Source organism: Ostrea edulis, chromosome 8, assembly GCF_947568905.1.
Source record: "Ostrea edulis chromosome 8, xbOstEdul1.1, whole genome shotgun sequence".
Classification (NCBI taxonomy): domain Eukaryota; kingdom Metazoa; phylum Mollusca; class Bivalvia; order Ostreida; family Ostreidae; genus Ostrea; species Ostrea edulis.
Window position 1 is genome coordinate 52,909,711 of NC_079171.1, and position 72,089 is coordinate 52,981,799.

Here is a 72,089-nt window from a genome sequence, read left to right on the forward strand (position 1 = left end):
CCTACTCCTCCTAAGCACCTGATCCCACCTCTTGTATATCCAGGGGTCTGTGTTTGCCAAATTCTCTATTTTGTATTCCATATAGGAGTTATGAGATTGATCTCTGTTTGTTTTCTCATCCTTTACATTTGGGAAAAGTGTTATGATTTCAAATTTACTAAAATTTCTTGGAAGTTTTTTTTTTAAAAAATCCACATTTGATTTTACACCAATTTTTGCATATAAGTAAGAACAACATCATTCGGATTGCGACCTTAAAAACAGGCACGTTAACGATTCATTTCGGATTCAATATCTGTATGGGCAACGTCAATTCTAGTAATAAGAACTTAGTATGGATGTCAGATGAAAACAAGCTCTCTCTCTTTCAAACACGTACCGATGAGAGAGAGAGAGAGAGAGAGAGAGAGAAAGAGAGAGAGAGAGAGAGAGAGAGAGAGAGAGAGAGAGAGAGAGAGAGAGAGAGAGAGAGAGAGAGAGAGAGAGACTTTGACGTTAATTTATTTGTGCCTCAAAATTACTGCATTTTATAATCGTACATGTAGTCTCGATTCATGATTTAATTGACATCATAATGTTGACTCAATCAAATTTAAAATCTTTTTCCAATATCAAATCATTAACATCATGTTAGCAAAATTTTAGAAAGGCATGTTTTAAATTCATTTTATGAGTATTTGTCTGTAAATTATCTAATTACAGATTTCAGTCTGGTTTTAGGCCAAAACACTCATGTGAAAGTACTCTTATTTCTCTAGTAGATAGATGGCTTAAAAATATTGATGAAGGTAAACTTACTGGTGTACTTTTTATAGACTTACGGAAAGCTTTTGACACTCAATCACAAGGTTTTATTACACAAACTCAAGTCATTTGGCATATATATGCAATGATACTTTTGAATGGTTTAAATCATATCTAACAAATCGTACACAGAGAGTTATTTGGAAAGGCAATTTATCGGATGAAAAAAAATGTAACTATTGGAGTTCCGCAAGGCTCTATTTTAGGCCCATTGTTTTTTATCCTGTATTTCAATGACTATCCACAAGCACTGAAACATTCTCATGTAAAGATCTTCAGCGCTGTATAATGTGGATTAAGGAAAATAAATTAAGCTTAAACCTGTCTAAAACTCAATGTATGCTTATTGGATCGGCACAAAAATTATCAAAGTATCGAAAATTAAATTTAGTGATAAATAATCATGTCATAGAATGTGTTCAGGAGTCAAAATTACTTGGTATTATTATTGATGAAACTTTGCCCTTGAAAAGTAATATAGAATCACTTATGAACAAGATTTCCAAGAGAATTGGCATTTTAAGAAGAATAAGATATTTTATGTCAAACGATGCGTTGCTGAATATTTTTAATACTATGATTTTTCCACATTTTACATATTGTTGTACTATATGGAGCAATCCAAGAAATGCTGAAAATGGGAATAAGCTTTTTATATTCCAAAAACGAGCTGCAAGGGTAATTCTTACCATCAGAAATTTTGAAACACCATTTAATGTCATGTTTACAGAACTGAACTGGTTGCCTCTATTAGATTACTTTGTCTACAGAAAAGTCATTTTAGTGTATAAAGTTTTACATGGTTCAATGCCAGGTTATTTAAATGTTTTTAAATATGTATCAGAAGTCAGTCAAAGGCAAACTAGAAATTCTAATTCAAATATATTGTATATACCCAGGGCAAAAACAGAATATTATGGAAGATCTTTCAGCATTTCAGGGAGCACAGTGTGGAATGCCTTGAGTCAAAATATAAGAAACTCAACAAGTGTTGTGCGTTTTAAGAGAAATTATCTTAGAGATTATCACCATACTTTTTAAGCTTCATTTTGTTCCTATTTATCTTACATTCATAATTATTTCTTAAGTTTATATGTATTCTATTTCTTTTAATCTGTGTTTATTTTACTAATTATCTGTCTGTCTGTCTGTTATATGCAGGACCATATTGAAAACTAGCGTTATCGCTAAATATGTAATCCTGGATAAATAAAGGCTTTATTATTATTATTATTATTATGTCGATTACATCACTTCAATGTACTTCCTACGTATATATGTATGCGTAGTACTAGTAGACGGATTAAGATATAGTCTTTGCTATCAGTACTAAACAATAACAATACATACCAGTCGAAAGCAACGGGGAGAATGTGGAAAACACAACAAAACAAAGTTAGAGGCACTCCAAAGTTTTACAAACGGTGAGTAGGTATATAGGGAAAAAAACTTTAGAAAATATTTTTCTGAATTCTTTTTGATTTGACTTGAAACCCTGTTTCTTTGCACCCAAAAAAATAGATGACTGATTTCATTGGTTAAACCCAGTAGCCTCTCCCTGTTGGTCACTGTTGAGCACTCAAATGTCTCTAAGGACTATCCTGTCTAAATAAAGAATTTATTATTATTATTACCTCCAGGGCTTTGACCTGGACCCATTGGGGACAGGCAGCACACAGACCCCTTGTCATACTTTGCGCACACTTCATGGTCTCTCTGGCTACATGCCTGACTTGCCTGTAAACCGTGTGGTTTTGTGCTAATAAACTGAACTGAACAAAATGATGGGAAAGGATACATGTTCAAGCTATTATCGCAATTACCTATATATACTTATCTATCGTCCCACCACGCGCCCAATATACATTTTCAATTCATTTTTTTCTAGCCTGATTCTTTTAATGTGAATTGACATTACTCTCACATGGAAATGAAACTTTTAAACATGGTAGTCTTGTGATTGTTGTTTCTCATTATCTACTTGCTACAGGTGTACTTTGTCATTATCTACTTGCTACAGACATACTTTGTCATTATCTACTTGCTACAGACGTACTTTGTCATTATCTACTTGCTACAGATGTACTTTGTCATTATCTACCTGCTACAGATGTACTTTGTCATTATCTACTTGCTACAGATGTACTTTGTCATTATCTACTTGCTACAGATGTACTTTGTATATATGTCATATGTCGGTCCAAAGGCTCCCCGAAGCTTATATTTCCTTGTCTTATATTTTATCATCACGATTCACCGTACAGACCCATTGTATACATAATTACTATCTTTCTGCATGGTGCCTAGTCGTTGGCATTGTTTTCAGGAGCTATACACGAAGGTAATTTGACCTCTTGTATCTGAAAAAATGTATTGTATAGTATTCCCCCCCCCCCCCCCCCGAAAAATGGCTATTAAAGTAGATCTTCCCCCACGTGTATGTGGCAAAATGATAGGATCCCCCCCCTTTTTTTTTAGCAAGATGACCCCCTTGGAAAACCTACTAGGACTATACTTATGGTTGACCCCCTTCCCCTTTTTTTCATGCAGGTTACGTTTACGGCGGACCATTCCCATACACATTCTTTCCATTCTGAAATTAATCCTTTCCTTGCTACTCCCGGAATCGTTTCTTTTATATTGTAAATGGAGAGTTAATTTCTGAATTCCTTTGATTCCCGAGGGGAAAGGCTACTACATAACCATTAAGAAACCAAGATACTCTAAGATTTAACATTCCAATAGCGAAAACACCTTCGTATATGAATAGTTTTATCCCTTCCACTATAAAATTGTGGAATGACCTACCCTTGAGTATTCAAAGTCTTCCAACACTAATATCTTTTAAGTGTGCCATCAAAAGTATATATTCCATCAAACCTAAACATTATTTTAACTATGGCAATTGAAAAGTAAATATACTGCATTGTTAATTGCGAAATAAAGTTAGCAATCTTTATGTACTTTCTTAGGGAAAATCCTAATTGGGACTTGTGTCAAAATAGTCCTGAAACCACACTTCACTTTTTTTCTGAATTGTCCAAAATATTGTACACAGACAAATACTGATATAAAGTTTTAATGATCTACAATTACAATTACCTTAAATTTATCTTTAGAACTTATTTTGTATGGTAACAATAATCTCAGTTATAACCAAAATGTTACAATTTTCAGAATTGTACATGAATTTATTTTGTCTACAAATAGACTTGTTAATTTCTTAAAATCTTTCATTTTCATACCACAGAACCAACTTGTTTATATCTTTTTTCCTGTGTAGGAAATTGCTATATTTCATACCTAAATTATATTTGACAGTCATACATCAAGCTGTAAATTATCATAGAAATGGAAACTGTTAAACATATCAATGTATATAATATTATATTGCTTCATTATCATTATATGATAACTATATCTGTATGACCTTGACCATGTGTTTGTATGGAGAGGGCTTATATAGGCAACGCCTGTTGTCCAATCCTTTTATGTATTATACATAATAAAATATCGTTTAAATTATACTACATAATCATTTTTCGGGAGGGGGGGGGGGGGGGCTACTATGGAGGAAAGGCTACAACCGAGTGACGGATGGCGATAGGCGAGGTTGGCGTTATTATCGGAGTTTTAGCGTGTCTGTAGATCCGATCTACACAGTACGATATGTCGGTATACAGGGGTGGCGATATATCGAGGTAACACTGTAGATTTACATGTGCATGATTATTTATTTTCACTTTTATATTTGTAAACAAACGTTCGCACACTAGGCGTTATATCGACGAGGGATAATCCATAACACGACCGAGTCTGCATTAAATGCGCATTTAGTGAAAATAGATCAATATTAATCAAAAAAAAAAAAAAAAAAAAATAAAAATAAAAATAAATAAATAAATAAGAAATAAAAAAAAGAAAGAAAGAAAGAAAAAATAGCAGATATAGTATTTTTTCCTCTGAATATTTTAAATAGTTCAACTCCCAGCAACTCCCAGCGTTACTTTCTGTGGTGTGATTCTCAAAACTAAACGTTTGTGAAAGTAATTAATTAGCATTAGGTGATTATCTTTCAGCTTGCATGAGGTCTACATGTCAAACTATATAGAAGGATATAAGTCTATATAAAAAGATGATAAAAATGTAATCAATAATCTTTAAAATAATCAAATGAATTTCGAAAAAGAAAGTGTATTGAATAATAGCTCTAAAAGGCATGAAAATATCAACCGCATACGTATTAATTTGCTTAAAAAATGTTTATAAAATGTTAAATCAAAGGCCCCATGTTAAAGATAAACAGAAAAGAAGTCATCTCTTGTTAAAGCTCATTTAAACTGATAAATTCAATCATAGTGGGTGTTTTCCTGTGAAGAGGGCGAATATTATTGATAATTGGGATGAGTTGCTCTAAGGGCGAATTGTCTTGGGGGCGAGTTGTTCGGATACCCATGCGCATCTCGTGTTTGTAAAGATGGCGGAAAGTTCGATCGGTTTTCAGGTAGCAGGGGACAGTTTCGCACTATAGGCCCGGTCAACTTTTTCAAAAAATGGAATTACCCTGTATTTGAAGTGATATTACATGTGTAAAAATGTATACAATAATTTTAGGATGCATGTCAAATGTAGCTGAGTGCTTAGTAAAAATGTTGATATACAACATGTAGGTGTCACCATGATTCCTAGCATATAGATGGGTGCAAATACGAAACTAAGACACGTGGTCAGTTGCTGAAGAAATTCCGGTGAAAACATGCAGGGTCTAGCAAAAGGTCTGTAGCTGTGAGGGAAGGTGGATGGCCCCATATGAGAGGTAGATTTTTGAGAAGGGCAGATAGGGTTCTTGATTGTGCACAGTGTCTAAATCCCCATGTTTGGTACTGTGATGGTGTGGGGGTGGTGCGGATTAGGCCAAATGAGGGAAAAGCAAAGCAAAAAAGGGGAACCTGCTCAGAGCATGTTTTGTGCACCAGCACCAGTATTTATAGATTACATGTAATTTAGGGTCATAATTTATTAACTACACTAATATGAAATACAAATATTGACATAAAAGGGAAATATGATTTTTCATTAGTCTGTCATAATCTGACTTTGGTGTATACCCCCTATCCACATGTTTCAAAACCAAAGAAACTGTCCCCTGCCACCTTTAAGAGAATGGCATTTTTTGAAACCCATGGAATTCAGTCAATTTCATTAATATTATCAAGATAAATGTATTAGATATGTAATACAACCCCTTATTTCAATAGATGTATCACATTAGTGTCACAATGGTAGACAACAGAGTCAAGGGGGGTAAGCTATACTTTAGTACTATGGAAAACCAGAATCTGGTCAAGTATCATAGTGACATGTAAGTACATGTAAATAAGCGTAGTGGTTAAAATAATGTTATTTGGGGTACGTCATATACTGTGTGTTCTTTTTACATAGATTACATGTAGTTTTACATGTTCTACATGTAATTAACAAATTGTACTGATTGACAGGTCTCAGGTACAGTAGATCACATTTCTTCTCAGCACCATGATACATATTTATGAAAAAATACTTGCAGATAGAGAAATAAGTCATTTTAGAGACATTTTGTACACAAAAAACACAGTTAACACCATTTTCTCATTTATGGGTGGTACTTGTAAACAAGCCACCTCCCCTTTGACATTTGACTGAATTGCATGAATCTTTAGTTTTCACTATTAGGATGGCATAGAATAGAATGTAAGAAGAGAACAGGTATTCAAAATCTTGTTGGGGAGTTGTTTACTTAATTAGAGCATATTTCAGGTCTATACATATACAGTATGTAAAGAAGTAGACAGTGAAGTTGGAAATTTTCTTGATTTTAAGAGCAGTTATGTCCCTTTACCTCTCTCTAATCCATCATTTTCTACACAGGTTCTCATGATTACATGTTCAGCATGTAGCACCACATATAAGGTCACTTTTACCATAGATACAATATACTTGTAATATTATTTGTTAGGCACAGGGATCTTACTCGAACACTCTCATCACTCTAAAATGACAACATCATACACAGAAATGTAGGGTTTTTAAATAATTTTATTGCGTACACATTTAGGGCGGTCGACATGATGTATTGGTGTAGTTTCACTCAGAATAAGTCAGATTTGTCAAAAATGGGAGTTGACGTCAATGACATGAGATGTCAGAATTCTTAAAGGTAGCAGGGGACAGTTTCGCACTATAGGCCCGGTCAACTTTTTCAAAAAATGGAATTACCCTGTATTTGAAGTGATATTACATGTGTAAAAATGTATACAATAATTTTAGGATGCATGTCAAATGTAGCTGAGTGCTTAGTAAAAATGTTGATATACAACATGTAGGTGTCACCATGATTCCTAGCATATAGATGGGTGCAAATACGAAACTAAGACACGTGGTCAGTTGCTGAAGAAATTCCGGTGAAAACATGCAGGGTCTAGCAAAAGGTCTGTAGCTGTGAGGGAAGGTGGATGGCCCCATATGAGAGGTAGATTTTTGAGAAGGGCAGATAGGGTTCTTGATTGTGCACAGTGTCTAAATCCCCATGTTTGGTACTGTGATGGTGTGGGGGTGGTGCGGATTAGGCCAAATGAGGGAAAAGCAAAGCAAAAAAGGGGAACCTGCTCAGAGCATGTTTTGTGCACCAGCACCAGTATTTATAGATTACATGTAATTTAGGGTCATAATTTATTAACTACACTAATATGAAATACAAATATTGACATAAAAGGGAAATATGATTTTTCATTAGTCTGTCATAATCTGACTTTGGTGTATACCCCCTATCCACATGTTTCAAAACCAAAGAAACTGTCCCCTGCCACCTCAGTCTTCTGTGCATTGCGATGCTCAAACAACCAACAATTCTGTCAGACAATCTTCACAATCATCAAGAAAAATAACCGTATCCCCAAGTTACAGCTCTCCCAGTTCAACCGGAAATGGTGTCCCTGCTAGGACCTGTGACTGGACTAGAAGTCTTGTTGATGAACTTGGGCTACGTTGTGTATGTAAACATCCATCAGATATCGTGACTGAACACATGTCTGCCGCCTTAGCTTACCTCCTTCCTCATGAAATCAATGATCTCGATAAACTGACGGACATACTGGGCAATCTGAACAATCTCGATGATGAAAGTTTGTGTGAAGTCGACTTCAAATCTCTCAAATATTTTCCTCCTCATGAGGCTGAACTTCGGAAAGAAGTAACATTCAAGGAAATTGATATGTAAGTCACAGTAAGTGTATATTACATGATCTGTAAGTGTGGCGTGTTTATTGCATGATATGATATAGCATATTATGTTATATATCCAGCTATTCATATTTCATATGATACATGTTATGATGCATGATATGATATGGCGTACATGCATGTGTGACACATAAGCAGACTATTGACTGTTAGGAATTTAGCATTAAAAGTTGCAAACTGAGTTTTACTGCAGTCTGGTGATGTGTTAGCAGACCCACAGGCACCTGAAGTGTGGATAGCTTGTATAGATCTCATGTACATACTCCTGAGGCTTCGGCCCTCCCTCCTTTCTAGACAGGGTTTTCACTTCCTTTTCATTGAACAGGCCTATAAAGGATTTGAGGAGGCTCCAAAAAATTTGTGGGGGGTCTGGTTTTTTGAAAATCAGGACACAAAATCCTGCATTCTGAGGGAAAATTTATTGTTTAAAATATGTGAAATTATATGTCTTGTTTTCAGGTATTTCAGCAAAGTGCATAAAATATGACATTCAGTCGTCACCATTCAAATTCAGATCTATAAGTTTGTTTTGAAATAAAAATGAATCATGATCAATTAAGTCCCAGAAAATTTTGAAAATGAGGAATGCAAAATCCTGTATTCTGGCCCATCCTGAGGTTTAAAATATGTTTTATTTTTAACCTTTAGATCGCTTTGTTTGCTTGCTTTGGATTTGAAAATAGTCTTTAACTGTTCTTTTCATCACCAGTTCTTCACATTCATCTTTTAAGTTTTTTATCAGTGTTGTGGGTCAGCGTGGTACATTTGGGAAGATTCCCGTTCATTCAAAACGCAACATCGACTCGGAATTTACAGCCAATGAAAATCCTTCATAGATTATACACGATATTCGCAACCAATGAAAATCCGCGATACTTACCGCTTTCAACAACGAGGAAGTGATATGCACCGTCTATATTTAACTAGTAAACACAGTCTATTTTTAACTAATAAGTACTGGTTATTTCGATGAGAATAATAATTAACTTCAAGTTAAAAAAAAAGTACAATAATTTTTTTTTTCAAACACGATTTGAACCGGCAACTTAGTTGTCTGAGGCGGTCAATTCGGCCATCGGCCGGTTCCTAACGAAAACACTGTCTAGGATGAAATTAATCTTATACAGAACCAATAATTTATCCAAAATATGTTTTTCTCCCCACCGATCACCCTCTTAACACAAAGACGCAAAGTCTTTAGGCAAAAAGTTACAGGCAGATTGTCCGAAGGCAAAATGTCTTTAGGGGCGAATCGTCCGGGGCGAAATATCGCACACTCTTATATCATTGACAAATGTCCCTTGTGTCTTTAATTTCATTGATGTTATAGTTTGTTTACAATCAGTAGCCCTGGACATCAGGTAATGGTAATTGCACACCCCTGATTAGAGCTCAAACTCGTCAATTCCCAGATTAGGTTGTTCTTACAAAGTTCCAAATATCTTTTTAAAGAATAACTCAATTTGATTTTAAATTTTTTCTTCCTTTGTGTATTAAAGAACATGTCAATAGTATTTTGAAGAAATTTTAATATCTAAATTGTCCCAGTTCCTAAAGGCTAATTGTATATGTACTTAGATTAGTAAACTATACAGTTATAAATGTAGTTTGTATGATGTATATACTTATATAGTTTGTATGGAGCCTATATATATATTCATTTTGACTTTCAAATATTTTGTAGATCGACATATTCAATCTTTCTGAAAAGATTTGGATTGGGTCTCTGGTATGCACTGAAGGAAAATCAGCCAGTGATTTCGGAGGTCAAGTATCAGTACTTATACGAACAATTCCTTCAGATGTTTGGAGTTCTAGTCTTGTGAGTCTTATAAAATCTTAAGATATTCAATATCTAATGGTCATACCTCATATACCGGTATCTAATAAATGAAAGGTAGCTAGGACTATTTCAATGTATAGGTCCGTAAGATGAAGGTTTCACTGAGGTGCAAAGCGTCGAGAGGGTGGGGGTATGTGTGGGATGGCCCCCCCACCCCCCCCCCCCCCCTCCTGCTGGTGGTTGGGGGTCAGAACCCCCACATACCCCTTCAGAAATTTTGAAATATTAATTAGGACTTATTTGCACTACTCTGAACATCAAAATAATTGCAACAGACATTAGATATTGCACAACTTTTACTGTTAAGTCGAGTCACTGTGCTCACCATAAGTCTATAAAAAATATTTATCCATTATTTATATCATGTAGAATAGATTATAAAAAGAAAAAGGCCTGATGGAATAATAATTTTATATTTGATTTTAAAAACTAGAAATATATTTGAAAATATAATTTTTTGCAAACATTTATGGACAAAACTGTGTTTTGAAAATGAAAAAAAAAAAATGGGTAGGTATGTGCCTACTGGAGCCTGACGAAGCCATGCCCCTGTCGCTCATGTGATCTGGTGCTGTTGGTCAGCATTTGACGTTGTCCATCATGTGTTAACTATTGAGTAATTCTAACTTCTTGACAACTGCCCTTCCAATTCTTTTTTTCCAAATTTTGTATGGATCAAATATTTACATGAAAGAGAAATTTTGGAAAATTTGTAATTTTTTGGCTGATTTTGCACCAGGGGTGTAGGTGCTATGTAGTTCTTATTACATACATATCAGAAATAGGGTAGGTAGGTCGAACTTTTGTGTGTGTGTATGTGGATGAAGTATACAAATATTGCCGCTTTGCCGTAAGTTATGTCCCTTGTTCATAAAAATCTTTTTCCCTACACTGGCCTTTGTAAATTTCTGATCTGTAACTTTGATATTTGTGTTATTTTTAATATGAAAGCCAGCTATTATAATGTCCTAAGGTGGGGCAACCCATAAACTTGTAACAAGGTATTAAATTATTACATAATAATTATATTCCCCATAAAGCAATTAAATTTTGATTTCAGCCGTAGTGCATGTTAGTTAGTAAATAAGTACATTAATTTACAAATGTTCTTGCAGAGTGAGGCACTAACTCAGGGTAGTAAGTCTTCATTTCAAGAAAAAATTTTTTTTAACTGTTTTACACCTAACACCATTTTACACTTGATAAACTTTGGGTGTAATCTTATTAATGGAATGTTCTCAGTGTTTATTTGTTTTTGTTTATTATTTTATTGTTTTCAAGTTGTGTTTCATTGTCTGTTAGCCTACTGTAATGTTGGGATATGGGGGTTCATTTTTCTGTTTGTGTTTTTATGTGACGTCACAGAGGGGTTAGTGCCATGCCAGGAATGGCACTAACCCTTAGTGCCATGCCTGGCATGGCACTAACCCTTAGTGCGCATGTCAGTAACCCTTAGTGCCATGCCTGGCATGGCACTAACCCCATCGCTTTGTTCCAAGTATTACCGCGATTCAAACTGCATTTCTCAGTTGTTGTAACAGAAAACAGCAATTTCCACAATTGATCATACATCCAGCCCCGTAAGATCTGCAATAGCTCGATATACAAGCTTGGCCTGCCCTCGCACTTCGCAACGTGCACTTGTCTCGGTTATGAGCAAACCGTCGCATAGAGGACGAATAAACATACCTACACTTCTTCATCTCTTCAACTGCGACCATTTGCAACGATTTATAAGAGGCAATGCGACGTTCAAATTCTACAAGGACCAGTACGCCGCAATGTAAACACTCTCTCGATCTGGTATGGCCGCCGCGACCGCGCCTGCTGCAGACTATCTATTTAGCGACGTCACAAATTTAATTCTGACGTAACGTACACTGATTCCCGTACTTTGGTAATATAACGTAGGAAATATCAACACATTAAAATGTTGCGAATTTTAAAGTCATTTATTCACCATTAAGTTCTCCTATATCATGGTAAACACATATCACGGGTGCATATCCCATGGTATTACGGATCAGCGAGAATAATGGATCGAAATCATTAGAGTTTCATGATCCGCCCCTTGATTTAGGCCCGACTTAAAAGCTCATATTTAGTGTGCAAAGTCTTCAACTTGGAAGCCAGTGTGACGTGTCGTTGATTGTTACGTCATGGTGAACCATCCCTGTATCTTACAATAAATGCTGGCCGAGTTAGAAGGTGCCCCCCCCCCCCCCCTTTTTTTTAAAAACAGAACATGGTATATGTATGCGACTGTACGCTGATCCTCTTTGTTATCGTGTATATACAATTATGATGTATCATACAGGCCGCATCATATTTAATGACGATTGGATTAGCTGATAAAACAGTGATTCATGATCACAATTCAGTCATCGCCGATGTCTACATAACTCGGTAATTCTTCAATTTTCCAAGCATCGCATGTATTGTTTTTTATAATAATTAGTCTACTATTTTTTTAATTTGGTATTGATCGCATGTATTGTATATTTATTTTAATGATTTTATTATGTTTAGATATTAATTTATAGAGATTTTTTAAAAAGCGTATTTCATTATATACATGTAATATAAAGTTAGCTTATTTTTATGTATATTCATGAAATCTAATTCTGTGTCATTCTATGATATTAAGTTATATGACCGCAAGAAGAAACGGGCCAACAAGTACATTTTTGAAGAATTTGGCTTGAAGATGGAGTTCACCTCAATGATCGCGGGAATCGCCTGTTTAATCGCAGCATTGTATCAGCCCTTCGACTGATCCTGTGAAGTGCAGGTCCTGGGGAGACTCGTGTACCTGAATGGCATCTAACCTGTGCTGCAGACTATCAAGATCCAGTCAAAACGGCCTTTTTCAAGGCCACCAATATTTTAGAAAAGACACCACTATTACAACTTGCAAGAAAGGAATCAATATTGAAAAGTTATGATAAATTGAAGTACAAACGAATTTATATAGTTTTAATATGATTTGAATAACATTAAAGGCATAGGGTCTATCTTTTATCTCAAAAAATGACATCACAATATTTTGCAAGAACTCCAAAAAAGAAATTTGTAGTATTAATTATGAGTTATCTATTAGCCCTATATAAAAATTTTGTCTGGAGGACAATATATTAAACTTGTACCCCGCTGATTGGTGGCTACATACAAACATAAGAGATGCGAAATCAACAGGGTACCAGTTTAGGCAAATGAGAACAGGGAATTATTTTGTAATTACTATCGTTATCCAATGTGTTTGTAAACATTCTGAAGAACATTGTGTGATTTTCTAGTTATGATCTTAAATTTCGCCACCTTTTTGAAACATGCAAAATTTCACCAATATCTTAGACCCTATGCCTTTAAAATGTAACCAAGACTCCTTATAGTATCAATCATATGTAATTATATTTATTGATTATAATTTTCCTTTAATTTTTGTCTCTTTTAAAAGCCACTATGGGCATATCTCTAAAAACGTTTTTAAGGCGGTCAGAATTTACCTCAAGAATTTTTTACGGTTTTGTAAAATCTTATGAATATTGGGAAATCAGTTAGTAAATACTTTCAATACATATATCATCCCGTGGGGATCCGCGGGTTAGAATAGGTCCTCAGTACCCCCTTGCTTGTCGTAGAAGGCGAATAAATGCGGCGGTCCTTCGTTTGATACCGCAAAAACCGAGGCTCCATGTCACAGCAGGTGTGGCACGGTAAAGATCCCTCCCTGCTCAAAGGCCTAAGCGCCAGCATAGGCTTAAATTTTGCAGCCCTTCACCGGCAGTGGTGACGTCTCCATATGAGTGAAACATTCTCGAGAGTGACGTTAAACAATATTCAATCAATCAATACATGTATAGTACATTCATATAAGTTGTCTTTGTTGCGGAAATATAGTAAAAGATGGGGCATTTTGAACCATTTTTGTTGTTAGATTCCATGTCTAATGTTGAATATTTCGCAGCATCATGCATAATCATGCATATTATGAAAGACTTTGTATTTATTATATCACCATGCATATGAAGAGGGAGGACTAAGTTTTTAAAACTTGGGCCCGAGGCCCGATCACTTTGTAATTATATTACACTAAACACATGTACGTTCAAACTAAGTTAGTATTTAATATATGTATTGAATATGTTATAATTGTGTGTGTGTGCGCGCACTCACTTTATTCTGATAAGTACATTCGTACTATTTGCTATGAATATATCAGCCTAATGGACTATCCCTACTTTAAATATTATTTTAATTCAAAGCGTTCAAGAGAAATGGAAGACAAATCTTCTACATGTACTAGATCACTTCCCCCTCATTTTCTTTCTTCTTTTTTTTTTATGAAATCGTTGTTAGGCTAAGTGGACACATTTGGATATGGCTGTTTCGTAGTAAGCTTACGTTGAAGGTCTTTTTTTTTCAATAATAGAAATATGCAAGAATTTTTACCCCTCTTTTCAATGTAAACTGCCGAGAACAGTGATCTTACCACACAATGTCTTGGATAGGAACGAATCACAGGGGTTAAGGCTTTTTGGGGCCCGAAATCTAGATATAGATATCTATATTTATGGTAGCACAGAGTTCGGGTCAAAGCGGGCATAGCGTCCCTGTGCCTGCTTGTTATAAGTAGAAATTATTTCAGTCGAGGCTTTATATCGATCGATGAGACAAGCATTATCTGTGGAAAGCCTGGTGTACCTGTAAAATGCGAAACGAAACCTACCCCTACCCCCCCCCCCAAATAAAAAAAAAAAACAACCCAAATTATTATAGTTTATTGTGAAAAATATCAAGCGCCACTCCATTTTTCCGGCTTTGTCATTTTCTGGAACAACCCCCCCCCCCCCCCCCCCATTATCAAAGTAGTTGGTTAAAAGAGAAAAAAACAACAAACTAAAATACTGAAAACGAATCATATAAATATAATATACTGAAAAAGTATTTGTTTTGTACCCTAAAATATAAAGTCTGATTAAAAGCAAGTCCGATATAAAATGGCTGTGTTAGGGGAAAATTGTTAAGGTAGTACTCTACATCGTCATAATGGCTGACTTCCTTTAAAAACATGGATGAAAAATCGATATCAGCAATATTTGACTTGTCCTTTTCAATTTAAATACCTAACCGAGTAGCGCAGCAGGTTAGAATACCGACTGCAAAAAGAGAAAGAAAGAAAAATAGAGAGGGAAAAAAAAAAAGAATACCGACTGCTGAACTGTAGGTCGCATGTTCGAGTCCAGCAGGGGTTTTAATTCTTTTCCAGATTATCTTCGACTAAAACTGTATTTGTTTGACAAAATAAAGTAAATGTGAAAAATTTCAACTTCAAAATATTGTACATATTCTTCACTTTTCATCTAGATTAAAATTCTCTGGTGTAGCATACATCCTTAAGAAAATTATTACATATTTTTCAATGTTGTTTCGGGGGAGGGAGGTGGTGGAGATGAAAACCGATTCATTGATTAGGTTCATAAAATCGTCATTTGTTGTGGCAGCCATTAAAACATATAATAAAATTTGTTGAATTATAATTGAAGTCTTTTGCAGTATATCTGTTTCTTACAATATACTATCACAATCGGTGGGAAAAGGAAGGAAAGGGGTAGGGGGTAGGAAATGACAAAGCCGGGAGGCGAGGGTTGGTATGTGAGAGAGAGGATGTGTGCGTAGAGAGAAAAATGGAGATGTGTGTGTGTGTGTGTGGCGAAAGAGAGAGAGGGGGGGGGGGTGGGGGGGTGGTAAAACTTCTTTGGAAATTCGAACACACTTTCTCCGTTCTACCCTTAACTCCACATCTAAATGTATGCTGAAAAATGGCACACAAAAGAATGAATGAATGTTAAAGGCGAGCTCAAAGACTTACTGGTTTTAAACAACTTTCAATACTGTAGAAATCGCATTATGGTTACACGATGTTAGTATACTTTTTAGCCGAGTTGCAACGAAGTTGAACTCGTTTTAATTGCTTAAGTGCCAAACCTGCATATCATCATTTTTATTGAATTTCAAAAAGGGGGATGGGGTGTGTGCCCCCCTCCCCTTTCCGGATATCTATGCTGTGTTTAACATATTTTGTATCTCACAAATATTTTATTTAAATAGTAAAATATTTTAAAAATTACAATCAATGCATTTTTTCCCCATATAAAACCATGAAATTCCCTCACCCACTAAATTTAGACCCCAGGTTATGTTTTAAATATTGTAGTAACTAACGTTAACTGTACATTTCCCGCTGTTTACAAATTACTTTATGAATAATTAAGTAACTTGCATGAACAAATTTATTATTCATGGCAGCTGCATATTTAAAAAATAATTCACTTCGTACTGTTGAGTTGTTGGCGGTCTCCAGGTAAACTATCTTCTTTTTACTATATTCAATGTTCATATTCATAATTTTCTTTCCAATCGGGATCGGATGCATCAGTTTCATATTCGTGTCAGATTCATGTTCATCTTCGATTCATGTTCAGAAACATTTCTATTACTGACAGAAAAAAAACGTTCACAGGTATGTGTATATCTATTACATAACACTTCCTGTCTGCTTCAACACCCCAGACATCGATCGGTGCATGCTTTACCCGTGAAACAGCAAAAGTAACTTTTCTATTGTGTAATTCTTACATCCTGGGTATTGTTATCTTCAATGTTTTATCAATTTTATTAGCATTATTTTTTCTTTCTGAATTACAAATGAAAGAAAATATAACAAATGAATGATGAGGCCAAATTCAACTAATTAGTAAATTATCAACCATTGTCACAAAAAATATTGGGCGGATGGGAGAATTTTATTTTTTTGATTTTTATTTCCCGGGGGAAAAAATCATGACAAAAGGCATCACACAATGTGTTAATCAAGTTAACATTCAAAGAATCCTTGGTAGAAGATGTAAAACCAACATTCTGTGACTTTGAATCATTCACTCAAGTCACTGGGAAGCAAGTTTGTTGGAAATCGTAATTTTTGCGAGGCTCTTTTTTGAGGGGCGGGCGGGATGGGATGATAATCAATCAATTAATTTTAATCAATCTATTTAAAATCAGACTTCTAAGATCCGCACCGAATACTCTGCGTATGGTAGCGATTGTGAGCGTAAATCTTAGGATCTGATTTTAATTAGATTAGATTTTAATTGGGCTTAAATAGGAGATATATTTCAAACCCCATAACTTCTGTAAAATCTAGTGCGGGGGGGGGGGGGGGGGGGGCAATAAAGTTGCACCCACTCCCCACTAAAGTTCCAGTAAATCTATCACTTACTAAATATTGTGACCCGATGTAATGGGCAGGCTCGCGCTAAGAAAAGAAACTTAGCCGAGTTTGAGTTATAAGGAAATCTTGGTTATACATTAAAGGCGTCTTCACATTAATATTTCCCTCAAAATTTCTTATAAACCAGCTTTACTTCCCCATAAATACATAATATAGATTCGTGTATGCTTCGATGTATCATTATACATTTGCAATTTATTACATTTCTTGCAAGTTGTAATAGTGGTGTCTTTTCTAAATTATTGGTGGCCTTGAAAAAGGCCGTTTTGACTGGATCTTGATAGTCTGCAGCACAGGTTAGATGCCATTCAGACACACGAGTCTCCCTAGGACCTTCACTTCCCAGGATCAGTCGAAGGGCTGATAGAATGCTGTGATAAAACAGGCGATTCCCGCGATCATTGAGGTGAACTCCATCTTCAAGCCAAATTCTTCAAAAATGTACTTGTTGGCCCGTTTCTTCTTGCGGTCATATAACTTAATACCATAGAATGACACAGAATTAGATTTCATGAATATACATAGAAATAAGCTAACTTTATATTGCATGTAGACCTATATAATGAAATACGCTTTTTAAAAAATCTCTATAAATTAATATCTAGATCTAAACATAATAAAATCATTAAAATAAATATACAATACATGCGATCAATACCAAATTATAAAAAATAGTAGACTTATTATTATAAAAAAAATACATGCGATGCTTGGAAAATTGAAGAATTACCGAGTTATGTAGACATCGGTGATGACTGAATTGTGATCATGAATCACTGTTTTATCAGCTAATCCAATCGTCATTAAATATGATGCGGCCTGTATGATACATCATAATTGTATATACACGATAACAAAGAGGATCAGCGTACAGTCGCATACATATACCATGTTCTGTTAAAAAAAAGGGGGGGGGGGGCACCTTCTAACTCGGCCAGCATTTATCTTATCAAACTTTTGTAAGATACAGGGATGGTTCACCATGACGTAACAATCAACGACACGTCACACTGGCTTCCAAGTTGAAGACTTTGCACACTAAATTTGAGCTTTTAAGTCGGGCCTAAATCAAGGGGCGGATCAAGAAACTCTAATGATTTCGATCCATTATTCTCGCTGATCCGTAATACCATGGGATATGCACCCGTGATATGTGTTTACCATGATATAGGAGAACTTAATGGTGAATAAATGACTTTAAAATTCGCAACATTTTAATGTGTTGATATTTCCTACGTTATATTACCAAAGTACGGGAATCAGTGTACGTTACGTCAGAATTAAATTTGTGACGTCGCTAAATAGATAGTCTGCAGCAGGCGCGGTCGCGGCGGCCATACCAGATCGAGAGAGTGTTTACATTGCGGCGTACTGGTCCTTGTAGAATTTGAACGTCGCATTGCCTCTTATAAATCGTTGCAAATGGTCGCAGTTGAAGAGATGAAGAAGTGTAGGTATGTTTATTCGTCCTCTATGCGACGGTTTGCTCATAACCGAGACAAGTGCACGTTGCGAAGTGCGAGGGCAGGCCAAGCTTGTGTATCGAGCTATTGCAGATCTTACGGGGCTGGATGTATGATCAATTGTGGAAATTGCTGTTTTCTGTTACAACAACTGAGAAATGCAGTTTGAATCGCGGTAATACTTGGAACAAAGCGATGGGGTTAGTGCCATGCCAGGCATGGCACTAAGGGTTACTGACATGCGCACTAAGGGTTAGTGCCATTCCTGGCATGGCACTAACCCCTCTGTGACGTCACATAAAAACACAAACAGAAAAATGAACCCCCATATCCCAACATTACAGTAGGCTAACAGACAATGAAACACAACTTGAAAACAATAAAATAATAAACAAAAACAAATAAACACTGAGAACATTCCATTAATAAGATTACACCCAAAGTTTATCAAGTGTAAAATGGTGTTAGGTGTAAAACAGTTAAAAATTTTTTTTATCTTGAAATGAAGACTTACTACCCTGAGTTAGTGCCTCACTCTGCAAGAACATTTGTAAATTAATGTACTTATTTACTAACTAACATGCACTACGGCTGAAATCAAAATTTAATTGCTTTATGGGGAATATAATTATTATGTAATAATTTAATACCTTGTTTTGTATGAAACTTTAACTATAATTCACAGTTTTAACCTCTTACATTTGATTACATACTTTAGAAAACTTCACCAGTTGACATTTGTCTGACTTCGTAATGGGAGATAATTAAAATACCTGTCAATAAGTGTATCAAAAAGGTCGGCAACTCACGTGGATATCTGATGATAAATGAAAAACGTGCGATACTCATACTATGATTCTGAGAGACTTACGTGCGAATGTGTACTGAATGTGTACTTATTAACAGTAGGTGTGAATGGCTGTAAGTGCCAAGCATAGGCCTAAATTTGGAGTCCTTCAACAGTATGGGTGACATCTCCATATGAATGAAAAATTCTTGAGAGGGACATTAAGCAAGATAACAATCAATCCTAGCATTATCCACAGTTTGGGCAGATAATATTATTACGACAATCAGATCCTCATCCCAAGCTTTAAAAGTTTAGGGTTGGGGATCGAGTCCAGGGTAGGTCGGGAAACCGTAACCATGCAATTGTTTTTCATGCCTCGGTCAGATTAGCAGAAACACAGCAATATTTGTTGTAGGCCTTGTATAGACCGGTCAACAGGGGATGCTTACTCCTCCTAGGCACCTGATCCCACCTCTGGTGTGTCCAGGGATCCGTGTTTGCCCAACTATCTATTTTGTATTGCTTGTAGGAGTAATGAGATTGATCACTGTTCGTTATCTTCGCCTTGCATAGTAGTCTCTGAGTCTTAACAGATTTAAAATTCAATCTTTTTTGTTTCAGGGCACAGCCTGTAGTAAACACAGAATCTACTAAGATATTTAGAAAAGAAGTTTCCTTAAGGGCAGATATTGTGTGCGTAAGTCAAAAGGACGATGTGAGGTGTTCCGTGGCAGTGTGTGAGGTATTTATCACTGTGTATTGTAAGTTAATTTAATTTCATGCATAGGGGTTTTAGTTTTAAACTCTGTGACAGTTTGTGAGCTATGTATTGCAATGTTGATTTAAGGTAGGACCGTCCTTTCACACACACAGGTTTTAATTTTAAACTCTGTGACAGTTTGTGAGCTATGTATGTATTGAGTTAAGGTAGATGTCATTTCATGTGTCCAGATGTTTTTAAAATTTAAATCAAGTGATTCAGAAGATGATCTCTGGTTATTATTATGTGAGTATATGACAATAGTGCAGAATCAAGTTTGTAAAAAATCATGGCCCCGGGGGCGTAGGATGGGGCCACAATAGGGGATCAAAATTTTACATCCTAATTAATATAGAGGGAAAATCTTCTTCTCAAGAACCATTGGACCAAAGAAGTTTACATTTGCATGAAAGCTTTCTGACATAGTGCAGATTCAAGTTTGTAAAACTCATTGGCCCCGGAGATAGGATGGGGCTACAATAGGGGATCAAAGTTATACATGCATATATAAAGGGAAAATCTTTAAAAATATTCTCAAGAACCACTGGGCCAGGAAAGTAGAAATTTACATGAAAGCTTCCTAACATATTGCAGATTCAAGTTTGTTAAAACCATGGCCCCTGGGAGTAGGATGAGGCCACAATAGGGGATCGAAGTTTTACATACAAATATTTAGGGAAGTCATTAAAAATCTTCTGAAGAATCACTGGACCAGAAAAGTTTACATTTACATGAAAGCTTCCTGTAGGTTGGGGTCACAATACTGACCAAAGTTTTACATACGAAAATATATAGGAAAAATCTTTAAATATGGGCCAAGGTGACTCCATCTTCGCTAGCCAAGGGTTTACGTTCCGCTCCGCTTCTCTACAAAGCCTTGGCAGATTTAGTGCAATTTTCGTAGCCTCAACTTTCAGCATATGATTGGACGCAGGGAAAGTCCACTGCTCAATCAGAGAACGTGTTACGTTAGATCACGTGCAAAACGAAGGAATTTAAATACCTACAACTGCCACTCGACCGTGTACCAAATACATATTCAAACCAATGATGCCACGTGCTCAGTTCAGACTCGTATCTGCTTAAAGAAGTACATACTCTCTCAGTGCAGCCGTGCAACGAACGCAGCCATTTCTAAAGAACTTTTAAACAGTAGCTGAAACACGTATTTTCATTGGATAAGCATGATGTAACCCAAACAGGTTTGTTTTCTCCATCCGCTAGAGGGCACCTCTCAAAGCTACGAAAATTGCACTAAATCTGCCAAGGGTTTGTAGAGAAGCGGAGCGGATCTTAAACCCTTGGCTAGCGAAGATGAGATGACTCAGGTGAGCGATATGGCCCATGTGTCTCTTGCTTATTTTATGTATTCGATGTCGGATGACAGTATCCAACATCAATCTTTTGATCTTGCCCCTTACAATACATGAACAACAAATGTTAAAATATTTATATACATTTTTATTATATACTTTCAATTTCATATCTTCTTTTTTCTTTAAAAGTTTGCGGGCATATATCGTGTGATATATGCCCGGAAACATTCCAGCCTGCAAACATTACGTCACAATCAATACACAAGCAAATTACTACGTCGTTAATTTTCAAAGTTTTCGTGTTTTTCATCTTTTACTCAGTTAAATCAATAAAGAAATTGTTAAAAATAAATTATTGATAGTTTCTAAATGAAATTGAAAGTATATAATAAAAAGGTTATAGACTTTGTGTGGGAAAATATGACGACCTCGTTTTTTGTCGCGGACGGACCTCGCAAGCTCGGTCCATCTACGCGCCAAAAAACTCGGTCGTCATATTTTCCCATACAAAGTCTATAACCTATAAATATTGCTTTGTCCTCCATTAAAATATGCATTTTCATTCAAGGTCCAAAAAGAATGTTGTTCTGCAGACATAGATGTGGGACCAACAGCTCCTAAGTTAAGAAGGACAGACAACACCTCAGAAGATCTCCCAGTCGCTAAGGAGAACACAAGTCTACCAGATGGACTACCAGCCCAACATGTCGGACAACTCCTGACCTACTTACCAAAATCAATTTGTAAAGAGGCTCTTCTGGGAATGACCGTGGACAAAACCAGTGTATGTCAGTCAATATTGTTTTTAGCTCACCTGAGCTGATAGCTGATTATTTTTTTGTCAGCTGTCTCTCCATCCATCTGTCTGTAAACTTTTCACGTAATATCTTCTCCAGAACCACTGGGTCAGTTTCAATCAAACTGGGTACAAATTAATCTTAGGTGAAGGGAATTCAAGTGTACTCATATAAAGGGCCTTTAAAGGGAAGGTAATTACGAATTGGTCAAAATAGAGTGGGATCATTTAAAAACCCTTTTCTCAAAAACCACTGGACCACGATAGGGGATCAAAGTGAATATATAGGGAAAATAGTTAAAAATCTTCTCAAGATTGATTGATTGAATATTGTGTAACGTCCCTCTTGAGAATATTTCACTCATATGGAGACATCACCACTGCCGGTGAAGGGCTGCAAAATTTTGGCCTATGCTTGGCGCTTATGGCCTTTGAGCAGGGAGGAATCTTTATCGTGCCACACCTGCTGTGATATGGGACCTCGGTTTTTGCGGTCTCATCCAAAGTCGCCTCATTTTCAAGATAGGTTAAAATCTATTCCCAAAAGTAAGCATGCCCATTTAAAATTGGTATCATATTGTATGGGTTTTACATATTGTGAGAAATAGAGAACATTTCTATGTTGAGGACGTTTCATCCTCTATCAAATTTGTAATGAATGTGGAACAGATTACCAGCTGTTACTTTTAATCGTATGATTTAAATATATCATGTCAATTACTCATGTTACAAACAGATTCTGGGTTCAAAGTCAAAATGATGTTTAAGGAAGGAGGAATGTGAGGGTAAGTCAGGTCACCCGTGACTGAATAGCTCAGTTGATAGAGTAACCTCCCAGGGGGATCCGGGTTAGAATAGGTCCTCAGTACCCCTTGCTTGTCAAAAGAGGCGACTAAATGGGGCAGTCCTTCAGATGACACTGAAAACCAAGGTCCTGTGTGACAGCAGATGTGGCATGATAAAGATCCTTCCCTGCTCAAAGGCCGTAAGCGCTGAGCATAGACCTACATTTTACATCCCATCACCGGCAATGGTGATATCTCGATATGAGTGAAACATTTTAGAGAGGGACATGAAACAACTTACAATCAATCAATAATATAACAACTGATTCATGGGACCTGGGTTCGAATCCTAGTCTGGTCTGCTGCATCTCTCCCTTCCTGTTACACTTATTAGCTCACCGGGACGATTTTCCTGAGAGCCATTGTCATGACCCCAGTGTCAGGGTTGGCGTAACACTTTAAGGAAAAACCTTTAACATTGGCTATACATGTATCTTTTAAACCATGGGGGAAAGGGTTTTACTATTTCAAATATAGATGACTCATGAAGAGACCAAGACTTTTGACCCACTGACCTTGACCTTTGACTTTAACCTATTTTAAAAAAACCTTTTATGTGGGCTATATCTTTTGAACCAAGGCAGATAAGGCTTTGACAGTGTAAGTTTTATTATAGAGATTCTGAGATATATCAGACACCTTCAATTCTATTATAAGGATATTGAGATACCTCAGACACTTTAGGTTTTATTATAGAGATATTGAGATACATCACATACTTTAGGTTTATTGTAGAGATATTGACATACATCACAAACTTTAGGTTTATTGTAGAGATATTGAGATACATCACACAGTTTAGGTTTATTGTAGAGATATTGAGATACATCACACAGTTTAGGTTTTATTGTAGAGATATTGAGATACATCACACAGTTTAGGTTTATTATAGAAATATTGAGATACATCAGACACTTTACGTTTATTGTAGAGATATTGAGATACATCACACAGTTTAGGTTTTATTGTAGAGATATTGAGATACATCACACAGTTTAGGTTTTATTGTAGAGATATTGAGATACATCACACACTTTAGGTTTATTATAGAAATATTGAGATACATCAGACACTTTACGTTTATTGTAGAGATATTGAGATACATCACACAGTTTAGGTTTTATTGTAGAGATATTGAGATACATCACACAGTTTAGGTTTATTATAGAGATATTGAGATACATCACATACTTTAGGTTTATTGTAGAGATATTGAGATACATCAGTCACTTTAGGTTTATTGTAGAGATATTGAGATACATCACACAGTTTAGGTTTTATTATAGAGATATTGAGATACATCACACAGTTTAGGTTTATTATAGAGATATTGACATACATCACATACTTTAGGTTTATTATAGAGATATTGACATACATCACATACTTTAGGTTTATTGTAGAGATATTGAAATACATCAGTCACTTTAGGTTTATTGTAGAGATATTGAGATACATCACACAGTTTAGGTTTTATTATAGAGATATTGAGATACATCACACAGTTTAGGTTTATTATAGAGATATTGACATACATCACATACTTTAGGTTTATTGTAGAGATATTGACATACATCACAAACTTTAGGTTTATTGTAGAGATATTGAGATACATCACACACTTTAGGTTTATTGTAGAGATATTGAAATACATCACACACTTTAGGTTTATTGTAGAGATATTGAAATACATCAGTCACTTTAGGTTTATTGTAGAGATATTGAGATACATCACACAGTTTAGGTTTATTGTAGAGATATTGAGATACATCACACAGTTTAGGTTTATTATAGAAATATTGAGATACATCAGACACTTTACGTTTATTGTAGAGATATTGAGATACATCACACAGTTTAGGTTTTATTGTAGAGATATTGACATACATCACAAACTTTAGGTTTATTGTAGAGATATTGAGATACATCACACACTTTAGGTTTATTATAGAGATATTGAGATACACTACACACTTTAGGTTTATTGTAGAGATATTGAGATACACTACACACTTTAGGTTTATTATAGAAATATTGAGATACATCTGTCACTTTAGGTCTATTGTAGAGATATTGACATACATCAGACACTTTAGGTTTATTGTAGAGATATTGAGATACATCAGACACTTTAGGTCTATTATAGAGATATTGAGATACATCACACAGTTTAGGTTTATTATAGAGATATTGAGATACATCTGTCACTTTAGGTCTATTGTAGAGATATTGACATACATCAGACACTTTAGGTTTATTGTAGAGATATTGACATACATCAGACACTTTACGTTTATTGTAGAGATATTGAGATACACTACACACTTTAGGTTTTATTGTAGAGATATTGAGATACATCACACACCTTAGGTTTATTATAGAGATATTGAGATACACTACAGACTTTAGGTTTTATTGTAGAGATATTGAGATACACTACACACTTTAGGTTTATTGTAGAGATATTGACATACATCAGACACTTTAGGGGTATTGTAGAGATATTGAGATACATCACACACCTTAGGTTTATTATAGAGATATTGAGATACACTACAGACTTTAGGTTTATTGTAGAGATATTGAGATACATCACACACTTTAGGTTTATTATAGAGATATTGAGATACATCACACAGTTTAGGTTTATTATAGAGATATTGAGATATACTACACACTTTAGGTTTATTATAGAGATATTGAGATACACTACACACTTTAGGTTTATTATAGAGATATTGAGATACATCACATACTTTAGGTTTATTATAGAGATATTGAGATACATCACATACTTTAGGTTTATTGTAGAGATATTGAGATACATCACACAGTTTAGTTTTATTGTAGAGATATTGAGATACATCACACAGTTTAGGTTTATTGTAGAGATTCTGAGATAATCAGAGACTTTAGGTTTATTATAGAGATATAGAGAACAGGAGTCCTGTAAAGGGAGTCAATGAATTTCAAATCTCATTCATGTGTATCATAACAATGAATACTGTGCATAGAGAATAATTTGGCGCTGTTTTATTTTCGTCTTTTTTGTGAATAGGGGAATTTTAAAACCGGACAATACAGTTTTCTCTGATATCTTCCTTTTAAAGTAATTCCACCCTCCTGTGATGTCATCAGATTTTGCAAAATCAATGATTTGGTTATATTTATGAATGATAGGAACATAAATTTTGTTGGAGTCTTTTTCTATAGTTATTGTAAAAAATCTTGTTAAAAATAAAATATTTCAAAAGTCTGAGTGATAGATGAATAATCAATGATACGTTTCAAAATATTGAATCCAAGGGCAATAACCCTGTTTCTATTGATTTCTTTATCAAGTCTATTATGCGATGATTTCCTTTATTTTTTACAGACATTTTGTATATTTTTTTGAAGATGCAGTTTCATGTAATTGTTATGAATGCTACTATATCGTCATAACCAGTTTGTATGGAATTTTAATAACGCTGTTCAAGGAAAATTGCAATTTTCTGACGGTGATCTATGATTCTGTTTATGTACGTCTTACATCTTAAAAAGTGTGATGACCTATTTATTATATTTGATAATTTGTTAGGTTTAACTCTAATGAATGGAAATAAATACACATTTTAAACCTGTATCAGATAAAACTGCGAGTATGGAGTTACCTTAACACAACTGTGTCTGGGTGAATTTAAAACGTGGCAAAACTATCTGCCTCTGTGAAAAGGTGAAAATAACATGGGGCAAATATAGCCTTATATAATATATTTTCATCTGCGTGGATTTCAAGATTAATAGAATCCTTCATTAGTACGAGTGTGAGATAGGGAAATTCCACCGAGGGGACAAGATTCGCAGTCTTGCCGAGTCCTAGACAGCGAATCTTGTTACAGAGGTGGAATTTCCCTATCCCACATGAGTAAATAATGAAGGATTATTTTTCTCACATTTTAACTACAGTTTAGTGCATAAAATTAGGAGCTTTCAGAAAATTTTATATTATTAAAATTGTCATTTGAACTTTGATGCAAAAACTAATTAGATAGGCAGAAAGAGCATACCCGAAAATGGTTTACACTGTAAGTGTAAACTAAAAAACCCAAGGTTGTCCACCAGAAAGCTATACTACATTAAAATTTAAAGATAACAATGCCAAATATTTTTACTTCACTGTGTAACGTAAATCTTCACCGTGTAATGTAAATCATAGAAAATATATAACGTCACAATCAAATGACGTCGCAGCAGTGTGAGACAGAAAAATCTCACATGGCTGTCTCACATGGGTAAAGTCGATCTCACACTGGTGATAATGTGAGAAAAGCCTATCACGATTCACATACTGTCATGTCATGATTCACATACTGTCATGTCATGATACTGTCATGTTGTCATGATTCACATACTGTCATGTTGTCATGATTCACATACTGTCATGTTGTCACGATTCACATACTGTCATGTTGTCACGATTCAGATACTGTCATGTCACCATTCATATACTGTCATGTTGTCACAATTCACATACTGTCATGTTGTCACAATTCACATACTGTTATGTTGTCACGATTCACATACTGTCTTGTCACGATTCACATACTGTCATGTTGTCACAATTCACATACTGTTATGTTGTCACGATTCACATACTGTCTTGTCACGATTCACATACTGTCATGTTGTCATGATTCACATACTGTCATGTCATGATTCACATACTGTCATGTTGTCATGATTCACATACTGTCTTGTCACGATTCACATACTGTCATGTTGTCATGATTCACATACTGTCATGTTGTCACCATTCATATACTGTCATGTTGTCATGATTCACATACTGTCATGTTATCACATTTCACATACTGTTATGTCACGATTCACATACTGTCATGTCACGATTCACATACTGTTATGTCACGATTCACATACTGTGTTGTTGTCAGAAGGCTATCTCTATACAATGTATGTGTCTGTACATTACTCCATATTTCATTACAGGTCACATTTACGAGGTTATTCATGAAGGCAGATACAATGACAAGGATTCGAACATCATCACGCGATTCAGTTAGATTAAAAGAAGAAGAGAGACCAATTATCTACTACAGCAAACCGTACAACTACCTTCTGAAAAAGGATAGAAAGGAAATTGTTAAAGCCCTTCTGACTCTGACAATATTAGAACATCGAAGAGTGAAAAAAACCTAAGCAGTGGTTAATTTTGTTCAAGTCAGTCTGATCAGCATTTGTTTTATGAACGGGTCATAGTTTAGACCAGTCGATATAAAGCTTGTCACATGTAATAAATTAATAAGTGACTGTTGTTGTGAATGTTATAATTATTCATAGCATGGAATACACTGTGTCTATCAGATTTACTAAGATAAAAATGCTTAGCATACATGTTGGTGTATGTAATTTGTTTGGGAGGTTGCGAGTTTTAGCAACACACTCAGGGCCACTATAACTCAAATGTTTACATAAAAATATATAGGTAACCATCTTAAAAACTTTCATCTCAACAACAGCTGGGTCATGATTAATCATAGATAGGCAAGCATCTACAAATTCAAGTTTATGCAATTCAGGGGTCCCGGGGGTAGGATGGGGCCTTTGTAGGAAATCAAAGTATTATATGGGAATATACAAAGAATTAATTAAAAATAAATTCTTATTTGAGAGTAGCAGGGCCACACAAAATGTTCACAAGTTGAGTGGATTGAAGGTTTTTTTGATATCCCTGCTACAACAGTTGGGGTCCATTGTTTTTTCCTGTCTATCCAAAACTTTAATCCATGCTTGATTGATGAGTGGTATAAAGATTGAAAGAAAATGACAATGGGTAAGAACCATATCTAAAAGGTAATCTTTAGTTTTTCCAAGTCAAAAATTTCAACATTTCATGAGGCAGGCAGGTAGCTGTTGAACAGTTATCTCTCTTTCCACGTAAACAATTCAAAATCTTGTTTTCATTATTTGTTTATTTTTGGTACATGTACACTTATTTTGAATCACAATCCTAAACAATTTTTTGGAACACGTGTTTATAAAACGTGCATAAAAAATCAAGTGACCAAACTGAAATTTTGACTCCATAAAACACTTCCAAAAATGGAGGTACTATCTTTTTCACTGTTAATGGACATTGTGTTTAGTCTAATGCGGCGGTATCGTAGAAAATAAAACTCAATTCTCCTAGGCCTAAGGCAATATTTTTAAGATACAGGATTCGATATAAATGTCCATGATCATAATTATTATGATATCCATTATCGCTGACACCAGTTGCAGCAGGACCTGGAATTTGAATTTTGCGACTTGCTGTCTATCTGTAGTGTGACATTTTTTGAGTTTGTGAATTACTGTGTATCTGTCTGTAGTATGACATTCCCTTGAGTTTGTGAATTACTGTCTGTCTGTTGTGTGACATTTCCTTGGGTTTGTGAATTACTGTCAGTCTGTCTGCAGTATGACATTTACTTGAGTTTGTGAATTACTGTATGTCTGTCTGTAGTGTGACATTCCCTTGAGTTTGTGAATTACTGTCTGTTTGTAGTGTGACATTTCTTTGAGTTTGTGAATTACTGTCTGATTGTAGTATGACATTCCCTTGGGTTTGTGAATTACTGTATATCTATCTGTAGTATGACATTTCCTTGAGTTTGTGAATTACTGTCTGTCTGTAGTGCGATATTTCCTTGAGTTTGTGAATTACTGTCTGTAGTGCGATATTTCCTTGAGTTTGTGAGTTACGGTTTGTCTGTCTGTAGTATGACATTTACTTGAGTTTGTGAATTACTGTCTGTCTGTAGTGTGACATTTCCTTGAGTTTTTGAATTACTGTCTGTGTGTAGTGTGACATTTCCTTGAGTTTGTGAATTACTGTCTGTCTGTAGTGTGACATTTCCTTGAGTTTGTGAATTACTGTATGTCTGTCTGTAGTATGACATTACTTGGGTTTGTGAATTACTGTCTGTCTGTCTGTAGTATGACATTTACTTGAGTTTGTGAATTACTGTATGTCTGTAGTGTGACATTCCTTGGGTTTGTGAATTACTGTCTGTCTGTCTGTAGTATGACATTTACTTGAGTTTGTGAATTACTGTATGTCTGTAGTGTGACATTTCCTTGGGTTTGTGAATTACTGTCTGTCTGTCTGTAGTATGACATTTACTTGAGTTTGTGAATTACTGTCTGTCTGTAGTATGACATTTACTTGAGTTTGTGAATTACTGTCTGTCTGTCTGTAGTGTGACATTCCCTTGAGTTTGTGAATTACTGTATGTCTGTAGTGTGACATTTCCTTGGGTTTGTGAATTACTGTATGTCTGTCTGTAGTATGACATTTCCGTGAGTTTGTGAATTACTGTCTGTCTGTAGTGTGACATTTCCTTGAGTTTGTGAATTACTGTCTGTCTGTCTGTAGTGTGACATTCCCTTGAGTTTGTGAATTACTGTATGTCTGTAGTGTGACATTTCCTTGGGTTTGTGAATTACTGTCTGTCTGTCTGTAGTATGACATTTCCGTGAGTTTGTGAATTACTGTCTGTCTGTAGTGTGACATTTCCTTGAGTTTGTGAATTACTGTCTGTCTGTAGTATGACATTTCCTTGAGTTTGTGAATTACTGTCTGTCTGTCTGTAGTGTGACATTCCCTTGAGTTTGTGAATTACTGTATGTCTGTAGTGTGACATTTCCTTGGGTTTGTGAATTACTGTCTGTCTGTCTGTAGTATGACATTTCCGTGAGTTTGTTAATTACTGTCTGTCTGTAGTGCGATATTTCCTTGAGTTTGTGAATTACTGTCTGTCTGTAGTGTGACATTTCCTTGAGTTTGTGAATTACTGTTTGTCTGTCTGTAGTGCGACATTTACTTGAGTTTGTGAATTACTGTCTGTCTGTAGTGTGACATTTCCTTGAGTTTGTGAATTACTGTTTGTCTGTCTGTAGTGCGACATTTACTTGAGTTTGTGAATTACTGTATGTTTGTAGTGTGACATTTCCTTGGGTTTGTTAATTACTGTCTGTTTGTAGTATGACATTCCCTTGGGTTTGTTAATTACTGTCTGTCTGTAGTGCGATATTTCCTTGAGTTTGTGAATTACTGTTTGTAGTGCGATATTTCCTTGAGTTTGTGAATTACGGTTTGTGTGTCTGTAGTGTGACATTTCCTTGAGTTTTTGAATTACTGTCTGTGTGTAGTGTGACATTTCCTTGAATTTGTGAATTACTGTCTGTCTGTAGTATGATATTTACTTGAGTTTGTGAATTACTCTCTGTGTGTAGTGCGACACTTCCTTGAGTTTGTGAATTACTGTATATCTCTCTGTAGTGCGACACTTCCTTGAGTTTGTGAATTACTGTATATCTCTCTGTAGTGCGACATTTCCTTGAGTTTGTGAATTACTGTCTGTCTGTAGTATGACATTTACTTGAGTTTGTGAATTACTGTCTGTCTGTAGTGTGACATTTCCTTGAGTTTGTGAATTACTGTTTGTCTGTCTGTAGTGCGACATTTACTTGAGTTTGTGAATTACTGTCTGTCTGTCTGTCTGTAGTGCGACACTTCCTTGAGTTTGTGAATTACTGTATGTCTGTAGTGTGACATTTCCTTGGGTTTGTGAATTACTGTCTGTCTGTAGTATGACATTTACTTGAGTTTGTGAATTACTGTCTGTCTGTCTGTAGTGCGACATTTCCTTGGGTTTGTGAATTACTGTCTGTCTGTAGTATGACATTTCCTTGAGTTTGTGAATTACTGTCTGTCTGTAGTATGACATTTACTTGAGTTTGTGAATTACTGTCTGTCTGTAGTGTGACATTTCCTTGAGTTTTTGAATTACTGTCTGTGTGTAGTGTGACATTTCCTTGAGTTTGTGAATTACTGTCTGTCTGTAGTATGATATTTACTTGAGTTTGTGAATTACTGTCTGTCTGTAGTGTGACATTTCCTTGAGTTTTTGAATTACTGTCTGTGTGTAGTGTGACATTTCCTTGAGTTTGTGAATTACTGTCTGTCTGTAGTATGATATTTCCTTGGGTTTGTGAATTACTGTATATCTGTCTGTAGTGCGACACTTCCTTGAGTTTGTGAATTACTGTATGTCTGTAGTGTGACATTTCTTTGAGTTTGTGAATTACTGTATATATGTATGTGGTATGATATTTACTTGAGTTTGTGAATTACTGTCTGTCTGTAGTGTGACATTTCCTTGAACAAAACATTCAACCTTGTCCCGTCTCTCATATCCTGCTGTCAACCGCACCCAGCTCCAATCTAATTAAAATCAAACTTCTTAGATCTGCGCCATATACTTACACAGAATATAAGACATCTGATTTTAATAAGATTGCCCCATGATTAAAATTGACACGTTGACTTTGAATCGACGCTCATTGGAAGTTGTTGCAGGTGTCAATTTGAAACAGTTCACGCTTTGAGTGATTGGAAACTTTTAAGGTGGAGAATACATTAAAGCTAGAGTTAAACGGACTGGGGTACTGATTGAAAGACAACACGAGGTGTACACATCTGTACAGTGGAGGGTAAAATGAAAGTGCAGAAAGTCTTCTTGTGGTTGTCTTGTCATCATTCATGGGTCTTGATGAGTAGTATGGAATTGAAAGAGTGAACATTATACACTTTTCGGCCTTGCGCAACATTTCTCCAGATCTTCTTCCCTAACGAGGGACAACAGTTTCACGATTCCCCGAGAAGCCATGCAATACATGTTTTATTACCTAACTTGCTATCTGATTCTTGAATTTTTTTTAGTTTATTTGTTTAGGAATAGGCACATATACAATATAAATACAAGACAATATCACAGAGGAACACATAGATAAAACAAAAGTTGATGTTAAATACATTAGATAAAAAGGTAAATTTTAACAGCTATTTGACTTTAAGAGCACAGTGAGTAAATTAATATATATGCCTATGCCAAGGATAACCCATGAAAGCCATATAGCTTATTTCCAATGGGGGTCCTTCTGATCTCAGCAATAGCTAAAACATGCAAATACTCGGAATTTCTTTTTATCCAATTCTGTAACAATATCAACAGCTTAGTTCGATTCAACCGGGTTTTTTCTCTCAAGCCCAAAATGCTCTCTCTCTCTCTCTCTCTCTCTCTCTCTCTCTCTCTCTCTCTCCAATCTATAGTGCTGTATTTTCATGCATGACGTCTAATTTTAATACAAAAGAATTAATATATGCAATGTATACAAATACGATTGAATTTTCTCTTATTTATCTTCTGACGTTTACAAATGATGAGATACATGAAGCTACTGAACATGAACGAGATCAAAACAAACCTAGCTGTAGATTTAGTCAAGCGATAACACGTTGATAGTGTAAACAAGCTGACACGCCGCACAGGTATTTAATTCTCAGGACTAGACGGAAGATCGAAATAACAGGGAGGCCATGTTGGATATCAGGTGAGACAAAATATAAATATTGCAGTGCCACTAATATCGATATTTGTGTTATCAGTCGGGTATAGATCTGCTCACTTTGATACTAGGAGAGGGGGGGGGGGGGGTGTATATATTGATTCCTCGTATGCATCATTTCATTTGAAATATTAGAATTAATGACCGCAGTGGTTTTTTTATCATATGTATTGTAATTCTAGCTTGTCATTTCTATTAAAATCATTAATTAAGATTTCTTTTTCATTAACAGTAAACTTCTCGTGTGACCCCAGCATCAGACATGCATCCCCGGCGGCTCAGGAAGTCCTACTGTGAAACCGTCCCCCTACAGAGTCATGGTCAACTTTGTAATATAAACCTATGCAAGGCCTGTGTTGGGGAGCACCTCTAGGATTCGTCTAAAACACACAAAGTCGTGCCCTGTTTACGCGGAGAGTCTACTCCAAACTACCCGAAAACTCCTATAATCGCTTTGAAAATTACTGTGAGAAAAGAACATGGCGACACAATGAAGTCAGCAGAAGCTGTATCGTCTCCTCCAGTCAAACCACTGCTTGATGACCCGCGCCTCACCGCCTCCATAAACACTGGGTATAGACATCTATACAGTGTTGGCTGTCTGAGTGAAGAAGTCTGGACATGTGGGAATAACAAAATCATGAAGGTACACAACCTCCAGAGTAAACTACTGACATCAATACAAACCAAGTCAGGGAACTGGTTACAGGACATCGCAGTGACACTGGAGGGGGATCTTGTTTATACTGACTATTATGATAAAACTATAAACCTAGTAAAGAACAAACAGATACAGACCGTGATCACACTACAGGGGTGGAAACCTCTCTTTGTCTGCAGTACCGCCTCTGATGATCTCCTGGTTACCATGGACAGTGATGATTACGAAAAATGCAAAGTCGTGCGTTACTGCGGCTCCACAGAGACGCAAACTATTCAGTTTGATGATCAGGGTCGTCCTCTCTATTCATCTGGGGATCATATCATTAATACTAAATACATCAGTGAGAACAGGAACCTGGATATCTGTGTGGCTGACCGTGAGGCTTGTGCAGTAGTGGTGGTCAATCAGTCAGGAAAACTCCGATTTAGATACACTGGTCACCCATCTAATAGTAAGGAATCATTTGAACCAGTTGGCATCGCTACAGACAGCCAGAGTCACATCCTGACAACAGACATTAACAATGACTGTATACATATCTTGGATCAGGACGGACAGTTCCTCCGTTACATTCACTGTGATTTACTCCGTCCATTCGGTTTATGTCTGGACAACGGAGACAACCTCTTTGTGGCTGAGTTAAACACTGCTAAAGTGAAGAAAATCCAATATCTATAAACACAGTGTTAATTACAGACCTCAACACGGTGTTAATTACACATCTCAAAACAGCTTTAATCACACATCTCAACATAGTGTTAATTACACATCTAAACAGCATTAATGCCATTTCAAATCAAATCACCGTGTTCATTACATATCTAAATACTGATATTAACAGAGTGTGTTAATAATTACAGCTGCTTCTTAAATACAGCCACGTGTATGTTACAGTCCTGTGTTAAATACAGTCCTGTGTTAATTGCAGTCTTGGGTACATTACAGACCTTTATTAATTGCAGCCCTGTGTATATTACCGCCCTGTGTTAAATACAGTCCCGTGTACATTAATACAGTCCCGTGTACATTACAGCCCTGTGTACATTACAGTCCTGTGTACATTACAGCCCTGTGTACATTACAGTCCTGTGTACATTACAGCCATGTGTTAAATACAGTCCCGTGTACATTACAGCCATGTGTTAATTACAGTCCTGTGTAAATTACAGCCCTATGTTAAATACAGTCCTGTGTAAATTACGGCCATGTGTTAATTACAGTCATGTGTTTATGATGTATAACTAACCTGGGCTGCGTTCAAGATCGTAGCAGCTAGCCTAGTGGCTAAGTACGGTGGCTGATTTGTGCCATTTTACACATTATCATCTTTTTGTTATTTCGAGGCGGAAAGACAACAAAACAGTATTTAGCTACTTTTCGTCCCGAAATAATGAAAAGTCAGCAAAATTATAATATTAGGTACTTTTCGCCTCAAAATAACAAAAAAAAAAAAACAAAAACAAAAAAAAAACCAAACATTGCAAAATGGAGACTACTAGATCACTAGAAAAGTTAGCTCACTCGCAAGGCAGTAAAAAGATCACTATTTACTGTCTGCTGTCCTAATTTTTAAATATGGGAATGGAAAATGTATTCAGAGTCCTTCATTCATTTTACTTTTATAAACATAAATGTAGTATTCATTTTCACCATTTAAAAAAAAAGAGTCTGTAGTGAGTGGCCTCAAACGAACAGAAACCAAACATTTTCCTTATATATACGTAAAAAAAACTATCAAACATTCTGAAAAATATTATAATTTTACTTGTAACACGCAATTCACAGTTGACTATCGATGATGCGAACTTCAATGTTACGAATTTCCCGATCTCTTAAAGTGAATTCACTGTCCCTATACGGGATATCGGAACTAGAAAATATTTGCAACTCTTCAGAAAAAGAAGTTACGAAAATTATGCGTCACTTGGGCAACTCTTGTTTCCAAATTAGTGATGGCTAAAGACGACTCATTTCTGATATAAAAATATATGCCTGGTTTAAACAAGAGACCACGATTTCGTAAAAAAAAATAGTTTAACGCCAATAAATATTCTCATTCCAGAAATAATAGGTTGCTGTAAATATACATCGCCGGTGCTGTCAAATCTGAATCATAACGGTCAGACGTTTAATTTCTATGTAAATTAAAACAATGCACACCAGTGTAACTCTGGTTTATGACCAACAACCAAAATTGAAGCATTCAGACAGTGTTATTTAAAACTAACCATCATTAACAAATGTTGTATTGCATTTCATGTAGTCTAAGGGAGGTAAGTGCAGTATTTATATTCATGTACAGTATTTTATATCCATTGTACACGGTTATGTTTCCTTTTATGATTTGACGCAAAATAACTGCTAATCTTCTGCCGTAAATACAGGGCAGCTACTCAACATGAACAAACTCTAGAGCTATTTAAACAGCAGATAACACGCACACCGTGTGTATAGGACTGGTAATGCCCGCCTCCCTCCTCACAATGGACTACTGTATCAGAGAACAATGAAGAACGAGAGGGTGGCCCTGACCTACTTCTGCAGTGCGGGGTATAGTAGATCTACAGTGCACGCGACAGATCACAAAGGCGCGTGCAGTGACGCAAAATAGCGATGTTTGTTTAAAATACAGTGTATTGGGTATCATGAAGATAATTATGTTTTTGAATGTAAAGCCTTTCTCTTCGTAAGAACAATGGACAGGGTTTTCAGCGACTCGTCCTAACAAAATACCACAGGTATACTGCTATATCAGCATCCATTGAGATAATCATAAAATAACAATATCTACCTGTGTGACGTTATCGAGATTTCGGGGGTTTAAATGGATTTTTTTTTAAAAAGGTGAACCAGCAGAAATTACAGTACTTTAAAAGTACAAACTCTCTCCATGCACAATGTTATTTCAGAGCACGAAGGTCACCCATTACACCAACATTTTATTCAATGGCTTGCTAAAACAACTCTTATAAAATTTGATTTCACCATCTAAAGAGTGATACAAATTCAATATTTTACACGAATTTTTTATGATTTTTTCCTAGAATAATAAAGATTGTGTTTTGTTTGCAAATAACATATTGAAAAGTCCAAATTCCTCTGTGATTTGATCCAAGGTATGCATATGTAATAAAACATGCAATCGGAACTCCTCGAATGTCTCGCGCACTCGACATAGAACTCGGATGTAATACGATGGCTTCCATGAGTGAATTTGATGCATTGTCAATTGTGACGTCACAGCAATGCATCAAATTCGCTCATGAATGCCATCGTATTACATCCGAGATCTCAAACTTCCACCAGAGTTCGTTTGCTCACAAACCAAACTCTTCCACTTAGGCATTATGGGATAGCGATTTCTTAGGCCGCGTATACTGTGACGTCACTGTAGAATGACGAAAAAACATAACGTCAAACGTAACCAACTTTCAAAACAAGAACGTAAACAACAAATTCATTACTTTACACAATAATTTGAACAGAGTATCCCTACTTTTTAATGATCTTTTGATCATTTTATGTTTAAAATAAAATCCATACTTTTATATTAATGCTTTTAATATTAATATCTTCAGACTTTTAACTGCGAACTACTTCTTTAGTGTAATTTGTCTGCGTAATAATCGCGGACTCACAATATACAAATCTGTATATTGTGGTGCGTCATAGGAGAGGTCTATTCGTAGGCACTGTGACGTAATGAGGCCTCGACGGGGAGTTTGCCGAGATCTTTGTTGAGTGCGCGAGACATTCGAGGAGTTCCGATTGAATAAAACATGCCTAAATGACTTGGACGTTCTAAATTTTGAAGGAAAAATTTATTTATGAAAATTGAAAACGTTATTTGTTAATACTTTGTAAATCTACGGATACGATGTTCACACAAAAATGTCCATTAGTAAAAAGATATATCGCGGAAATATATACACATGTATGCTATTATACATGTAATGTATACGTTCATGAACGATGCTAGTACACGTAACATACATGTATTATGCATAAATGCATATCATGCGTTAAAGACATTTTGCTACGATAGAGAGATAAAGGGAGAAAAAGATAGTTCTTGTAATCCTTAACCCATAGTGTCGCTACTTACTAATACATAGTGTCGCTACTTACTAATACATAGTGTCGCTACTTACTAATACATAGTGTCGCTACTTACTAATACATAGTGTCGCTACTTACTAATACATAGTGTCGCTACTTACTAATACTTTGTCATTACGTGAAAATTACAAGAGTCTTCAAACTCGTAAAACGCTTTATAAACTTTTATAAAAAGATTTAACTTAGCATAATCAATTGATGGTGCAGATTTTGATTTATATTTATTTTTAAGTTCGTGAAAAATTTCCCTTTTAGCTTTTAATGAAAACGAAACATAACTGCCCGATTTCTGGTATTTTCTTAGCTACGTTAAACATTCTAACTTATATTTCATTTTCTGTAAAGAAAATCATTGGATAGGTTTTGAAGGATATGATTCGAGTTTTACAAGAATCTTGCAATTCCGGTATTGACAGCAACCAGCGACATAAGGAAATTCACACGAGACGTGCAACACCATTGTAATCCTTGATGAATGATTTATAAGCAAATATAACTGTAACGTCTTGAACATGATATAACATACTGCAGTGAACATGAATTTGGATGGTAGAAAACCGATTTCGAACGAGAAATACTCAGTTTCCAGGGATGAAAGTTGTCACATTTCAAGAGGCATGTTGACTGGGTTTATTCCTCATCTCTCTTAGTTGTAACATAAGTTACCTCTCTTGTCATAGAAACATTTTCTCCAACAATGTCAACTGAATCTCATTAGGACTATTATCTATTGGATTATTAATGTTGTATTTCATGTATATTTATTTGAATCATCAACAATGTTTTAAGCAATTATTATAAAAGATCATGCATAAAATAATCAAGCGAGGAAAATGAAAACTGGTTGAAAAAAGAATAAAATTACTTATTCTCCTTGTCACTGTGAATTAATTTCTGAATTATATATTCTTAGGCGTAAGTTTTTATTTTTTTTTTAATTATAGGGCGCAATACCAATAATCATTATAATAATTATTATGACGGGTCGGCAGGAGATGCTTACCCCTCCTAGGCACCTGATCCCACCTCTGGTGTGTCCAGGGGTCCGTGTTTGCTCAACTATCTATTTTGTATTGCGTATAGGAGTTATGAGATTTATCACTGTTCATTATCTACACCTTTCATCAATTAACCTTGACACTAATATACCACCAAATCCTGGAGTCGAGTTTGTGTTTGACTATGTACTGTCAAGCTTTTTAGCTTACTTTTATAGATTATTCAAGCTATTCTTTATACGTTATCAAATAAAAAAAATATGAACAAATAATTGATTGTTGCATAAAGTCAAATCATATACCTTTACTTATCTATTTGAGTTGGTCACAATAAATTTCAATACTAGATTTTATTCATTTATTGTGGCCCAACCCAGCCCTAACATGTTTTGAAAATACTTAAATTATATTTCTTGAAGATGTTTCCATATCAATGGTCCTGTTCTTGAAAAGGTTTTATTGTATACCCTATGTAAAACTTCCTGTTGTAGCCCCACCCTACCCCTCGGGACATGTTTTGAACAAACTTGAATCTACACTCTATGTTGATATTTGTGAATTGATATGATTAATCATTGCACTATTACGTTTTTGGAACTTTCCCCTAGCATTTCCCATAAAATGTTTTGTTACAGAAGAGAAGGACTATCACAACCACAGTATCATCACGGAATTGATATCTATATTGTCTACGATTGTATTTTATAAAAGAAAGGAACAGCTGCAACATAACCGCTAGTTCCTATTTCTGACGCACATGTTGGCATTGCTGCCCAACTCATGAACTAAGGCAAAATAAATTTTTAATCTATTTAAACGAGAAATAGCATGTAGATAGTAAAGGCTCGTCATTATCCCCCCCCCTTTTTTTTTGCAAAATGCTTTTGAGATCTTGACCTACTTATGCAGTAAAGGATATAGTGCAGTGTAGATATAATACACAAAGGCGCGTGCAGTGACGGGATGAATGACAGTGTAGATAGAATACACAAAGACACGTGCAGTGACGGGGTAAATTGCAATGTACATATACTTGCGTGCATTAATTTTGTTATATTCATCGATATCATGAGTTATGAGATTGATCACTGTTCGTTATCTTCACCTTTCAGATACAGTAGATAAAACTTGATAATTAGGAAGTCACCTGGAGCTCCAAATTAAATGCTCCTTATGTAACCTAAATGATATCTCCCCGTATTGAAAATTAGATAATGATCCGTCATGCCGATAGTTGACCAAAGATAAAATGAACGGTCATTCATAACTTCAAAATTTGAAATTCAGTATTGCGATTGTGTTTATAATGGTAGTGTTTTCCCAGTGTGACAATTTAAGGGCAAAAGTATGAATACACGTCATTTCTTATCGTCAAACGCAATAATGCAGGGGCGGAGCCACGAATTTTTGAAGGGAGGGGGGTTCTACCATTAATTTTAGTTTTCTTTGAATACAAACTTTCCAGAACAGTCCCAGACCATTCAATATCTGATGTATATGACAGTTTTTAACTTATCATTTACTTTATAGATCTCTATCAGCACAAAACATGTTCAACCAAAATGAAAAAAGATGTGTTCATCCTTACCAATAACTGTTGATCAATTCTTACAAAAAGTCTTAACAGTTACTTCTACAATCATGGGAAAAAAGAATATCATAAATATCAGATGAATACTGTATTTAAAAATTCATCGACGTGTCAGATCGTCGGTCTCAGGAGGGGGTGCCCTTCGTTGAATGAGATGCGTTTAAGTACAATAACTATCTTCATAAAATGATAAACATGAGCCTAGTCAAAACTATTATATTGTAAAAGTTATGCGGTACCAAAATTATAACTAACACCTACACAACTTTATGCAGATCATGTTGTAAACCAATCGCAACGTCTCGGCTTGCCGGAATGGTCTGAAAGTGTGCGAATGGTTGTAGATCTAAGCGCTACCTCGCTTCGTTCGGGAAATTTTCATAAGCTGATCCAAGACAAAAATCACGGACTAAAGAATCAAACAGGCATAATTCATTTATTCAACAATTATCAAAACATATTTCTTTTATAAGATCAAAATCAAGCATCGATAACCAACGGATTAACTTCATATCGCATTATCGTAAGTTGTAATTAAAAATAGAAGAAAAGAGAACGGGTTTAGATCCGCCACTTTACTCTCATTTTGCTATTTTAGGGTAGTTTATCGAAAACAAAAGTTGGTTTTTAATTAATTTTATATTTGCTAATCAAGCAAGTTTTTATTATAACTTACGGACTTCACTTATCACATGAAACGATATTAGAAGTGCAAGCAGTATCTCTGGAGCAAGCGTTTCGGAGTTTATAGGCAAATTTTGTATTTATACGTATATATGACGTCACATCGATTGATGGTTTTATATGTTTATTATATATTTTATGTAATCAAAGTTTGTCGCTCAGTATGTTTAATTCAATTTCAATGATTGACAAGAATGCCAGATGTAAAAGAATAATGTTTATCTGAATTACGTGTTGTAGAAAAACTACATATCTGTGATTTTGTGATGAGGAACAAATAAATTATTTCTGTGATTTACGCCCCAATAGTTTACCGTTTCACACAATTAATGTGAATCAAGGAAAAATACAGGCATTTTTTAAAACATGCTTGTTTTGTTAAAACTCTTCACAATCAGCGATACATATGTCTTCAGAAACCTTTTATTTAGACCCACATATTTCATAGATTTTTTATAGGAAGATTAAACACCTCCAAATTTTGACAGCTTTCTTTATTAATATATTGAGTAACATTGAGAAAAAGCAAACCCTGGCCTAATGACTATTTTCCGTGCGAGTCGTGATACATCTGTTCATATTGCGCGCGTGTGTGTGTGGGTGTGTGCAGTAGAATGACCATTTTTTTTAAATCTTTGTTTTTAGTTTTGCATTGTCAACAGACAGGTAGGAACGTCATTTTCCCCATCTGAAATATACATCACAAGCTTTAATTGTTTTATATGATAATGTGCTTCACATCGTGACATATATTGTGTATCTACTGATTGCTGTGGATTTTAAAGTAACACAGAACTATCTGCTTGATACTACCGTTCACTTATTATGTTTTGTTAATTTGTACTTTATGTGTTACATACAGAGTGTAGTCACTGTGTAGGAGAAATAACGTCTGAACATGAAGCATACAACCTTCGCTTTAGTCGTGATTTTCTTCCTGATTAAAGAAGGTAATACATTCTTTTTTTTCTGAGAAATGCATGTATTTTCATATTGTTTATTCTATCAGTAAAATAAAAACAACAACAACAAAACAAAAAACCAAGCAAATAAATGTAAAAGTATTAGTCTAAATCCTGGTAGGTGTTTATTACATACATATAAATATCGATGGATTTTTAAGTAACATTCTAAAGTTTTTCTTCATCGTAGCAGATCTTTTCATAAATCAACCATCAACCATCAATCTGCCATTTAATTTCATAGGAGTTTCCACATATGCCTTGAGTATTTATTTAGTATATCCCAGGGTTTAGACTTTACGGATACTATACATGGCAGGTACGCATTGTATGCATCTCCGATAGAGTATGTGTGAACGTTTGTTTATAGCCTAAAAATAAATGTTCCCACATTTCAACTAATACGGACAAAATCAACAAATAAGAAAGAAAACGTAAGATATTATTGTGGATATTTTATTGTATTTTTTCATATGTAAAGAGGAAATTGTAGTGAATTTGTTTGCGATAGTTTTCAAATCGAATTATTATACAGCATCCATTTCATACCGTGCCATCATTCAATAGTGATGCGAAAAATCATAAAACCACAGTATAGTTGAGATAACAAAGGTTCATATAGTTCTTTGCATTACACGTGCATTTTGTCAAATCATGCAGATAGGAGTCGAGATTGATTACTGTTCGTTATCTCCATCTGTCATCAACATCAAAACGTTTGAGTATTTTAGAATCCACATTTGATTCACACGATTTCTGGCATATCAAAGGTGAAGATAAAGAAAGTGGTGAATCTCATAACTCATACAAGAAATACAAATGAAAGAGTTGAGCAAATACATGCACATGTCCATACTCCTGGATATACCAGAGGCGCAGTATGTTTGACGTTTTGCCTTCACCGAGGTTAAAGCTGACATGAATTAATAAATATAGTATAATTCTATATGTCCGCCATATTTCTCTGCTAATCCGCCATATTAGTTGGAATTTCTATTGTTATATGTATCGGGGTTCGCATGGTATATAAGGGGACGAGCTTTGCTACGCTTCACTTCACATCAGTGTCTTCGATTTACCTGTGCGGGTAGCTTCGACAGGTAACACATACATCTCCGATACTAATTTATAGGACATCAAGAAATGAAATCACGTTTTGGAACACCACGCAGAGCTCAAAATTATAATAAACATATCATACAGTAGTAAATCATTCTAAATATATATATTTGGATAAATATATATAGAATGCCTTTACTTTACTTGAACGTGCGTACATTTGCAGTAAATATGTCAAAACTATACAAAAATGCGGAGAAATATTTCATCTTTTATCTATTGATAAAATGGAATAAGCAAAGGATATACAATCTATACCATTTACAATTACTTCAAGTAAAAGGCAAAGACATAAATACTACTGTACTTATAAAAATGGCATGTATGCTCGCCATGAAAACGCATCGAATGCGGACGACTATTTACCTGGGCCTACTCGTAATATCTGTAAAGGACCGCAGATGTACAGACTGCGACACACTTAGCCCGTGCTGATCAGCTATCTTCAATCAGGGGAAGTATCAGAGTATAATATTTACCCTGTATTGTGCATGAATCCTTATACCGTATGATTTACTGGTCAGAGTATTGCAGATTTATAAATCAGGAAATCAGTTAGGTACATAAATTTGCATATGCAACACTGTACGAGTGTATGGGATGAGAGAGAGAGAGAGAGAGAGAGAGAGAGAGAGAGAGACGAGAAAGAGAGAACCGATGATCTTGTAATAATCGTGCTCTTATTAAGACAAACGATATCGTTAATTCAATAAAAAGAGAACAGTACTAGTAACTCAATATTGCTCTCATTAATTGATAATACATATTTATTTGATTCATTTAATTAAAGCACGCATTAATTAAAAATTAAACATATTTTTAAATAATGTTATTTTCAATCACTTCATTTTATGCTAATTTGGCGCTCAATAGATCTTATATATCTATGCCATTTTGCGTTATTACATTCTGCGTCGAACTCGACGCAAATTGTACTAATGCAAAATGTAATAATCGAGTTTATCACATTATGTGTCGTTATCAAACATCAAGGGGAGAGGACAAGAGTGTCTGTCACCCACCTTTAATAACAACATCCATTTTTTGTTAGTTTGTAATGCAAATAAAAGATACATTGAGTGACAACCCCTCCCCCACTTACCCCAGTTTGAAAGTTCTGATATAATAGTAGAAGACACACACCACCACCAATTAAGAAAATGAAGATATGAAGCACTCATAGTAGAGGACTCTAACCACCCCATCCCACCCCCAACGATTGAAGAAAATGAAGTGTAGGGGGAAATTATTGAGGTAGTCAAAGTAAAAGACTCTTTTAACCCTTCACCCCACATTAGGACTTTGAACATTGGTTTGTTTGGGTGAATTGTTTTATTTTATTGCTGTTTTCGTTCATCTTTTTTAATTATTATTTTGAATGGCAAGAAATTTTGAAGAATCCAATTTTCCATTTTCCCCCCTGTTGTACCCCCCCCCCCCCCTCATGAAAAATGACGATACATGTCTGGTTATTACATGTACATTTTGTTTTGCAACACATGCATGTATACTAATTGTATGGTGCATGTAGAATTGCACCCTTTACCAAGTTTTCCTTCATTTACACAGTGTAAGGAATGGTAAACCAAAATCACAAAACAAAATACATAAAGACCAAGATATTTTCAAGCGTAGGAACTTCATTCATGAATACATAAATACATGTATTCAGAAAAATCGCATGCATGCCTTGCAGGACTATAGCATTTGTGTGTTTTAACGTTTCTGTAACATGCCATAATTATTACTTTGAGGCTTGAGTGTAATTTATTCATAAATATTTTCATTTCGTAGATCTGGCGCAATGGCCATACCGCTGTACGTAGAAATTTCAAATTCAAATGTATTCGATAAGATGTTAGTATGCATAAATCAGTAAAATTCGTGTTGAGCTTTTATTTGATATGATACAGTGTCAATATACTGTAATGCATTAGTAGGATATGCAGAAGGCAAGAGTATAAACAATTTCTTTTTTCATTATCAGTATCAATATCTTTATGATCACGAAAAAACGTTATATAATTTATATCCGGATTCATTTATACCGATTTAGATATCAATAAAAACAAAGCTGCATAGTTTGGGAGAGGGGTTTCTAATGAGTCTGATGAAATTAAAAGAAGGAACCCAACATTTGCATTCAAACTAGATATACTTCAACATGAATTCATTTCTGCTTTGACTGAAAGCATGATTCTAAATTTGGGAACGAATCTTGCATACAAAGTAATTAATAGAGGAACACATAAATTCGAGCTCCTTTGGAATTTAATGAAATGTAGATATGCGCCTTTCTTTCAACACGAATTGATATGTTGTTTCAGGCACGAAAACAGGGGGTTGGGGTGGACAGGAAGGCTGGTCTGTTTTCCCCACTTTTTTGACAATTTACTTTTTTCCCGTTATTCTAACATACAAAGTCAGTATTTTCTACATGCACAGTTCAAACTAATTTTTTTTTAAAATTTGTAATGAATTCAATTATAAGCATCAACTCCTGTAAGTTTCCAATATATTGTCAATCACAAATTTTTAAATAGCTGGAAATTTTTAATGCTTGAAAGCTTACATTTATATAAGTGATCAATTTTCTTTCCTTCTGTGAAATGATATATTATCAATCGAAGTAGGACGGTCTCTCTCTCTCTCTCTCTCTCTCTCTCTCTCTCTCTCTCTCTCTCTCTCTCTCTCTGAATATGGACATACAGAGACCGTAAATAATTATGTGGTTCCAAAAGAGACAACAAAACTATATTTTCGTTTATAAATTTCCTTTCATATGTGTCTTTGTGTAATGAACTGTTTATTATGGATTGCAAATGTAATACACGCATTTGCACACAGATGTATATTTTCGATCATTATTCCCTTATTTGTATATCCAAGTTTGTATATGATCATCGAGAAATTTTGAATTGTACACGCAATATATCCAACCAGATATTAGATTCCCCATTTCTATAAACTGCAAAACCTCGACCAGACAAGCATTCAATACAGGACAAATTTTCGACTCTGACATCTTCCCTGATTGAAGACACACTGTTTGGCACGGGTGAAGTGTGTCGCAGTCTGTATAATGGAATGAGAACGTGTTGTAAAGTTCTAACGAGATACAAATGGAGTTTTATCATTTTGTTTCGTGGATTTATCAGAATAAAGAGAATCTAATATTTTCGGTAAGTGCACATCTCCGATACCTGTTGAATAGACTCCCGTATTTGATACTTTTTTTGGCGATTATACCTTGTGCGTTGCATATTATGCATATGGCATGCACCTTTATTTTGCAAGAATTGATATAAATAATATATTTTATGCTCTTTGCCTATTCCATTCTATCAATATGTAATTGACAAATGATTTATCCGCACTTATTTTATTAGAAAATGCAAATACTTGCATACACTTACAACTATGCAAGAACAGCTTTTTTTTTTTTTTTTGCATTTTTGTCTAACTTATCTAAACTTCCAGAATGTTGCATTAGTATACAATCAATATTTTGTAATTTTGAGCAAAGCATAATGTTTTAAAATGTTATTTTATTTGTTTCTCATTCCCTATATATTACTATCGGAGATGTGCACTGGTCGAGTCCACCTAGAAAAATCACTCAGGTGTGTGTGACAATCACATTTGGGGTATATACGGGTAGAGTAAATTAGGCTAACTGAAAGAAATATGGCGGATAAGATGAGAAAGGTGTACGTATTTATTAATTCATGTCAGCTTTAACATTTTCATGAGGAGCAAAGATACAGAATTGATAGAGCATTTACTCGATCCAGCAATGTGTCCTTTGTAACGGTTATTGTGAAGTTTTGGAATGCAGCAAAGATGCGGTAATTCGTATTCATCCATCCCATTCACATTAAATTTGTCTAAAACTGAAGCTTTATTTTGAAGAGTTTATCTTTTGAAAGAGCAGTTGGAATATAAGTACAATTACCAAATGTGGAATTAATGCTAAGTTCGGTTAAAATATAGTTGCGATGATGAACCTTAAGATTTCGGTTGAACATCACTGAAGAGACATTATTTGTCGAAATGCGCATATGGTGCATCAAGGTTGGTGCCGTTTGGGTTTTACATAAAGACAATGTTGTTACAAGCTTTGCCAAAACATATTCCTCATGTAACCAATCTATTTTTTTTTCTCTTCCGGTTTACTAAACAAAGAAGGGTATATGGTATATACTTTTGTTTTGATATGTCTAATACGGAACTCTTATTCTTTATTTCATTCTGACAAGGAGGAAGTTCTTCTTTATATCTGACCCATCGCCTAACATAAACATCCACAAAATTCATAATAAAGATGAAGTTCTGTCGCCAATTGAAAGACCAAGATTCTCTGAAATTTTGAAATAAGATCCTCATCTCAACCCTATTAACATCACCAGTGATTGCATATCCAGCAGATCTATAGTTCAATAAAGACAAAGAACAAGAATATTTAGGTGGATTAGGTATAAGATGGTTTATATGTAGGTACTCTACGGCTTTTGTGATTTAAAAGTTGGGAGCATGCAATTAAATGTTCAGAAGTAATGTCAAACAATGTTGAAAAATGTCGCTTATTTTGAAAATGTACGACGCTGTCTGTCCTCCTTGACTCCAGGCTTTATATCATTTTTGTAAAAATTTTCCATGCCTCTTTTTATATACTGTACCTCTGTTTAGTTTTGTTCCCCAATGTAGATATGTTATGATATACCCCATGTACAAATAATGGTTTGAGAGAATAAACTGAACTTGAACTTCCGAAATAGGGAAGAGTATACGCAATGATATAGGTTCTACATAATTTCTTTCCAGGTGATTTACTCCCAGCCGTTGGGTTCAGTGCCCGTCTTTCTCGAGATGTCTACCTTGGAGACGGACAAGCCGTTAAATACGACAGAGTGATTACTAATTATGGAAACGGATACAACAAGTGGACTGGTCACTTTACAGCGCCTAGAAAAGGACTGTACTTGTTTTCCTTTTCCATTATGGCGCTAGGGGAAAACAACATTCACATTGAAATAGTCAAAAACGGGAGAAGAATATCAACCGTATATTCCAATCACTCTAAGCATGATCAAAGTTCCCAGACTGTTGTACTACTTCTAAAGAGGGGGGATTTTGTTTGGACAAGGCAACGCCACACAGGACGGTATCTGCATGACCACCAGTCGGGGTACAACATGTTTACTGGTGTTCTGATATCAGAGAACGTTTAGATCAATCATGGTATACTTTCTGACATGAGGACCTGAAATAAATTATGTTTTGGATTTACAACCCATCAGTTTTTTTTCTATCAATTTTTTCAAATTTCAAGTATTTCCACACATACACGTGCGTGCACGCTTATTCTATAACGGTTATTTTTTGTTTTCAGAGGTATCAAAGTAATGCATTTTTTTGTAAATGCATCTTAAATAAAACGGAAATTAAAGCATGACGAAGTGATACAATCAAATCAATATCATTTCTTTATGTGCTGATACCCCAGCATTAGAGGAGAGATAGGAAGTATATATATTCACATGATTCCATTTCTCCGGCATGTTCTCCATTTCCACATGTTTTGTTAAAAACCTGTGAAACGTGTCACGCATTGATCAATAATGCATCTGTTTGTAATCTCAGAAGAGTTTCAATACCTAGCTTTAAATACCTAAACTTGGGAAAAATTGAAATGTAAAACCCTTTAAGGTGGCTCATTACACTAAGATTTCATAATGGCCACACATCGCTTCCCTGGTGTATTCGGAAAGCCTAGATCAATTCTTGTAAAAATGCTGAGCTCGTAAATGAAGACCAAGATTATGAGAAAGCGGTCTATAAAAACTTTGGGTAACTGCCAGAAACTTGTAGACGATGTAACAAAAGCAAACACAGAACTTATCGATGACCTTGCGGAACGTTCAGAAATTGAAGCCGCGTGGTAGTTCAATGAATCCGGTTTTGCCAAGGTAAATGGATGTTAACGAAAAATCGTGTTTGATATTACCGATGACTTGAAGAGAAAAAAAAAAATAGTGAGGTTCTTTCCTGATATATGTTTTCCGTCTTTCGTTTTTGTATTGTATTGTATTTTTATTGGCTTTAAGCCTTACGGCTCATCAGCATAATACATATTCAATTACAAAGTATAAACAAAAAAGATGTATACAATATAAAAAGTGGAGTGAATATTAGAGGGTGGACATACATGAAGAGAGTTATAAGTCAAGATGTATATGATGTTGTTGTTGGCTTTTTTATGTAAACTATTGTACGCGTTTAAACATAGAAGTACCTTGTTCAATTCTAAGCTGGTGAGAAGACAATCTAAATTTTGCTAAAAGATTTTCCGGAATAGATTTTGTCAAGTAAAACTGAATTGTAACATTATCAATAAGGTGTCTATACAGAGTACATTTGGGTGAGTTATCACAAAATTCATCTCGTGACTGTATGGAGTTGTCAGTTAAACACTGTTTGAGACATTCTAGAAATAAAACTTCATTATTAACATAGTGGTTAAACCATACATCACCAAATCCTTTCGATAATAATAAATGCTTAACTTGGCAACGCCAATTACTGTTATTGTGATTGCAAATTAAGATGTCATCATATATAGATTGAAGAATACAATTGTCCGTTTTGATAACTTTCAACCAATATTTAACAATTTTTATCATACGTAAATTATACATTGGCACACGACCAAGTTTCCCGTAAACCATATAATTTGGAGTGCACTTCTTTATGTGTAAAATTCGCTTACAAAAGTCCACATGTACCTTTTCAACATCGTTACCTGGGTTAAAACCCCAAAGAGCTAGGTACGTTAGGAAGCAAAATCGGCCCTGTCTACAAATTTGATCAAATTAAACACATAAGATGTTCACAATATGCCATTGACAAAACACATAAATTTCTCCCTATGTCTCTTGTCGTTTTCTTGTAAGCGTTAGTTAAATATAGCGTTGTTTTTAACAAAAAAAAAAAAAAAAAAAAAAAAAAAAATCCGCACATAACGTCATGACGTCGACGTTTATGAACAACGTTTTGGAATGCAAAAAAGAACTACTTCAAACTATCCGACCCTAAACGGAATAGAAAGAAATCTACAAAATGAAAGATAAGTGTGTTTAGTTTTAACTGTGGAATTAAGAACTAGGATAAACCATGTTTTTGTAACCTATCATTACCAGTTATTGCCGAAAATGTGTGAATTTTGGCACAAAGAAAATCAATGTGAGCTATTACCTATGCATATAGTCAACATTTTTTTTGAAAAAAAATGATGAATTCTTTTTAAAATATATTTTGCGCTTGGTGTACGTTGCACAGGTTTTCCATATTTGATCGATATTTACAAATTTTGTCATACCCTTTTACCACGTGAAAAATACATTATAAGGAAAGTGACTGAAATTAAAATAATGTCTGTTTCCCTTAAATGTCGTTTGTATATTTAACAAGTTGAATTCTTTTAATGGAAAATTGAAAGAATGTGTAATTCCCCTTTGTCATACCGCGGATATTAAGGAATCACACTGGTACATGTAATTGTCCAATCAAAATTAAGATGAACTTAGTTTTACATGTTTAGAAAAGAATTTTTCTTACATGCGCGAATCTCTCATTTCCTTTTCAATCTAATTAGAATTAGATCTTCCATCCGCTCCTCGGCTTTAGATAGACGCGACGTCTCGAAAACCGGGGAGCGGATGGAAGATCTAATTTCAATTAGATTGAATTCCTTTCATTCTTTTCTCTCGATTTCTGCATCCCGATTAGGAAATCATGGGTAATTGTAGTTTACTAAGGAACTATTTGATGTTGGTAACTGATTCTACTTCTTGGAGTGCACTCAGGCTGTTTACACACATGTGAAAAACACGCGGATTTGATTACGATTGCGGATAGAAAAATTCCGTACAGGGTGTTGGGACAGGTAGCATAGAACATTTCTGACTGCAGTATTTGGCATAAATTTAGCAAACTGATTTTTGATGATTAATTTTCCTATTTAGGAGACCGAATTAATATACATGCAAGGTGAAGATAACGAACAGTGATCAATCTCATAACTCCTACAAGCAATACAAAATAGATGGTTGGGCAAACACGGACCCCTGGACACACCAGAGGTGGGATCAGGTGCCTAGGAGGAGTAAGCATCCCCTGTTGACCGGTCACACCCGCCGTGAGCCCCACATCCTGATCAGGTAAATAAAGTTATCCGCAGTCAAAATCAGTGTGCCAAGAACGGCTTAACAATCGGTATGAAACACGCCAGACAGCATTTGACCCAATGCGAGGCCGCACCGACGAACCAGATCGTTACAACGACGATAGAACTTGCGAAATGCTGACTTCAATCGAGACTGTCGAAATCCCTGTACCATCAACTTGTCTGTCAGCAGCCTACCTCGATTTAAAAACCGACCATACCCAGAACAAGCTCTTGCATATCGAATCAGTTGAGATATATAAACACCACATGCAGGCGACAATGGAACACTGCCACACAAATGTGGGAAGCCGACGATGGAGAAGCTGAAACCACCCCGCCTGTCACACAGCCGAGCCGCCAGCCTGCCGTCAATGTCTACTTTCAATAAAATATCCAAGCATGAAGCAGAAGTGGACGACTCTGTGGTGTCCTTTATTTCGAGCTCACAGGGATATATCAAATCGACATATGAATGAAAGCTATCATTGTCAATAGACAAAACGTCATCGATATATCCAATAGTCGAATTGAAGGTCACAGCGAGAGATTCTTTCTTCTCACGTAGAAGTCTTTGAATAAATTCTGCTTCATATGACTATAAAACAGGTCAGCTAACAAAGGAGCACAATTCGTGCCCATGGGAATTCCAACAGACTGTTGGAAGACCTGATCACCAAAGACCACGAAGATATTGTCAATGAGGAACTCTAGCATATTTTTTATTTCAACTTCAGAGTACTTGTGCTTGGAATCAGAGTGGTGTTTAACAAAGTAAGTTTTTGAATGACTGATCACTAGATATAAATATTCCGTTTTCCGTTTTTGTTGAAGAAGCAACTGTCTATGATGTCAAAAAGTCTAGTCTTTAATTTATCGTGAGGAATGGTCGTGCATAGTGTTGAAAAGTCATAGGTTTTAATGCTATTGATTTGGGAAAAATTCTGTGATTTCAAGTTTACTAAAAGTTCTTTAGAATTTTTTAGAATCCACATTTGATTAACACCACTTCTGGCATATGTAGTCGCACAGTAAGTTTGAAGTTTCTCCTTCACAGCTGTTAACATTTTCGTGAGGAGCAAAGATAGGGGCTTGGTAGAGCACTTACTGGATCCAGCAATGTATCTTTGTTTGTAAGGGTTTTTATGTAGTTTAGGAATCCAGTATAGGTACGGTAACTCATATTCATTCGACCCATTGACTGGAATATTAAATGTGTCTAAAACTGAAGCATGGTTTTGAAGAATTTCGTCTTTTGAAAGGGCAGTTGGAGTATAAGTATGATTACCAAAAGTGGAATTAATGCCAAGTTCGTTTAAAATACAGTTGTAATAATGAGCCTTACAAACAAAGACAATGTTGTTACTAGGTTTGTCAGCTGGAACCAAAACATATTCCTCATGTAACCTATCTAATTCTTTTATCATTTCTGGTTTACTAAACACAGAAGGATAGATGGTACGTAGTTTTGTTTTCATGTGTCTAATGCGGGATTTTAATATCCCTCTTATGCTTTTAACCCATTCTGACAATGTATCAAGTTCTTGTTTTTCATATTTAGCCCATCGTCTGGCATAATCTTCGACAGAACTCATAATAGAGATGAAGTTCTGTCGCCAATTAAAAGACCGAGGTTCTCTGTATTTAGGACCTTTAAGAATAAGTGATTTGAGGTCCTCATTTTCAACTATATTAACATCACCAGTAATGACATGTCCAGCTGGACTGTAGTTGAAAGAAGATGAAGAACAAGAACATGTTGGTGGATTACGTATAAGATGGTCTATATCTAAGCACTGCAAAGTTTGTTTATAATTAAAAAGTTTGGATGCAATAGTAGAAGTATAGCTGTAGGAAATACAGGGTGTAGATTTGAACTTGAAATAAGTTGGAATACACGACTGAACCCTTTTATGACGAAGAATGTTGCTTATGTTGACGGTATATATTCCTTTGTTTGTAAATTTGAGCTTAAGGAACTGACGGCATGATTAGGAAGGAATATCATCCAGGGTCCGTGCTGATTTATAGAGCCTGTGGTGGGCAACATTCATAATCATAGAGTTCAGTCTATATTCAGGTGTTGAAAAATCCAAGTATAGACTAGCCATAGCTTCTTCAAATAACGTATGTAAAACCCTCAATGGAATAGAGTAAAGTTTTGTACGAATATGATGTGGACCCAATTGTCTGTTGACGTGAGGCAAAAGTGAATCAAATGTGACATCATTTATACTTGGTCTTTTATATGAACGATGTCTGTGACTGCGTTTTCGTCTTTGGGTATTGGGAATGAGTCCCATCACATTAACATTATTTCCTTGTGGACTAGTCAAATTTCCCACATCATATACATTATCATTGCATCCATATGGAAATGCAGAGCCTAGGGTCCTGATCCAGTGATCTTCTCGTTGTCTACGAAAAGGGGTGCTTAATGTAGGATTGTTTGTGTGATGGTAATTTTTTTTCTAAAATCCTTACCCTCATGGACAAGATGGAGTGGTCCGGTGCATTAAAATGCTTGTAAAGAAGTTGGTTACCAGTGATTTTTTCTTGATTTGTTTTTTATTTACCAACAACGGGTCAATTTTTAATCAACATTAGGGTTCAATTTTTAAAATATGAAATAATAAACAGTGTAACTATAAGATGTATAACGTATTTAACCCGGGATGTTCTTTTTTTCTTCCTCTACCGCTCTCGTTTTGCTTTTTCTCTTTAAATTTGTCTATTTCTTTAGTTTAGTATGTCCGACAAGACCCAGAATTAGATAAATGAATACGAATATGAAATTGTTTCACTGAAGATAATCATCAAATCACAAAGCAAGCTAAAGTTTTCCATGCCATATCTTTGAAACTGTTCATTCATCTAACTTCAATTTACGATGATAGAAAGATACTAAAATTTTCATTTGATTATAATGAAAGCATTTGTGCAGACCTACTATTCTTATAAACCTACTTCTATGATTTATGGTAGTCATATTTCTGTATTTCCATATTATTTTGTAAATATCATGGACAAATCACTAGCATTACGACAATAATTTTGATTAGGAAAAAAAATCACACACTATTTATGAAATGTTGGACGTTTTATAAATATCGGTAATTATGAAATATTTGGGTACTTAACAATAATGGGTAACGGCACATCAACAATTGAAAAAAACCCATTAAGAGCAAGATCAAACATTTAATGTTTGATAAAAAACAAAACAAACAACAACATTCAATTCACATAGTTTTCATCAAGACCTTAAAACTTAATATAATGAATATTCACCCAAATAGATAATCATGCTACAAAAAATAGAGCCGAATAACTATATATACATTTCCTAATGTTTATTCACAAATGTAGTTTTTAATTGCCACTTTAAATGTTCATTAAAATGTAATAAATGTTATTTCTAAACATATGGGTCACCTCAGTCTTGTTCGCTGTGCTGCAATATTATTCATGCGTTATAATAAAATTAATGTTCGATGACTGAAACTTGTGGGAGTTCCCCCCCCACTTCCTCCAAAATATTTGAATTAAAGTTTTTATCAGACATTGAGCTTTTTTGATTTTGTCCCAAATATCTAAGACCAGAGACATATAACAGAGGGACCGCTGACTTCTTTCGAGATTCTCGGATTTTTTCCCCATTGCGTCAGAGTCCGAGTGTTCCGAACGAGCTCGATGTTAAATTTTTCGCAGCGCCCTCACCGGGAGTCATGGTAAATAAACAAATATAATGGCGGATTGAAGTTTTTACTATATTTTGGGCAATGGGTGGTAAGCATTGCTGCGTGGTCGGTTGCCACAACTCAAATGAAAAGACGAAAAACAATTTAACGCTCATCAGTTATTTTTCTTTCCCCCAGGACAAAGAATGGCGATCAAAATTGATAGCAGCTGTCAATCGCAGTGATAGATTTTTTTAATCCGAACACTTCGCATATTTGTTCGGTGCATTTTGAGGAAAAGAATTTATTGTTTCACGGTAAGTTATTTCAATAAATTACATATACATATTTGAATTGAACAATATATTTATGCTTTTTAATGAAAACTATAAATTTTGAAGGCAAAGGTTTCAAACTAATTCCTGGGAGTTTGCCCACATTATATATGCCAAAGAAAACTATAGAAACACCCTGTCCTCCGCCCAGACATCCACCGGTATATGAGCAAAAGATTGGTTTCTCTTTCAGTTTAGACATTTGCAAATTTGAAAAATAAAGCTGATTTATTTATTCACAAGTTATGAGAAAATGATTTGTCAAAAGATGTTGAACTCTTTGAGAATTAATTAATGATTAAAAAAAGGGGGGGGGGGGGGTAAAAATATTTGAAAAAGGGTACAGTATATGATAAATGCTCATTTATAGAATTGTGACAAACATCTTATGGCAGATCATTTTTATAGAGGTAAACAATCCTGTTTACCAATGAAATTAATGGATTTTTTAAAACTTTATTTTACTGTTACATTTTCATTGAATTCACTTTTACTTTACAAGTTACATATCATTTTATTGTGTTTGTTTTAATCATCAAAATATTATACTATTGATAATTTATGAGTAACTCAATTTTGATGGATTTCTTTTTATATAGTCAGACTTGTTGTAATGTTGTTTTAAAAACTCTCAAAATGATAATTTGTAATTTATATCATTTATACAACAAATTTTGACCAACTTTGATTCCTTTTAAAGAGCAATAAGTATTGCTTGCATAAAAAGCATTTAGAAATTACTATGTATTTTCATACTCATTTTGTGATCTTTATATTTTATAGACGAAACGTCCATCACCACCTGTCCTTGAGAGAGTGACCTATTTATCTCTGTCTGATCTACAGAAAAGTATTCATGTTAAGGACCTTCATGGCTGGAGTATTCTGAAGACAGATGACAACATCCTTGTTTTTGGAATGTATGACCAGACATCAAGATCACTGGAAAAGACAATCACAGTAGACATTAACTTAAATGTCATTGTCCGATTTGGGGGTAAAAACAAGTTGATAAACAATTAATCCAAATTACCAAAACTAGTAACATGAAATATATTTATTTTCTAGGAATGCAATGTATGAATAGTAATATCCAGCAAATGGATTGTATATTGCATGAACATTTAACATCACATGATTTAATTTACTTTAACTTACATTGAATTATTTTAATGCAGAGGTACTTTTGAAGAATAAGGAAACAAATTTAAGGAAGATTTCCATCAGTAAATTCCTCCAAGAAATTGACAACATCAGAAAGTGTGCAGGGTTACCTGATGGTAGTTATAAGGAAAACTGTTTTAGATTTGTTTCTACTGTTGTGAGGAATGTTAAACCTGAAGTGGAAACTGTTGTTAGGTAAAATTCATTCAATATTGGATAAGAAATTGAAAATTAAAGCATGTGGTGATCTATATGCTGATTTTAAATGACAGATTATATACATGTACATGTATTATTAATAGATCTCAAAGATGTTCTGGAGGTTTGATCTCAGATGAATCCACACCCGTCTGCTCAGCCTGTACTAGTTTACGTGGGAGCGCTAGTGATGGAAAATCATCGACTATGCAGATCACAATTCACCCCAAAACACCACTCTCTCGCCTGTCCAAAGAGGACTTGATTAAGGAAGTCAAGGCATCCAAATATAGCTTCAGAGAGATTCAAGCTCAAGTACAATCCCTGACAAATGGTACTTATAAACCTGTCTATCTTAATTGTTAAGGGGAAAATATTACATATACAGATTTCAAAACATTATGATGATTTGCAATTAGCTTCATTACTTAATTTAATACTTCAAGTGTTAGTTTAGTGCTCAATTGGTCAGTGTCTGTTGTCATTTTAACAATTGAACATTTTACTACGTATTCTTTTCAAATTGGGTATGAAGCATCTTTGGGACAGGGGGATATTAATTGTAGGTATCAGGATTCCTCCATCCCTGGTGTCATAGGGGTGCATGGGGCAATAATTGACCAGTAGTAAAAATTTTTTTTCTATAATCACACAATCTTTTAGAAAAATCAAATGCATTAACGTGGAGCAGAAATGCCTCTTCCAAATTGTGAATTTCATGATCCTAGTGGTAAGGGTTTTAATTGTAGGGTGGTACCAAAATTATACTGAATATTGTCTTGATTTAGCTTACATGTATGCAGATTACAGTATATGTGTTTGATAACTTTTTAAAACCTTTAATTAAATTTCTTCTTTTGTTCATTTAATGTAGGTATGACGGAGACAGTAACAAATGAAGTGGGAGAGGGACTTTATTCTTCAATAGAAAACAATCCTCCAGAAGACAACTTTTTGGAATTGTTTTGGAAGGAGCAGAAAAAGGCATTTCAATCCAATCCAAAGGGTATGAGGTGGCATCCCATGATGATACGATTTGCCATTTTCTTGCAGTATCAAAGTTCTCGAGCATATGAGGCCATTAAAGAATCTGGTGTTTTAAAACTACCAAACAAATCAACATTGAGGGACTATACCAATGTTATAACACCAGCAACTGGCTTTCAACCACATGTGTTTGAGGTATGTTTTGAGCTAGTAGATCTGACACTAAATCAATGATTTGGGTTATTTTCACTTGATTTATTTGAAATATGATTTATTCTCATATTGATTTTACAAATTAAAAACTATAAGAACTCAATTAGATCACCGATTTTTGAAGGAATATTTTGTAAACAGGGGACATTTGATTTATTTTCTAATATGAAATACAGTCAACATATATACTTTACAGGAACTAAGAAAGATCGCAGCAGACCTTCCCTCCGAGAAGAGATTTGTTGCTCTCCTTCATGACGAAATGAAAATAAAGTCCGACCTGGTGTATGACAGACGGAGTGGCCAAGTCATCGGATTCACAAATCCAGATACTTGGACATTCAACGAGGTAAATATCATACATGATATTTAAATGTATATAAAGTACGGGTATAAGTTGAAAGTAAGATATGGGGAAAAAACCTTATTTTTTTCTTCATCTTCTCCTATTAATACATATTTAAATTAATTTCCATTCTCCCTTTCATTGATTTATTTTGTATATTGTAGGATGAGTCAATGAAAATTGCAACCCATGTGCTGGTTTTCATGGTTGTTGGCATTAATTCCCACATAAAAATGAGTATTGGCCATTTTCCTACCAGAACTTCCACTGCCGATGAATTATATCCTCTCTTTTGGAGTGTTGTGGCATACTTAGTAATGACATGTGAACTGAAAGTATGGAATTTTGCATATTTGTACTTTGATTTAAATAAGACTATCAATTTAAATACCAGACCAATATAATAACTATTAGCTGAAGATCATTGCTGCAATAATGATACAGTTTATATTTCATTAGTTTTCATCCCACTAAAAATGTGTCTCATAATACACCAGATATCTGAGGATGGTTTATTTTTTTTATCATATTCAGGTAATAACATCAACTAGTAATAAAGTCTCTGCCAATCAGAGGTTGTATCGAATACACAAAGTAGGAAATGAACCAGTTGTCTTCAAAACAAAGAATGTATTCACTGAGGAGGACAGATATATTTATTTTATCTCTGATGCTCCCCACCTTGTGAAGACAATAAGAAACAATGTCTACAGATCAAAGACAGGTGGATCAAGGTACCTCTGGGTAAGTAGAAATACCTTTTAAGTGCTTAAACACCATACAAGTTTTTGAATGTCCACACAATTTACCTACATGCAGTTGTGCATTTATGTCCTGTGTATACATTTTTAAACAGAATAATGGTCGGTTCATTCTGTGGTCTCATGTGATGGATATATATAATGATGAGACAAGGGGCCAGTTGTACAGAACAAAACTAACCCATTATCATGTGTACCTGACACCAGCTTCCACCATGTCTGTCAAACTGGCAGTTCAGGTAATGATTCAATATAGTAAAGTGCATATCATTTAATAAATATTTTTGAGTTTTAAAACTTTTTAGAAGTATGCAAATGTAAGATGTCCATTGCATATTTTAAAAAGAAATCCCCAAACAAATATTTCCTAAGCATTTGCATAATGACAATTGAAAATACATGTACATGCATAATGTCTTGGCTTTGATTTCAAAATTGTTATATTCATGCGCAAAATGTATGGAAAAAACCCCAAATTGAATGCAGATACAAGTTATCAATGTTTCCATTTTCATACTGTAATCTGTACAATTTTGTTATTAGGTTTTACGTAACTCTGTGGCACAGGTCATGCGTGCTTATTATGGCCCAGAGGTGTCAGAGACAGCTAGGTTCTTCAGTTTGGTGAACCGATTTTTTGATTGCCTGAATGTGCTGTCATTGAGGGAGTCTGTGTTCCAGAGAAAACCAGATGTAGCACCCTACACTTCACAAAATGACCCAAGATTTCAGGTAATAATAACTCAATCAGTGGAAGTTACTGCCAGAAATATGAAGGGACCTTGAATAATGCATTTATATTGATAATACAGTGATCCCCCGCTGTAATGCCACCCCCGCATATCACCAAAAAAGTTCAAAGTCCTGTTTTCCTCACTATGTAAAACCTCCTTATATTGTCATCCCCCGCATACCGCCAACCTATTTACAGGTACGATTTGGTCAATTACCATTATAATCACCCCCGCTAATTATCGCCAATCAACGGCAGGACAATTTCAGTGAGCAGGCTTAGGCAATTATCCGCCATTAGTCCCCAAGGTATCAAAGTTTGGAGCAGATTATAAGTTATGTAAATTATAATCTACTGAGTTCAAAAACGCAGTATTGTTTTTGAAATCGGAGTATGGCAGATACACTGAAGTCTAAGCGTGTTGGACGTAAAACAAAAACTGGAAATCATTAAATACCCCTACCATTACTAGTCATTTACGACCACTGGACGCTGGGATTATCCAGGCATTCAAAGCACGATGTAGCAGATAAAATTTGTTTGATTTTTTATGACACCTGTACACATATCCCCTCCCCCGATATAATGCCAAAATTGCCGAGGTACAATTTTGGCATTATAACGGGGGATCACTGTATATGTATCAATTTTGCAGTTCCTCGAGGATGAAGTCTTAGAATATTTCAATCAGTGGCTCATTTCTGTGAGGTCCCGACCAGGCTATAAGAAGACGGAGCAGAACAAAATGTTCATTTCGTATCAAACTCATGAGGGCATTATCATGACAGGTAAGTTATAGGATTAGTTTAATTATGTTACACTATTACATGTAGTTGCGCACATAACCTAATTTATGTGCAATTATCTATTTCAGTGAAATCCTTCATTGAGGCAACAAGATACCTGTTTCAACAGGGGGTGCCATATGTTTTGAGCAATGTCTTCTGTCAGGACCCACTTGAAGAGCACTTTGGTCGCCACAGAGGATTGGGTACTCGTCATGACAACCCAACAGTTCACCAGTTCGGGTATTTTGCAATTCTTATTTTTAACTTTCTAATCTGTAATTGAGATAAAAGTAAAAATCAATGTTAAATAGTCAATTTATTTGCATAGTGCTTTTTGTTTACTAGCAGTTTCTTGTAAAAATTATAAAAAGTTATTGTTGAACTTTGACATACCTACTATTTATTTTACAGTTACCAAGAAAACCAACTTCGAATTCAGAGGAGCTTAGCCTTCAACTTTGTGCCCAAAGGAAACACTGCAGGAAGGGCAGGAGAAAAAAGACCCATTGTCATAACAAACAGTCCCTTAAAACATAACTAAAAGAAGCTTACTTAAGGTAGCTCCATCCTCATGTGACTTATCAATATTAATGGTTAAAAGTGGAAAACCTTTATCAATTTCCACTCAATATTGTTTAATTTAATTAATAACCAAAGAAAATGTATATGTTGCCATCTTTTTAAAGATGTCAGACATACAAAAACAGAAGTATACATCAACATCAGAAAATCACACATTTTCGTTAAACAGAATAATAAAAATAGATAAAAACTTGTTGAAATGACCAAATTTAAAGATCAACAGTTTTAAAAAAAACCTGCTAATTCATAAATATGTATAGATTAATTGTGGATATTAGGGTAACCAATGTATCATAGACATCCAGTAGAGGAAATTCCAGCATAGGAGTTATTGCCCTTGTCAATATTTTTTAAATCATAAATAATTGATTATCTATGCAAAAGATAAACTTTTTCAGTATTATTAGTTTACCAGATTTTTTATTATATCCAGTGAATAAAATTCCCCAGAAAGATATATTTCTATCAGGCACAAAGTTTAAATTATTAAGATTTTTGCAAAAACCTATGACATCACATGAGGATCGATCGACCTTAACAAAGTTGTATATATATCCAATTCTGTATTTGAAAATCAATGTTAATTATGTCTCCCCTCTTCTGGGGGAAGATATTGTTTTTGTACTTTCTGTCCGTCTGTCTGAAAATCTTGAAAATGCTTCTCCTCCTGTATGACTTGTTAGATACACTTGAAAATCTGTACAATGCTTCATTGTCATTTGTAGATGTGCACATTGTCGGAAAATGAGGATCCAATCATTTTCGAAAAAGTTATGGTGGATCTAAGATGGGTGGAGGGTTGAGAAAAGAAACAATATACAATCAATCAATGATAGAACAACTGATTCATGGTACCTGGGTTCGAATCCTAGTCTGGTCTGCTGGATCTCTCCCCTCCTGTTACACCTTTTAGCTCACCAGGACAACTTTCTTGAGAGCCATTGTCATGACCCCAGTGTCAGGGTTGGTGTAACACTTCAAGGAAAAACCTTTAACATTGGCTATACATGTATCTTTTAAACCATGGGGGAAAGGGTTTTACAATTTCAAATATAGATGGCTCATGAAGAGACCAAGACTTTTTACCCTCTGACCTTGACCTTTGACTTTAACCTATTTTAAAAAAAAATCTTTTACGTGGGCTATATCTTTTGAACCAAGGCAGATAAGGCTTTGACAGTTTAGGTTTTATTATAGAGATATTGAGATACCTCAGACACCTTTGGTTTATTATAGAGATATTGAGATGCATCACAGTTTAGGTTTATTATAGAGATATTGAGATGCATCACACAGTTTAAGTTTATTATAGAGATATTGAGATACATCACACACTTTAGGTTTATTGTAGAGATATTGAGATGCATTACACAGTTTAGATTTATTGTAGAGATATTGAGATGCATCACACAGTTTAGGTTTATTATAGAGATATTGAGATGCATCACACAGTTTAGGTTTATTATAGAGATATTGAGATGCATCACACAGTTTAGGTTTATTATAGAGATATTGAGATGCATCACACACTTTAGGTTTATTATAGAGATATTGAGATACATCACTCAGACACTTTAGTTTTATTGTAGAGATATTGACATACATCACACAGTTTAGGTTTATTATAGAGATATTGACATATATCACACACTTTAGGTTTATTGTAGAGATATTGAGATACATCACACAGTTTAGGTTTATTATAGAGATATTGAGATACATCACACAGTTTAGGTTTATTGTAGAGATATTGAGATACATCACACAGTTTAGGTTTATTGTAGAGATATTGAGAACAGGAATCCTGTAAAGGAAGGCAATGAATTTCGAAACTGTCATGTTGTCACGATTCACATACTGTCATGTCACGATTCACATACTGTCATGTCGCGATTCACATACTGTCATGTCACGATTCACATACTGTCATGTTGTCGCAATTCACATACTGTCATGTTATCACAATTCACATACTGTTATGTCATGATTCACATACTGTTATGTCACGATTCACATACTGTCATGTCATGATTCACATACTGTCTTGTCACGATTCACATACTGTGTTGTCAGAAGGCTATCTCTATATGTGTCTGTACATTACTCCATATTTCATTACAGGTCACATTTACGAGGTTATTCGTGAAGGAAGATACAATGACAAGAATTAGAACATCATCACGCGATTCAGTTAGATTAAAAGAGGAAGAGAGACCCATCCTGTACTACAGCAAACCGTACAACTACCTTCTGAAAAAAGGATAGAAAGGAAATTGTTAAAGCCCTTCTGACTCTGACAATATTAGAACATCGAAGAGTGAAAAAAACCTGAGCAGTGGTTAATCTTGTTCGAGTCAGTCTGATCAGCATTTGTTTTATGGACGGGTCATAGTTTAGACCAGTCGATATGAAGCTTGTTACATGTAATAAATTAATAAGTGACTGTTGTTGTGAATGTTATAATTATTCATAGCATGGAATACACTGTGTCTATCAGATTTACTAAGATAAAATGCTTAGCATACATGTTGGTGTATGTAATTTGTTTGGGAGGTTGCGAGTTTGAGCAGTACACTCGGGGCCATTATAATTCAAATGTTTACATAAAAATATATAGGTAACCATCTTAAAAACTTTCATCTCAACAACAGCTGGGTCATGATTAGTCATAGATTGGCAAGCATCTACAAATTCAAGTTTGTTCAATTCAGGGGTCCCAGGCGTAGGGTTGGGCCTTTGTAGGAAATCAAAGTATTATATGGGAATATACAAAAAATTAATTAAAAATAAATTCTTATTTGAGAGTAGCAGGGCCACACAAAATGTTCACAGGTTGAGTGGATTGAAGGTTTTTTTGATATCCCTGCTACAACAGTTGGGGGTCCATTGTTTTTGTCCTGTCTATCCAAAACTTTAATCCATGCTTGATTGATAAGTGGTATAAAGATTGAAAGAAAATGACAATGACTAAGAGCCATATCTAAAAGGTAATCTTTAGTTTTTCCAAGTCAAAAATTTCAACATTTCATGAGGCAGGCGGGTAGCTGTTGCACGAGTTATATCTCTTTCCACGTAAACAATTTATTCAATATTTTATTTTCATTATTTGTTTATTTTTGGTACATGTACACTTATTTTGAATCACAATCCTAAACAATGTTTTAGAACACGTGTTTATAAAACATGCATAAAAAATTAAGTGACCAAACTGAACTTTTGACTCCATAAAACACTCCCCAAAATGGAGGTACTATCTTTTTCACTGTTAATGGACGTGTTTAGTCTAATGTGGTGGTACCTTAGAAAATAAAACCCAATTCTTCTAGGCCTAAGGCAATATTTTTAAGATACAGGACTCGATATAAATGTCCATGATCATAATTATTATGATATCAATTATTGCTGACACCAGTTGCAGCAGGACCTGGAATTTGAATTTTGCGACTTGCTGTCTGTCTGTAGTGTGACATTTTTTGAGTTTGTGAATTACTGTTTGTCTGTCTGTAGTGTGACATTTCCTTGGGTTTGTGAATTACTGTCTGTCTGTAGTGTGACTTTTTTGAGTTTGTGAATTACTGTCTGTCTCTCTGTAGTGTGACATTTCCTTGAGTTTGTGAATTACTGTATGTCTGTCTGTAGTGTGACATTTCCTTGAGTTTGTGAATTACTGTCTGTCTGTCTGTAGTGTGACATTTCCTTGGGTTTGTGAATTACTGTCTGTCTGTAGTATGACATTTCCTTGAGTTTGTGAATTACTGTTTGTCTGTCTGTAGTGTGACATTTTTTGAGTTTGTGAATTACTGTATGTCTGTCTGTAGTGTGACATTTCTTTGAGTTTGTGAATTACTGTCTGTCTGTAGTGTGACATTTCCTTGAGTTTGTGAATTACTGTATGTCTGTCTGTAGTGTGACATTTCTTTGAGTTTGTGAATTACTGTCTGTAGAGTGACATTTCTTTGAGTTTGTGAATTACTGTATGTCTGTTTGTAGTGTGACATTTCTTTGAGTTTGTGAATTACTGTCTGTAGAGTGACATTTCCTTGAGTTTGTGAATTACTGTATGTTTGTCTGTAGTGCGACATTTCCTTGGGTTTGTGAATTACTGTATGTCTGTCTGTCTGTCTGTAGTGCGACATTTCCTTGGGTTTGTGAATTACTGTCTGTTTATGTGTAGTGTGACATTTCCTTGGGTTTGTGAATTACTGTCTGTCTGTGTGTAGTGTGACATTTCCTTGGGTTTGTGAATTGCTGTCTGTTTGTCTGTAGTGCGATATTTCCTTGAGTTTGTGAATTGCTGTCTGGTTGTCTGTAGTGCGATATTTCCTTGAGTTTGTGAATTGCTGTCTGTTTGTCTGTAGTGCGATATTTCCTTGAGTTTGTGAATTACTGTATGTCTGTGTGTAGTGTGACATTTCCTTGGGTTTGTGAATTGCTGTCTGTTTGTCTGTAGTGCGATATTTCCTTGAGTTTGTGAATTACTGTCTGTCTGTCTGTAGTGCGATATTTCCTTGAGTTTGTGAATTACTGTGTGTAGTGTGATATTTCCTTGAGTTTGTGAATTACTGTCTGTCTGTAGTGTGACATTTCCTTGGGTTTGTGAATTACTGTCTGTCTGTAGTATGACATTTCCTTGGGTTTGTGAATTACTGTATGTCTGTAGTGTGACATTTCCTTGGGTTTGTGAATTACTGTATGTCTGTCTGTAGTGTGACATTCCCTTGAGTTTATGAATTACTGTCTGTCTGTAGTGTGACATTTACTTGAGTTTGTGAATTACTGTATGTCTGTGTGTAGTGTGACATTTCCTTGGGTTTGTGAATTGCTGTCTGTTTGTCTGTAGTGCGATATTTCCTTGAGTTTGTGAATTACTGTCTGTCTGTCTGTAGTGCGATATTTCCTTGAGTTTGTGAATTACTGTGTGTAGTGTGATATTTCCTTGAGTTTGTGAATTACTGTCTGTCTGTAGTGTGACATTTCCTTGGGTTTGTGAATTACTGTCTGTCTGTAGTATGACATTTCCTTGGGTTTGTGAATTACTGTATGCCTGTAGTGTGACATTTCCTTGGGTTTGTGAATTACTGTATGTCTGTCTGTAGTGTGACATTCCCTTGAGTTTGTGAATTACTGTCTGTCTGTAGTGTGACATTTACTTGAGTGTGTGAATTACTGTATGTCTGTAGTGTGGCATTTCTTTGAGTTTGTGAATTACTGTATATATGTATGTAGTATGATATTTACTTGAGTTTGTGAATTACTGTATGTCTGTAGTGTGACATTTCCTTGAACAAAACATTCAACCTTGTCCCGTCTCTCATATCCTGCTGTCAACCGCACCCTGCTCCAATCTAATTAAAATCAAACTTCTTAGATCTGCGCCATATACTTACACAGAATATACAGCGCGGATCTAAGACATCTGATTTTAATAAGATTGCCCCATGATTAAAATTGACACGTTGACTTTGAATCGACGCTCATGGGAAGTTGTTGCAGGTGTCAATTGGAAACAGTTCACGCTTTGAGTGATTGGAAACTTTTAAGGTGGAGAATACATTAAAGCTAGAGTTAAATGGACTGGGGTACTGATTGAAAGACAAACTCGAGGTGTACACATCTGTACAGTGGAGGGTAAAATGAAAGATAAACACGAGGTGTACACATCTGTACAGTGGAGGGTAAAATGAAAATGCAGAAAGTTTTCTTGTGGTTGTCTTGTCATCATTCATGGGTCTTAATGAGTAGTGTGGAATTGGAAAAGTAAACATTATACACTTTTCGGCCTTGCGCAACATTTCTCAGTGTAATAGTGTGGATTTTATAGGTATATAAACAACTCAACACCAATGGTAGGGTTCTATAAGAGTTTGTATTCTTTTCTAATTAACTCTGAAATATATAACAAGAATATCACATATAATATATATCATGAATTAAAACATATAGTATAAAAATATCAACAAAGAAAACTCATTTGCTCAGCACAGTTTACAATCAAGAGTTATTCCCCTTAATAGTGCTTATAAAGATATATTTGACTATTGAATACTATATGGTATAAATAATAAATAGATTTATCTTACTCGACTATTGCACTTAATTAATCATAGACTATATAATCAACTTGATAAGAATATTCAGAACTTATCATAATGCAAAGAATATACAAAAAAATGCAATGTCATACCTATGTGTGACACAGAGCCAAATTTCTGGTCAGGTCCAGAATATTCTATATGCTGGTAATAAATCTATATAGAAATAATGAAATATCAAATACTTGTGTGAAACTAATGTTACATTACTTATTCACACAAGGAAATCATAAAAAGTAAAAATAGCTGAATACTACTCGAACACTCTGACATTCACACATAACATATTTAAACTATTACATTTGATTCAATCATGATTTATAGTTTTAATATACATTCATACTGATAAACATTTTACTCTTTAGTTGTAATTGATAACTTAAAGATAATGTAGAAATGCATATGATCACTCTTACTCAATTACCATCATAGAAAATGCATAAAATCTAACTATTCAGCAAATGTATTAATTCAAAGTAAGCACATGTACTTTGAATTATATATATCATAAAAACTCAAAAGAAAGTCATATTTACTTACAGTCGAATTGTACTAGGAAAATCTTCTGGAAAATCTTCTAGAAAACACTTCTATACTCTTAGAAGACAATTCAAAATGTGAACAATAGTAAAGAGAGGGAACTTAGACAACCAATGAAATTGGAGAGTTCTATATTCTATAAATATTTACATGGTGCTATTACTGACCATTATGATCTCATAATCTATAAATAACTTTAGAGATATTTGCATATACTATTAAGTTGTACATAAAATAAATTAAAAGTAAAGACAACTTTTGTCATGTACTAATCTTCATAATCTAAATAATGAAATAATATATTTACTTTAGAAAAATATCACCCTGTCACATCAATACAGATCTTCTTCCCTACCGAGGGACAACAGTCTGATGATTCCCCGAGAAGCCATGCAATACATGTTTTATCACCTAACTTGCTATCTAATTCTTGAATTTTTTTTAAAGTTTATTTATTTAGGAATAGGTACATATACAATATAAATAAAAGACCATATCACAGAGGAACACATAGTTAAAACAAAAGTTGATGTTAAATACATAAGATAAAAAGGTAAATTTTAACAGCTATTTGACTTTAAGAGCACAGTGAGTAAATTAATGTATATGCCTATGCCAAGGATAACCCATGAAGCCATATAGCTTATTTCCAATGGGGTCCCTCTGATCTCTGCAATAACTAAAACATGCAGGTACTTGGAATTTCTTTTTATCCAATTCTGTAACAATCTCAACAACATTTTGTAATGTATCATGCCTCCGGAATGGAAGATTCGGATGCATTCAGCCTTTCCTGAAGCGTTCCGAACTTGCTCGTACATCATTCTTTACCCAGAGTTCCGTGCGCTCCTCGCATGTGAAGCTTGCGTAACGCGCCCTCTGGTGAGAGAATGGCTCGTACATGTATATTCTACGAAATATGAACTACACAGTTTAATAAATTTGCATTTCAGATTCAGATTCTTTATTTCCTTAAGCTATACAGCTCATCGGTTATAAATACAAAATATTTACAAATATATACAAATAAGACAGTAGAGGGTGAGTAGACATACAGATACAATATTTTGAGGATATAAAATCAATGCATTTCAACATACATTAACAATACCCGTGAATAATATATTTGCAAGTACAGGGTTTCATAGATTACACTGTAGCCTGTTGTAGGAACTTTCCTAACTTATTGAGTTCTTTTGTATTATTTACAACAAGAAGCTTTACTAATTTGAAGATACTGGGTTTCTTGTTATATTTTTTTTTAAATATATTTAATTCTTAAAACGTAATAAAAAGAACATTTAAAATACAATGAAATTCGTCTTCTAACTCATTTACAAGGTTACATATTGTACAAATCTTATCACTTCTTGAAATATTTTTATGCCTGCCCTTCTCAATGTTCAAAGAGAGTGAAGACATTCGAAATTTTGTTATAGATTTTTTTTCCGTTGGGAGCAATTGTTTTTTTTTTAAAGATTGTTACAATGAATGATTGATTGATTGAATATTGTTTAATGTCTATGGAGCGACAAATTAACATAAACTCAAATAATTGAAGATATCTTCAATTTTTTGAAGATATCAATTCATTTGATGCGCGCAACAATTTAATTAAAGATCTCTTCAAATAATTAATGATATCTTCAATTCTGAATTATTGCGCGCATTAATTGAATTGATGATATAATGAATTCTTCAGCTGAATTGATGCTCGCTTTAATTGAATTAGTGATCTCTTCAAATGAATTAATGATATCAACAATTGAATTGATGGGCGCTACAATTCAATTGAAGAGAGCAATAATTAATATAATGCGCACATTAAATCAATTGATGAGAGCAATAATTGAATTGATGCGCGCATTAATTCATTTGACGAGAGCAACAATTGATTTAATGCGCGCATTGATTCAATTATTGCTCTCTTCAATTGAATTAATGACATCTTTAATTCATTTGAAGACAGCAATAATTCTTTTAGAGAGAGCAACTATATAATTAAAGATATCTTCAATTCAACATATCCACAATTGAGTTAATGATCTCTTTAAAGAGATCATCAAATTATTTATACCGAGCTCTAAATTAATTATTGCGAGCAATATTTCTACGGAATTAATGCGCACATCAAATCTATTATTACTCTCATTAATTCAATTGATGAGCGCATCAATTGAATTGAAGAGTGCATTAATTGAATGAATGCGCGCATTAAATCAGTTATTGCTCTCATTAATTCAATTGATGCGCGCATTAATTCAATTGATGAGAGCAATAATTGAATTGAAGCGCATTAATTCATTTGATTAGAACAATAATTGACTTAATGCGCACATTAATTCAATTAAAGAAAGCAATAATTGAATTAATGTGCGCATTAGAAAACGAATTCCCACTGTACATATTAGCATACTTGATTCTACAATCCGACACACTCGAGTAACCCGACGATGATCGGCGACACACTTAATTGTGAACCGGGATTGCACACGCGTCCCTCTGGCTGAGCCGATTGAGCCGGGGAAAAAAAAAATGATAAGCGCAGGTATCGAGAATGGCTTACTCTAAGACACAATTCTTTTAATCTGGGTACACTGGGAAAATAAACATGGCTTGTAAAAGTGTTGATCATTAATATGCCAAATAATGTTTAGACGATAGAAAGACAACATTTTCACTACTGTGCTTTAGATGGATCACTTGATATTTAGCGCGTCGCGGGCATACCCGGCTTAGTTCGATTCAGCCGGGTTTTTTCTCTCAAACCCAAACTGCTCTCTCTCTCTCTCTCTCTCTCTCTCTCTCTCTCTCTCTCTCTCTCTCCAATCAATAGTGCTGTATTTTCATGCATGGCGTCTAATGTTACTACAAAGGAATGAATATATCTTCTGACGTTTACAAATGATGAGATACATGAAGCTTCCGAACATGAACTAGGTCAAAACAAACCAAGCTGTAGATTTAGTCAAGCGATAACACGTTGGTAGTGTAAACAAGCTGACACGCCGCACAGGTATTTAATTCTCAGGACTAGACGGAAGACAAAAATAACAGAGAGGCCATGTTGGATTTCAGGTGAGACAAAATATAAATATTGCAGTGCCACTAATATCGATATTTGTGTTATCAATCGGGTATAGATCTGCTCACTTTGATACTAGGAGGGGATGGGGGTGGGGGGGGGGGGTATATATTGATTTCTCGTATACAGTATCATTTCATTTGAAATATTAGAATTAATGACCGCAGTGGTTTTTTTTATCATATGTATTGTAATTCTAGCTTGTCAATTCTATTAAAATCATTAATTAAGATTCCTTTTTCATTAACAGTAAACTGCTCGTGTGACCCCGGCATCAGAGTAATGGTCAACTTTGTCATATAAACCTATGCAAGGCCTGTGTTGGGGAGCATCTCTAGGATCCGTGTAAAACACACAAAGTCGTGCCCTGTTTACTCGAAGTCTACTCTGAACTACCCGAAAACTCCCATAATCGCTTTGAAAATTACTGTGAGAAAAGAACATGGCGACACAATGAAGTCAGCAGAAGCTGTATCGTCTCCTCCAGTCAAACCACTGCTTGACGACCCGCGCCTCACCGCCACCATAAACACTGGGTATAGATATCTATATAGTGTTGGCTGTCTCAGTGAAGAAGTCTGGACAT

General features: G+C 35.0%; 5 protein-coding genes across 5 annotated transcripts in view; all 5 read left to right on the forward strand.

Moving 5' to 3' along the window:
• Nucleotides 1-5,241: 5,241 nt before the first annotated feature.
• On the forward strand, nucleotides 5,242-28,496 carry LOC125661426 (uncharacterized). The gene is made up of 6 exons (XM_056146444.1): nucleotides 5,242-5,308; nucleotides 7,655-8,055; nucleotides 9,767-9,904; nucleotides 20,091-20,211; nucleotides 22,114-22,329; nucleotides 28,176-28,496. The coding sequence occupies exons 1-6, from the start codon at nucleotides 5,282-5,284 to the stop codon at nucleotides 28,383-28,385; spliced, it is 1,113 nt and encodes a 370-aa protein (XP_056002419.1). The 5' UTR covers nucleotides 5,242-5,281; the 3' UTR covers nucleotides 28,386-28,496.
• Nucleotides 28,497-33,342: 4,846 nt separating this feature from the next.
• On the forward strand, nucleotides 33,343-35,503 carry LOC125661435 (tripartite motif-containing protein 3-like). Its single transcript, XM_048893439.2, has 2 exons — nucleotides 33,343-33,623; nucleotides 33,871-35,503. The coding sequence occupies exon 2, from the start codon at nucleotides 34,129-34,131 to the stop codon at nucleotides 34,978-34,980; it is 852 nt and encodes a 283-aa protein (XP_048749396.2). The 5' UTR covers nucleotides 33,343-33,623; nucleotides 33,871-34,128; the 3' UTR covers nucleotides 34,981-35,503.
• A 20,867-nt stretch (nucleotides 35,504-56,370) lies between these two features.
• Nucleotides 56,371-60,415, forward strand: LOC125674046 (uncharacterized). The gene is made up of 8 exons (XM_056147708.1): nucleotides 56,371-56,424; nucleotides 56,798-57,011; nucleotides 57,193-57,373; nucleotides 57,481-57,710; nucleotides 58,251-58,558; nucleotides 58,773-58,925; nucleotides 59,087-59,666; nucleotides 59,779-60,415. Exons 1-7 carry the CDS (start codon nucleotides 56,371-56,373, stop codon nucleotides 59,324-59,326), a joined length of 1,380 nt encoding a protein of 459 aa, XP_056003683.1. The 3' UTR covers nucleotides 59,327-59,666; nucleotides 59,779-60,415.
• On the forward strand, nucleotides 60,233-62,562 carry LOC125661415 (uncharacterized). Its single transcript, XM_056146445.1, has 5 exons — nucleotides 60,233-60,415; nucleotides 61,072-61,204; nucleotides 61,291-61,444; nucleotides 61,616-61,755; nucleotides 62,320-62,562. Exons 1-4 carry the CDS (start codon nucleotides 60,254-60,256, stop codon nucleotides 61,743-61,745), a joined length of 579 nt encoding a protein of 192 aa, XP_056002420.1. The 5' UTR covers nucleotides 60,233-60,253; the 3' UTR covers nucleotides 61,746-61,755; nucleotides 62,320-62,562.
• Nucleotides 62,563-71,418: 8,856 nt separating this feature from the next.
• The window catches only part of LOC130049190 (uncharacterized), a 1,836-nt gene continuing 1,165 nt past the window's right edge, over nucleotides 71,419-72,089 (forward strand). The window contains exons 1-2 of the mRNA XM_056146447.1: nucleotides 71,419-71,496; nucleotides 71,754-72,089. The exon at nucleotides 71,754-72,089 is cut by the window's right edge and continues 1,165 nt beyond it. Of these exons, the coding sequence (XP_056002422.1) occupies nucleotides 71,957-72,089 (133 nt within the window). The 5' untranslated portion in view covers nucleotides 71,419-71,496; nucleotides 71,754-71,956. The remainder of the gene's footprint in view (nucleotides 71,497-71,753) is intronic.

Bases quoted from the DNA above. Each gene is read 5' to 3' on its own strand.
- LOC125661426 (XM_056146444.1), top strand. From the start codon at position 5,282: ATGGCGGAAAGTTCGATCGGTTTTCAG. The intron at 5,309-7,654 runs GTAGCAGGGGAC...CTGCCACCTCAG, and splicing joins AAAGTTCGATCGGTTTTCAG to TCTTCTGTGCATTGCGATGC. The intron at 8,056-9,766 runs GTAAGTCACAGT...AATATTTTGTAG, and splicing joins ACATTCAAGGAAATTGATAT to ATCGACATATTCAATCTTTC.
- LOC125661435 (XM_048893439.2), top strand. From the start codon at position 34,129: ATGAAGTCAGCAGAAGCTGTATCGTCTCCTCCAGTCAAACCACTGCTT.
- LOC125661415 (XM_056146445.1), top strand. From the start codon at position 60,254: ATGCGTGCTTATTATGGCCCAGAGGTGTCAGAGACAGCTAGGTTCTTC. The intron at 60,416-61,071 runs GTAATAATAACT...TCAATTTTGCAG, and splicing joins AAAATGACCCAAGATTTCAG to TTCCTCGAGGATGAAGTCTT. The intron at 61,205-61,290 runs GTAAGTTATAGG...TATCTATTTCAG, and splicing joins TGAGGGCATTATCATGACAG to TGAAATCCTTCATTGAGGCA.
- LOC125674046 (XM_056147708.1), top strand. From the start codon at position 56,371: ATGCTCATTTATAGAATTGTGACAAACATCTTATGGCAGATCATTTTT. The intron at 56,425-56,797 runs GTAAACAATCCT...TATATTTTATAG, and splicing joins GGCAGATCATTTTTATAGAG to ACGAAACGTCCATCACCACC. The intron at 58,926-59,086 runs GTAAATATCATA...TGTATATTGTAG, and splicing joins ATACTTGGACATTCAACGAG to GATGAGTCAATGAAAATTGC.